The sequence below is a fragment of the Alosa alosa genome, chromosome 3 (assembly GCF_017589495.1).
Source record: "Alosa alosa isolate M-15738 ecotype Scorff River chromosome 3, AALO_Geno_1.1, whole genome shotgun sequence".
Classification (NCBI taxonomy): Eukaryota; Metazoa; Chordata; class Actinopteri; order Clupeiformes; family Clupeidae; genus Alosa; species Alosa alosa.
The window spans coordinates 9,903,140-9,967,683 of record NC_063191.1 but is presented as its reverse complement, the minus strand read 5'-3'; the positions used below and the strand labels follow the sequence as shown (position 1 = coordinate 9,967,683).

General features: G+C 40.7%; 3 protein-coding genes and 1 long non-coding RNA gene across 13 annotated transcripts; 2 read left to right on the top strand and 2 right to left on the bottom strand.

The window, feature by feature from the left end:
• The first annotated feature begins 2,928 nt into the window (after window positions 1–2,928).
• Window positions 2,929–7,345, top strand: LOC125292385 (E3 ubiquitin/ISG15 ligase TRIM25-like). The gene is made up of 6 exons (XM_048239641.1): window positions 2,929–3,740; window positions 4,368–4,463; window positions 4,876–5,109; window positions 5,246–5,396; window positions 6,165–6,422; window positions 6,741–7,345. Exons 1-6 carry the CDS (start codon window positions 3,156–3,158, stop codon window positions 6,836–6,838), a joined length of 1,422 nt encoding a protein of 473 aa, XP_048095598.1. The 5' UTR covers window positions 2,929–3,155; the 3' UTR covers window positions 6,839–7,345.
• Window positions 7,346–13,804: 6,459 nt separating this feature from the next.
• On the bottom strand, window positions 13,805–22,362 carry LOC125292405. Of its 4 annotated transcripts, none has more exons than XR_007193182.1 (11): window positions 22,205–22,362; window positions 21,094–21,108; window positions 20,662–20,772; window positions 19,530–19,548; window positions 19,400–19,425; window positions 19,280–19,314; window positions 18,933–19,015; window positions 18,699–18,739; window positions 18,105–18,136; window positions 17,981–18,014; window positions 13,805–13,888 (listed from the first exon to the last, which is right to left on the bottom strand). It is a non-coding gene; the product is annotated as an uncharacterized LOC125292405 (long non-coding RNA). The 4 variants fall into 4 exon arrangements; XR_007193180.1 differs by having other exon boundaries at window positions 18,933–18,969; XR_007193183.1 differs by having other exon boundaries at window positions 18,933–18,966.
• A 9,048-nt stretch (window positions 22,363–31,410) lies between these two features.
• LOC125292380 (inter-alpha-trypsin inhibitor heavy chain H3-like) lies at window positions 31,411–63,920 on the top strand. 6 transcript variants are annotated; one of them, XM_048239631.1, is made up of 24 exons: window positions 31,411–32,106; window positions 35,696–35,859; window positions 36,022–36,126; window positions 36,394–36,556; window positions 36,802–36,912; window positions 37,699–37,827; window positions 38,121–38,237; window positions 38,433–38,601; window positions 38,716–38,826; window positions 38,989–39,170; window positions 40,897–41,070; window positions 41,236–41,369; window positions 44,261–44,433; window positions 44,724–44,768; window positions 45,835–45,867; window positions 46,257–46,301; window positions 48,274–48,300; window positions 48,695–48,727; window positions 49,038–49,139; window positions 49,269–49,287; window positions 50,232–50,257; window positions 50,344–50,381; window positions 63,111–63,147; window positions 63,636–63,920. In XM_048239631.1, exons 1-24 carry the CDS (start codon window positions 32,044–32,046, stop codon window positions 63,728–63,730), a joined length of 2,295 nt encoding a protein of 764 aa, XP_048095588.1. In that variant the 5' UTR covers window positions 31,411–32,043; the 3' UTR covers window positions 63,731–63,920. The 6 variants fall into 6 exon arrangements, with proteins under 6 accessions (XP_048095588.1, XP_048095590.1, XP_048095589.1 ...); XM_048239633.1 differs by having other exon boundaries at window positions 35,693–35,859; window positions 44,261–44,421; XM_048239632.1 differs by having other exon boundaries at window positions 35,693–35,859; window positions 63,639–63,920.
• Window positions 57,496–60,536, bottom strand: LOC125292401 (lateral signaling target protein 2 homolog). 2 transcript variants are annotated; one of them, XM_048239674.1, is made up of 7 exons: window positions 60,200–60,524; window positions 59,052–59,202; window positions 58,757–58,902; window positions 58,553–58,630; window positions 58,420–58,449; window positions 57,749–57,876; window positions 57,496–57,621 (listed from the first exon to the last, which is right to left on the bottom strand). In XM_048239674.1, exons 2-7 carry the CDS (start codon window positions 59,191–59,193, stop codon window positions 57,612–57,614), a joined length of 534 nt encoding a protein of 177 aa, XP_048095631.1. In that variant the 5' UTR covers window positions 59,194–59,202; window positions 60,200–60,524; the 3' UTR covers window positions 57,496–57,611. The 2 variants fall into 2 exon arrangements, 1 of the variants encoding a protein (XP_048095631.1); XR_007193177.1 differs by having other exon boundaries at window positions 58,553–58,915; window positions 60,200–60,536.
• Window positions 63,921–64,544: the final 624 nt, after the last annotated feature.

Below are 64,544 nucleotides of genomic sequence, written 5' to 3'. Positions count from 1 at the left end.
GAATGACACTGGCACTTACGCACAAATTAATGTAGCCTAAACTTACACCGCACTTTCCTAATAACTTAAGTTCTCTCGCGTCACTGACAGTAGCTAGAATGCATTAAAAAACACCGGGGAAAAACGGTGTTCAGTCCACCAAGTCATAAGCTATCGGCCTCGCGCCAGCACCAGTTGTGATATTTATCTTCGGAGTGTAATCGTAGGTAATGTCATGTATGAAAACTAGTATTGTTAGGCAATACTATAAGTGCAAGTCCAGGGCAGCTGAGGTGTGGCGATGACATCATCGATCATAAGCAGGATGTGCGGTTTAAGCTGTCTAAATGAATTCAAACGGGCTCACGGTTTCAGATTCTCCACTCTGGGACCAGGTTTCAGAAAAAGTCGCGGTTTCGGGCAGTGCGTTTACAGGATTCGTTTGGACGCTCGGCCAAGACGAAGCAAAACCTCTGCGTTTAATCTAAAAAGCGTCTCCGTGTGGACGGGCCCTTAGATCATTTCTGAAATGATCGTACGTGTGATTCAGAGAACACGAACATACGCACAAAAAAACGTGCGTACGTCACCCTTCCAGATGTGCCCATTATAAATCACAAATGAACGTCAACTTGTGCGCAGCCGGATGGTTTTAGGTCTCCGCCTTGTAAACACCCCATCAATATATCATATTGATCATCAATATCATTAGCATATGTTTTAATGAAATCAATGGCCTAAAAGTATAAGTATATTTACTTTTTTGATCCCGTGAGGGAAATTTGGTCTCTGCATTTAACCCAATCGGTGAATTAGTGAAACACACTCAGCACACAGTGAACACACAGTGAGGTGAAGCACACACTAATCCCAGCACAGTGAGCTATCTGCTACAACGGCGGCGCTCGGGGAGCAGTGAGGGGTTAGGTGCCTTGCTCAAGGGCACTTCAGCCACGGCCAACTGGTCGGGGCTCGAACTGGCAACCCTCTGGTTACAATTCCAGAGTGCTAACCAGTGGGCCACGGCTGCCCACAAAAAAAAAAAAAAAAAAAAAGCTGTAGCCTATGTAAAATTATATATTGAAAACATTGTATAGGCCTAGCTGATGCCACTCATGTAACTGCCCTACACAGTACACAAAGCACACTCACTCTGTCAAAACGCATTGCACAGGAATTGAACCTCGGTCTCCCACATGCCGGCCCTTGCCTGTTACCACTGCACTATCTGCTTCCACACAATGATGAGGTTTGCAGGTGAACTTATAGTTTATAGGCCGGAACGTCATATTCACGAAATTTCTGTTAGCTAACAAACTGACGGTTGTATGTGTTCACTGAACAAAGATTATGAAAATAAAACACAACTTTTCCATCTCAATTTTAATTTGAACAGATATTAGTACTGAAACCGCTCAGAATTCTTCACTTTCTGCTGACCTAAAAAAGCGAATGTCGGCCATGTTTTTGTTGTTATGTAACAGGGTGTGAATAGCCCAGTTTTGTGGCCAAGGCTATTACACCAGGGTCTGAATAGACACTCCGCTTTAAAAATCTTCTGATATTGATCATGCATATGGCAAAGAAAGACATGAGATCATTGGTCTTGGAATTTTGATTGCACTTACGGTGTGTTTCCACACAGCGAAAACACCTCGCGATTTTCGCCAGCGAGAAATTTCACCGGGGGTGTGACGGCGAAACCGCTAAACCTTTTGACTGCAGTGTCTAGCCAGTGGTGGCAAGCGAGCCTAATTAGGCTAATCAGCTAATTCAAACGTTTAAGTACTTAATGAAGATATCCAGGGGTCTTTATGACTGCGACTAAGACTATGTTGCCTATAAACAACAATTCATGTTCATAGAAACAACAAGGTCAATAAGACATAATATATTTCATACCTGTGTTGTTGCATGTAGCCCAGCTGTCTAGCTAGGTTTACAATGCAATCCAATGTCCTAAAAAATACTAGCATTTCGCCTGTCAGCTAGCTAAAAAGATCGAAAGTTTTAAACTAACATATATAGTGGTCTATTTAGTGGTGTATGTGCTCTGACTAAGTTAAGTGTGGCATATAAACCACAATTCGTGTTGATACAAGTGCCTAGCCTGGCTAGCGCCACCACTTCTCAATGAAATGTGGTCTGGGAACCAAACGTTAATTTTCTCGATTTGAAAAAATGCCCAGAATGCCCAGTTTATTGGGTGCCACGGATGTCTATCAAATCGCCTGTGCATAGCTCACCATCGCCTTGCTTTTCCCCTTGTTCTGTGATTGGTCCCCTATCTCAGGCGAAAATTTGCTCCATGGTCTCCAGGCTGCCTGCCAACTAGGGCGAATTTCGTCTCCATTCAACCTCAATGAGAGCGACGCGAAATTTCGTTGTGTGGAAACACACCGTTAGACCTCAGATTACTTGCAGTACACAGGCATTACCACAAGGAAATGGTCGTACGTCAAGTTTGAACCTGACGTGGAGATAAGCACTTTTCCACGCCAAAGACGGTTTTTATAAATCTGAGCGTTGGCATGGATTTGAGCGTACGCACGGTCTAAGATCTAGTTTTATGGCACGGTATATGTTTGTAGACTGAAGAACCCTGCATTTCATGTTTGGACTCCAATTGTGCTCCTGGATTTGCCTGTTTGTTTATGGACAATAAATGATTATATTTTTGTCCGGAACTGCTGTCTCCTGCCTTACCTCAACACCACCTAATCCAGTGGTGCACCTCCCTAAACGTGGGGTGGTCGCCTCTGTCCCTCACAAGCACCATAATAGCAACAAAACATTATCTGATTAAAAGGAAAAAACTTAGAAAATTAAGTATTCAAAAAAAGTATGTGACTATTTTACTGCTTGCTGTTGTTATATTCCAAAAAGTGTGTAATTATTATTTATATTAAATCATATAGGAGTCTATATTCTTGTTTTTGTTATAATCAAACAGATTATTTGACTGTGTTGCATATCTGAAATGTCTCTTCTCTGTAGAATTCTGCCATCTTGTAGAACTTTTTTCTGTAGAATTCTGCCATCTTGCTCTGTGCCTTTAAGGTTTGTGTCCACACAGAACCAGGAAGAAACAAACACTAACCAACTCCCACTTCTGATGAAACGAAACCTATTTAGCTTTGCTTGCAGCCATCGCAAGTGTTTGTTTATAAGGAGAAATGGCGACTGCTTCAATGTTTCAGGATGAGTTCAACTGTTCTATATGTCTGGATCTACTAAAGGACCCGGTGACTATTCCTTGTGGACACAGTTTCTGTTTGAACTGCATTACAGGCTGCTGGGATCAAGAAGACCAGAAGGGTGTTTACAGCTGCCCCCAGTGCAGAGAGACTTTCACTCCAAGGCCTGTTCTTTATAAAAACACAATGATGGTTGATATGTTAGAGAAACTAAAGAAGACAGAACTCCGATCTAATGTCACAGTTTCTTCTGACGCCAAACCAGGCGATGTGGAGTGTGATTTCTGCACTGGGATAAAACATAAAGCCATCAAGTCGTGTCTTTCATGTCTGCTTTCCTATTGTGAAGTTCACATCCAGCCCCACTATGAAGTGCCTCGTCTAAGCAAGCACAAGCTGGTGAATGCCACCTCGCAGCTACAAGACAGGATCTGCACTCAGCACGACAGGATTATTGAGTTGTTTTGTCGCACAGACCAGCAGTTAATCTGTATGCTCTGTTCCATGGACGACCACAACGGGCATAAAACTGTCTCAGCTGCTGCCGAACGGACTGAGAAACAGGTTGGGTCAGTCTCTCTTACATACGACCACACACATACTTTGGGACCTAATGGTGGACAAAGTTAGTCAACAAGCAAATGTGTTGTGCATTCAGACTATGCCAATCATTAAAGGGACACCAAGCAACGTTTTCGTGTTAATTACTCATCTTCGTAAGTCGGTATATGGTTAAATGACTCATTACAGGGCGAATGAAGACTCTCTCGCCCGCCCCTACTGCCTGTAGGAAGAATATCCCGCTTGCAAGTTCAGTGTATCGTACCCGACGACCGAAGCAGTTTCAGTTTCCATCCTGCATCCACAGCACAGAGGGAGGCTAACGAAATGCTAGCGATTGTTGCAAACGTGTGTATAATGGCAGAGACGGCGAAGAAGCAGCGAAAACCCTTGACGGAAGATGCAAAGAAAAGGAAAAGAGCTTCAGACCGAGCGAGGGGGAGTTTCGTAGAGAAAAAGCATCAGGCTTGCCTGGTGTCCCTTTAAATGTGGTACCTTATTTGGTTTATTGAATTGAACAGATTGAGAATAGCGATGAATCTAAAGGCTTTGATCAATATTTTGCGTATGGCTGTCTTTGTACTTTGCGTAAATGTTCTCTAAAGGTATGGGATGTGCATGCGTCCACAGAAGCAGCTGGTGAAGTTGAAGGGAGATATCCCCAGTCAGATCCAGCAGAGGGAGAAAGAGGTGGAGGAGGTTAAACAGGCTCTGAAGTCACTGCAGGTGACTGATAAACATGGCTGCTGTAAACGACGTATTTGTAACACGTTGTGCTGTGTTGTTTGTGTGCATGTATGTGAATGTGCCTCATATGTCTGAAAGAGCATTATACTGTGTGTGGGGGTCATGTATGAGCATTTCGTATGCATCATGTGTGTGTGTGTGTGTGTCAGTGTGTCTCATACATGCATATGCACACTTTTCATATGTAGAAATGTAACTATTTCATGTGTATCTTAATGCATATTTCGTAAGTATGTGTGAATGTGTTTCACATGTGAATGTGGATGTGTTTTTTTGCTCCCTATAGAATTTAGAAAATAATATTTATAATATAATAGAATATAGAATTACAGTGCAACTACAATGGTTGAAAACAAGATAAGACAAGATGAGCCTCCCCATCTCCCATCAGGCCTCTGCACAGGAAGCTGTTGAGTACACTGATCACATCTTCACTGAGCTGATCAGCTTCATGCAGCAGAAGCGCTCTGAGGTGACCGAGTCGATCAGAGCTCAGGAGAGGGCAGAGGTGAGTCGAGCTGAAGGACTCCTGGAGCAGCTGGAGTTGGAGATCACTAAACTGAAGAGCAGAAATGCTGAGATGGAGAAACTTCAGCCAATAGAGGACCCCATTGATTTCATTCAGGTACCTCAACCAGTCTTTTGTTCATTTATGGAGACTCCTGGCTAAGTTGATTGGTTTTCTGGTGGCTTGCTCTCTTTAATACAGTATATTGTCCCCTGCAGACTTTTGTGAGTTCTGTCCCTTTGTGTTCATGTAGAGTTTCCAATCACACTTCACTTCCTCAACTGTGGCTGAGACCCTTCCCAAGGTGACTTTTGAATCCCAGTTCTCCTTCCATGAAGTAATGAAATCAGTGTCTCCATCTCTGAGAGAGAAAACAAAAGAGTTTCACCAGGCAGTATTCAAAGGCAGGTGCGTTTTTTTTTTTTTTTTTTTTTTTTTTTAAACGATATTACATGCCGATGAGACCAGAGGCAAACCTGGACTGAGAAGTAGAGACCAGAGAGAGCTGATCAGAATTTAATTTAATTCTTTTCATGGAGGCATGAAGAAAAGCCACAGTCCAAAAACAGTCTAGATGTTCAGGGCAAGGCTTATACAGCACAGCACAGAGCTAAGGCAGCGTGTTTTACATGAAGAAAAGCAAAAGGAACAGATCAATAGACGGCACAAATAGTGTCCACACAGACACAGTGGAAGTCAGGCACAGCTGATGTCAAAACAAACAAACACCATTTAGCAGGTACAACAAAGCCCTTTCAAGAGAGTTTCATTATCAGCATCATAGTTGGCCCCACAAGGCTTCCGTTTTAACATTCCATATGTTATCTTAATGCAGAAGAAGTTGATTGGGAACCAAATAGAATGTTCAAGCATTGTTTTTGTTATTATTGTTGAGCAGGCAAAAGCTCACATCAAGGACACGCAACACCAGTAAACAGCACAAGTACAAGAAGCACCAGGCCCAAACTGAATTATAAAAAAACACATGCATGTTACGTAACATGAAAACAAAACAGATATCAAAGCACTTGAGTATGGCTTGAGAATCTGAATAGATATTGTGCTGAGAAGAACAACATGGCTTTTAACTGTGTGTAACTGAATAGCTAAGTAGCAGGTGAAAGTTGTTACTCAGATATTATTGACATATATCATCTCTGCTTGTTTTATAGTCACAGGTCTCATGGTCATGGACACAGTCATACTGAAGACTCCTGAGACCATTTCCAAGAGTTGTCGTCCATATCCGCCACAGTCATTCAATTTTAATAGGTTTGGTTCAAATCCGGCCACAGACTTTGCACCAAGTGCTGGAAGCATTTTTGGTGAACCTTCCAGACCATTTGGCCATTCATTTGGACATGCTGCAAGTAGTTGCGGTTATGACCACAATTATACCATCCCTGTCGATGGTGTGGGCGTGCTAAAAGGTAAGGCTCTTAGACATTTACACTCATTTCATCACACTGTAATACAGGTGTAAATTATTAATTTAGACCCTTTCCATATGCTCCAAGAGGATAACCAAAGCAGATACTTTGAAATGAAAATTAATTACACTTTAACTTAATGCTCTACAAAATGTCTCCTTTAAAATATACATTTTTAAACTTTCTTTGTCCCCTATCATTAGCTCAATGTTCCTTTCTGTGCTACTGGAAATGTCTTAGGAATACACATGTTTGTTTATACTGTTGAAAGGGTCTGTATTGAGCAATTCCAAATAACACATGGGTCTTCTTTGACAGCTTTGAATGGGCCAGATAACATGACTGTTGACTTTCCTGAGCTCCAGGGTTGGAAGGGGAGTTCATCGAAGCTGGAACTGGTACTTCTGATCAATTAAGATTCATGATCCCTTACGTGTTTACTTACTATGCCATTTATTTTTGATCAACTGATCAATACTTTGCTGTTACTCTATGTAAATAATATTCCTCTGGTTACGGAACATTGTCTTTTATTTTATGTAATGTTATGCACAGGTGCAGAGTTCACATAATGTCACAGACACGTCACCTTTGCAGTTTCACAGTAAGGGAACTCAATAAAATGTGTAACATATGAAAGTATTTGCAATTACTTTTGTTGGTCATGGAGTTGTATTTCAAGAAGACATATTATTTGTTCCAGTGAAATAATTAAATTGTTCTTTGAATTGATTGGTATTAAGTTGGGATACCAGGGACATGATCCCAGGAATAGGATGCCTCTTGCACAATGTGCTTAATCGCCATGTGCAGCCTAGCAGATGAATATATGGATATTCAAAATACTCCCTGATTGCCTTTTTGTGTGTCTTGCTGATTATATCCACTGACTTGATGAAATAAAATAAATCAAAATGGCAAAATGCATCTTATTTTGTTTCAAACTCATACACCAAAGGTGAAAGAATTTGGACAAATTAGACTGAATATTCAGGCAACAGTGTTGATGATGTTTAAATCAAGTCCACTGGAATTTAGCTAAGTAACTGGTAAGTTCTGGTAAGTTCCTTTCACCTTAAAACAACAGTTTCAAACTCAATTTGATGACACACAGACTTATAACAGGCAAAATATTGTTTCAGAATATTGTCAATACCGATGTGCATCCGGAGCACCTGCTATGTAGCTTTGGTTTTTCGGCCTAGAATATGACCCTTTTCATCAGCTCTCTGTGAGTTGGGCACCTCCTTAGCTCTAAATGCGTACCCTGTACATTGGGCACCTCCTTAGCTCTAAATGCGTACCCTGTACATTGGGCACCTCCTTAGCTCTAAATGCGTACCCTGTACATTGGGCACCTCCTTAGCTCTAAATGCGTACCCTGTACATTGGGCACCTCCTTAGCTCTAAATGTGTACCCTGTACATTGGGCACCTCTTTAGCTCCAAATGGGTACTCTGTACATTGAAAAATGACAAGAGTTGAATTCCTACATTGTGTTGTTTTAACACCACATTAGATTATATTAAATTCAACTCTATTTTCATTGTACAGAGTACAAGAATGAAGACAATGAAATGCAGTTTGCGTCTAACAAGAACTGCAAAAAATCAGAAAAGTGCAATGTGATATACAAAATATAGACAAATGACAGTATAGACAAAATGGGAATTTTTCAATGTCAACTTTTCTTTATAAGAATAAAATGGAGAATGAATAAAAACAAAACTATACACGTTTTGAGACATCTGAGCTCCTGAAAATGAAAACCAGCTAGTCAGACCGCCAGAAAGACAGAGAGGAACTCTGGGACAAACCCTGTCCTGAAGCCACACTTCCCTGATGGAGGACTGAAGGACTAAAGACCCACTTCAGTGCTCTTTGGAGGAATGACTGATATTTTTTGTAGATCTTTGCGGTTTGTAAAGGATGGAAGAACCCTGCATTTAGTTTCTCAGTTGTCTGCATTTCATTTCATTGTAAGCTGTGGATGTGAGTTTGTATGGATACAGCTCCATTGGGGCAGCCGTGGCCTACTGGTTAGCGCTTCGGACTTGTAATCGGAGGGTTGCCGGTTCGAACCCCGACCAGTAGGCACGGCTGAAGTGCCCTTAAGCAAGGCACCTAACCCCTCACTGCTCCCCGAGCGTCACTGTTGTTGCAGGCACCTCACTGTGTGTTCACTATGTGCTGAGTGTGTTTCACTAATTCACGGATTGGGATAAATGCAGAGACCCAATTTCCCTCACGGGACTTAAACTTCAGTTTGTTTGTATATGATACATATATAAACCTACAATGCTCCTTCAATCTCCTGCTAGCAGGCTGGAGACACTTAGCGGTTGTCGAGCAAACTCCCACAGCGCAGGCTGACACATTGCTAAAAATGGCCCTCCAAACAAAAGACAAATCATCACAAATCTTAGCATACTTGAACTTAAAACAAGCAAATTTGTCAATTACATTAATAACACTTGGTTATATACAGTTCCCTCCGGAATTATTGGCACCTTTGGTAAAGTTGAATAAAAACAGTTATAAAAAATAACCCGTTGGTGATTTATTGATATCTCTCAATGAAAACAATAAGGAAAAATCCAGCAAATTTATTCTGAGAAAAAGGAATTTCTTTCTCATAAAGAAATAAATATTTTTAACAAAAACACATTACTCACAAATATTGGTACCCCTAGAAAAGTCTTATATACAAAATCTAACAGAAGCATTTTCCTATCTAATTTCATCTTATTTAAGTTAATTAGAGTGTCTTTGAACTTTCAGAAGTAGTTTATGACTTTCTTTTTCACTAATGTATGAAAATAAAGTGACACAGAGGCTAAATCCTCTAGTCATTTTTCAACATTGGAAAGACAAGAGAATACACTAAATCTAAATAAAAACAAAGTGTGTTGACATTTGTAAGTCAGGGGATGTCTATAAAAACTAGGTACTTTGTTGAAAATGCCTATATTTACAGTTAAAACAATGATTAACGGGTTGTAATCAACTGGAAATGTGACAAACATGCTTGGACAAAGACCCAAGGTTATCTTGCCCCCACGCACATTATGGAGGATGGCAAGATAGGGAAAAAAATCCATAAGAACCACTGTTTGAAAGTTACAGAAAAAGGTATCATCTTGAGGTCACCAAGTGCCCCAAAAAATCTTCAAATGTGACCTCACTGTTAATAAATTGGTAATGCCAGGTAAAGGCCTGTCCAGTCATTAAGTAACCAATGTAAACGGCAGGAGTTACTGAATGGTACAGTGACTTTGTCTGTGTGGTCTATTGTCAGATGAAATGAAAATTGCGCTCTTTAGCTAGAAACACTTTAGGTGTGTTTGGAGTACATAGTACTATACTGAAAAGAACCCCATACCTAATGAGAATTATGGTGGAGGGGATGTGCTATTGTGGGGCTGTTTTTATTAAGACATTAAAAGTTGGTCATGATTGGATCATTTACCAGGTCAATGAACCAAAGTAAACGTCCAGATCAAAACAAATATGGTTTACTGAACACAAAATCAAGCTTCGGCCATTGCCATCTCAGTCCCCTGATCTAAACTCCATAGAAAAATAGTGGGGTGAGTCAAAGAGGAGAATGCACAAGTGTGGACCTAGGAATCTGGGGAGATTTGGTAAAGACGAACGGCCTTAAATCACTTGCTTTGTATTCTGCAACTTTATGGGGTGTCAGGAGAATATTACAAGCTGTTTTATTGGCAAAGGGAGGCTTAAGAAGGTATTACTGTATAAGCAGGGGTGCCAATAATTGTGAGTGACTTGATTTTGTTAAAAATATTTATTTCTTTATGAGATATCTCCATAGAACTTTTTATTTATTATTTTTGATTTCTCCTCCATCTACCCATGTCCTTGATTGCCTCCGCTGGCGCGTCGGGGTCCGGTTCGCCCTGTCGGGACTTATTTTCCCCATAATGACCGGCGTTCTATACATTATCTCTTACTTATTGTCTGTCTTTTATTGACAGTATGATAGAGTAGACAGGAAATGAGTGTGGGTTTTGCATTGTCAACAGGAAATGGATTTCAACAGTTCTCGCCCTCAGCAGTCGGCCTGATGAATAAGTGAACTGATCACCTGCTTAGGGCCCTGGTGGCCACCAGAGGGCCCCCAAGAGCTGTGATATGTCCAACAAGAGTCTGAAAGGTGTTTAGAAAGAAGCGCAATAGTGAAAACTCAGCATGAATTTCTGAAAGTATTTGCAGTTTCAACTTTGAGTTGAACATTGGTGGTTAAGCCCCCACTCTATCATTCTTTAACAATTCCATTCATCATGATATTTCTACCGTGGACTGTATTGTACATGTTTATTTAGGATTTTGGTGACCTGACACTTCTGTAATACAGTACACCTTTCCTATCTGGAGTTAGGGTAAGAACACTGACCTAGGTAGCTGTTCATATACTACGCAGGTTTAGGTATTTTTGGTGGGTGTAGAGCTCCCTCTAGAGTTGCATTGTATTTATATGTTACTCTGCTATTGTAAATAGCAAACTTCTCGTGACGTATTCCTCCTGTACACAATGCAAATGCTTTTGATGTGGAGGTAAAGTATTAACAACAACAAAAACTATCTCCAAAGAGCTGTATCTACTGACAAGGTTACGTTTCACGATTCTCGCGAGATTTGGTTGGTCTCCATTCTTGGAAGTTGCATGGCTGGTTTTCTCGGTAGGGACTCGCTACATCTATGCTGTATACGATTCGCCTATAGTTTGTTTACCATCAAATAGGCTTCATAAATCTCTCATAGTGTGCCTTTAAATCAGAGCCCAAACATAGGTACCATGATTACCAAGATACAGTGGGGAGAATAATTATTTGAACCCATGCTAAATTTGACTAAAAGAGGAATATTAAATGATCTGTTAGAAATTAATCTTTATGCCTTAATTAAAATTAGTAAAATGAGTAAAAATCCAACCTTTAAGGACACCAGAGAAAGAACAATGTTCTTAGTGAATGAAGAATGTATGGTAAATAAATAAATGTTCTTCCTTAAATTACAGGGGCAATACATATTTAACCCCTATGCTAAATTCCCATAGAGGCAGGCAGATGTTTTATTTGTAAAGGGCACTTATTTCATGGATCCAGTATACTATGCATCCTGATAAAGTTCCCTTGGCCTTTGGAATTAAAATAGCCCCACATCATCACATACCCTTCACCATACCTAGAGATTGGCATGGTGTGTTTTTCCAGTTAGCCTATTAGCTGGTTTGATGCTCATTGAGTTCAATGCAAATCAAAATTGATGTAAGTGGGACACCCTTTACCCTAAGTGGGATACTCTTTACTTCATTGCATCACATTTTATCCATTAGAGGGGCACCTACATTGGCACTTCTATGCTTTCTCATGTAGTACAATATACAGGGCTGCATTCTGTACTGGAAATGACACCCTTTGGAACACTGTTATGCAGGGGAAGCAGAGAGGGAACTCCATAATGGCACCCTTATATAAATTAAATGGAAGGGCACACATATAGGGTGTTGCATTATGTTTACAACATTAGAAAGGCATCATGAAGACTCATTAAGACATGGTCTTCAGACTTATTGTTTGAAGTGGCACTTTAGAGCATAGACTGTATGCTTTAGAGGGCACTGAAACTATTTTTCTCAAGTTAAAGCCAATAGGACACTTCTGAAGGCACTTTAACATGTTTTTGACTATAGATGACCATATTCACAAAGCTTTTTATGTTACTGCTAAGGGTACTCCTAGTCACACTAAAGGTTTTTAAAAGGAAGACTGACTACTTTACTTTTTACTTTATTTGGCAGACACATTGATCCAAGGCGACATACAAGCCGGTTTTGACATCAACAAATTAAGATGGACATTAATGTCACCATAACACGCGTCATAATCATCAATAAGATTAATTTAAGGAAAAGTTAAATAACCCATAGAAGACATATGATAACTTGCCAAAAACTTGGTAAGTACAGCAAGTGCAGAATTGTTTTAGCCTGGCTAACGCCAAACCCCATCTCATCTCTCATTGAGATGGGGTCTGGAAACTAGACATTCATTTTCTTGTATTTGAAACGTGGTTTGCGAATGCCCAGAGCCGTTTATTGTACAGACGCATTTGATTATCTATCAAATGCGTCTATACGTAGCTCATAACGGCTTCGGTGTGTCGTCATCGTCTTGCTGCCCTCCCTCTGTTCTGTGATTGGTTCCTTTGTTGAGGTGAAAACAAAGTCCATAGAATCCAGGCTGCCTAGCAGCGTGAATAAAACCGTGCGCGTAAGGCAGCATGGGAAACCCAGGCTAGAATTGTTCAGCATTCAGCATTAAAATCGTTCCACATTAAAAATCACAAAAAAGTAAGAAAGATAAGAACAAAAAGATAACCTATAAAATACAAATATGAATTTGTCCAAAAATATTTGAAGGCAAGTACAGACTTATCAAAATGTAAAAAGAAAAGCTATAGGACAGTTTAACATGTTGGCTTTATAAGATTAATGTTGGCGTCAGCTATAAAATGGTGGTATACAATCAATGTTATAGTTCACTCCCAAAACCCGTTCACTCATAGGCCGCCATGGTTATATACAGTACTTCTCAATATTTTCTTCTTTCTTTTCAGTCATGTCTTAGTAAAAAGGTTTCATGGGTTCCCAATATTTTTTATGATTAGTGATTTTCAGTAGTGTCTGTTGAGATAACCATTTGTTTTACTCTAGTCCAGTGTTACAATAAGTCTGGCAGCAATAGCTATTGATACTTGGTCCCCACAGTAATGTCTAGAAGATACAAAGTCATACATGCAAACATTTAGCTTTTAAAAAAGGGGCATGCCAGTTATATCCACCTCCTGCCTGCAGCCTTCCTCCAAAACTCCAAAGCTGCTCCAAAGATTTATGTTCTGTGAACACAATTTACCTATTGTGTGATGTGTTAATCACAACATTTTTTCTAACAATTTGACAAACTAAGCCATTCAACTAGCCCGCTTGCTTATGAGACTCAGTGGCTGCGCAGTGTGCGCTTGGGTTTTGGGTTGCCAGGTTTTATGACAAAAGGGTTGAAATTGAAGGTGTCATTGTGTAGGCTATGTGTAGGGTGTATATCATACCCAATTTGGCAACCCGGGAAATGTCAGACTAACAGAAAAATGTATGGATGCGTGATGTAAAAAAAAAAAAGTTTGATGGTCATGCAAATTCTGGGAGTTTCCCAGGAAAAATAACAAAACGGGGGCGCCGGGAGATTACATTGAAATACGGGAGAAACCCAGGAAAAACGGGAGTGTTGGCAGGTACTGTAAAGTACTGCTCAAAAAATCAAGAGGCCTAGTCACAAAGCATAGGTCGCCATAATAGGTTGTTCATTCACAGAGGTTGTATGTTCACTGCACAAGGCTTCACAAAGGTCACAAACAGGGTGCGATGTTCGTTGTCTGGCAAAGGCCTACAAGACAGAATAAAACAACCATCACAAAGGGTTTATGAAACAAACAGTGCCTATAACTAAAACAGAGTACTCTACACATCATTGTAATTTATACACTTTATCTGATATAGATAACAACTGCAGTGAGTTGGGAGAGAGAAAGCAAGAACACATAGGCTACTACTGGCCAATCCTCTCCAATTGTTTAGAATTGGACTCTGGGCGTTTGGGAACAGCTGAGGGAGGAGGCTACTTGAAACTGTGAGTTTCGGTCGGTGTGAGCGAGCGGACTTTCAGTTGACAGTAATTAACACCCTTTTGAACAATCTAAGCTGTGCGAACGTCAGAGGGCGGTCTACGCTGATTCATCATTAGTGAGACACGAGGACAGCTGCATGCAATTCCTATCAGCATAACAATAGTGGCTGCTGCTGAAGCGTCAGCATAAGCGGCAGCCCTCGTTTAAGACGGACACGGTCAAGACAAGCAAGTTTACCTGTGCAAGTTCACCGAGCACAAGCACCGACAAAGGCAAATTGTGCCATTCCACCATATCTGTTATCACCGGCCATTGCAGAAAACGGCATCATGCCAAAAGGGGCAGAAATCGCCTTAACCTCCAGGAACTTAAACGGTCCTCACTGACAGAAACCTCCTTCTCCATGGGCTTGTGGAACTGTCAATCCGCAGTCAACAAAACGGACTTCATAGCTGGCTATGCCAACCACCTTTCATTGGAACTCCTTGCTCTCACTGAGACTTGGATCAAACCAGAGAACACTGCCACCCCGGCTGCACTCTCCACTAACCTTACACTATCCCACACCCCTCGCCTATCTGGACGAGGAGGCGGGACGGGCCTGCTGATCTCCAACAAATGGAAATTCACCCCGCTACTGCCTTCAAACAAATATGTCTCATTCGAATTCCATGCCATCACAGTGATCGCCCCAGCAAAACTCTACGTGCTGGTCATCTACCGCCCTCCAGGCCAACTAGGCGACTTTATTGACGAACTTGACACTCTGCTATCCTCCATCCCTGAGCATGACTGTCCACTTCTTGTTCTCGGTGATATGAACATCCACTTAGATGCCCCAGGCTCAGCGGACTTTTTGGCCCTAGTCCACTCCTTTGACCTCGAACTGGTTCAAAGCCCACCGACTCACAAAGCTGGCAAAGAGCTTGACTTGATCTTCACTCGGAACTGCAGCACAGACACCCTCATGGTGACGCCTCCCATCTTTCTGACCACTTCTTCATCCAGTTCAACGTCAGCCTGACAGAACAGCCTCCGGCTCCTCAGCCCGATGGTCACGCTCGAACCTGTCTCCAACGCACTTCTCCTCTGTGGTTTGCCTCCGGTCTACCTCCACTCAACACCTTCTCCTCTCTGGAGGTTAATGAGGCCACTGACTCGCTCTGCTCCACACTGACCTCGTGTCTAGACGAGCTGTGCCCTCTTACCACAAGGCCAGCTCGATCCAAACATTCTCATCCATGGCTAAATGATACCCTCCGACGCCAGGCGCCAAACTCAGAGCCGCTGGAGAGGAAATGGCACAAATCCAAACTAGCTGACGACCTCAAAACTACCAGACACTCCTGACCTCCTTCTCAGCCAGCATCACTGCTGCTAAGACTGCTTTCTACAATGACAAAATCAACAGCTACAGACACTCGAAAACTTTTCTCAACCTTCAAATCGCTCAACCCTCAGCTGCCTCCTCCTCCATCCAGCCTTACTGCAGATACCCTCGCCTCATTTTTTACAAACAAAGTGGCGGCAATCAGCAGTCAATTCTCTACATGCCCACTCAACGATCTGACTCAAATACCGCGACTCCTACAACCTCTAGGGACTGCTGGAACATCTTTTTTTCAGCATTCACGCCTCTCTCGAGAGTGAAGTGTCCAGACTCCTGACATGCAGCCGTCCTACCACATGCTCGCTGGACCCTATACCTACGAGCCTACTTCAGTCCATCAGCCCGACCATCGCCCCAGCAATCACACATGTGATCAATGCCTCGCTAACCTCCGGCACATTTCCAACAGCGTTCAAAATGGCCCGGTAACACCGTTATTTAAGAAAGCTTCTCTCAACCCTGCTCCAAGTCGAGAACTACCGCCCTGTCTCACTACTGCCTTTCCTATCCAAAGGCATTGAACGAGCAGTCTCCAAACAGGTCTCTGACTTCCTTTCACAGAACAACCTTCTGGATCCAAATCAGTCTGGGTTCAAAAGCGGCCACTCTGCCTAAACGGCTCTGCTGTCTGTAACAGAAGCCTTAAAAGAAGCCAGGGCGACCGCCGGACATCAGTACTCATTCTGCTTGACTTATCGGCTGCCTTTGACACGGTTAATCACCGTATCCTTCTCTCTATACTCGCTGACATGGGAATCTCGGTTCTGCTCTCTCCTGGTTTGAATCCTACCTCACAGGGCGCTTCGTTTAACGTATCATGGCTTGGTCAGCTATCTACACCTCACCATCTCACCACAGGGGTCCCCAGGGCTCAGTGCTGGGCCCCTCCTCTTTGCTATCTACACCACCTCCTTGGGACAGATTATCCGTTAAGCGCGGCTTCTCATACCACTGCTATGCAGACGACACACAGCTCTATCTGTCCTTTCCACCTGATGACCCCTTGGTTTCAGCACGGATCTCGGATTGCCTTTCAGACATAGCTACATGGATGAAGGCACACCACCTCCAGCTGAACCTCTCAAAGACTGAACTGCTGGTCATCCCAGCTAAACCTACCATACACCACGACATCAACATCAAATTTGACTCCCTGTCTGTTTCACCGACCAGGACTGCAAGAAATCTAGGAGTTGTTCTCGACAACCAACTAAACTTCTCAGATCATGTTGCCTCAGTCGCCCGGTCATGCCGTTTCCAGCACTCTACAACATACGGAAAATCAGGACTTACTTGACTCAAGATGCTACCCAACTTCTGGTTCAGGCAATAGTCATCTCCCCGACTTCGACTACTGCAATGCCCTCCTGACAGGTCTCCCAGCCTGCGCAGTGAAACCACTTCAGATGATCCAGAACGCGGCGGCGCCTGGTCTACAACCAACCCAAAGGGCACATGTTACCCCGCTGCTCATCCAGCTACACTGGCTACCTATGGTGGCCCGCATCAAATTCAAGTCTCTAACGCTTGCCTACAAAGTAGTCTCTGGTTCTGCTCCCACCTACTTGAATGCCCTCATACAGACTTACACTACCTCCAGACCGCCACGCCCTCTGACCCGAACGACGCCTAGCTCTACCACCCACCGCACGCTCAAGCCAATCAAACTTTTCTCATCTGTTGTTCCTCGTTGGTGGAACACACTGCCAGTTCCTACAAGGGCAGGGACATCCTTCTCCACTTTCAAAAAACTCCTGAAGACCCAGCTCTTTAGAGAACATCTACTCTCATAGCAACACTTACAACAAGTCTTACTGATCCTAGCACTCACCAGCCGTTTAAACTGACAAGTAACTGTTAAAACAGCACTCACCGACGACTTATTCTTACTGTACTCTAATGTTTTTTAAACTGTCCTAAAATTGTGAGAATTGTTCTAAAACTTACTGTTTACCATGTTGTTAGTCGCTTTGGTTAAAAAAGCGTCAGCCAAATGTAATGTAATGTAATCTGGCTGGTCTCCATTATCATTGCATTGGCAGCGTCACCGGTTCATTTTGATTTATAAAGCAGTTATTGAATTGCTATCTTATTTAGAAGTTTTCTCCCCTTGCAGCTAACAACAGGTATAACCTCAGGTCTAACAGTATCATTCTATTCAATGTGCCTATTGTTAGATCTGACTTTGGAAAAACAGCATTTAGTTATAATGGCCCTTCAACCTGGAATGCACTTCAGAAACAGTTGAAACTTGATACTGTATGTTCATCACACTTTCTGATTTTTTTAAAAATGTGACACTTTAAGTTATCAATGTGAATGTGTTTACATTGTCTTTTTTAACTCATATATGTTGCCTGTTTTGTGGCTTGTATGGTGTTTATTTGTTGTACATTGTGTGTTTTAGTTTTGTATGTGATGTCTTTTTAGTTAAGTGCTGCCTTTCTTGGCCAGTGCTCACCAGGAAAAGAGGCTATTGTCTCAATGTGACTCCGCTGGTTAAATAAAGGATAAATAATAAAAAAAAATAACAATAAAAATGTATAAGAAGTTAATGTACAAAACCAATGTAAGAAAGAGCTTACTTCTCCAGACCAAAATGAATCTCCATGCAAGTCTAGCAAAAGAGGACAATATAATTGTAGGGTTAGTATATTATCACAAAATAAATACACATCCCTTACAGACAACATTTGCCTATTGGCAGTCAATGGCCAGTGTGTCACTGATAACCAATACTGGGTCAACACTCCACACCATGTTATGCACCATTCATCCATATTTCAAACAGATTTCCTGGTGGAGATTACTGGTGTCCACATGAGTAAGCCCATCAAATATGCCATACTACACATGTATCCAGCAGACAGATATGATCATGTGAGCACAGTAGACAGGTAGACCATTGTTTGTGGCGTCAAGAATACGTTTCAGTAATTGAAGCTTTAGTAGAGTAAGGTTCAGTAACTGCTACTGACACAAAATTTAAACAGAAATAATATTGCAAATAAGAATCAATATTGACATACAATTAGTATCCAAATGTATTTGGAAAGACATTGCTAATAACATACACATTCTTATTTAGTAGTCATTTCCAGTGAGTAACGGATATATAAAAATGAACAAACTGTGGTGTGTATGGAGTTTTGATATATCAATTCACTAAACATACTTACAGTCCTCAGTCCTTAGGAAGGAAGCACTTTGAGCTCTTCACCTTGAATACGGGGCAAAACATATTTAAACATTAATGATTCAATAATAAATCTCTTCAACATGCAATCTTGAAGAAGCTACTTTTCATCTTTATATCTTTCCTTGACCTCATGATGTTCATCATCAAAATCAAGGGTAAGTGGAAAAGACTACAGGACAGAAGACAACGAAAAGGTCAGAGAGGCCATTCTCACCTGATTTATCCATGAGTGCAACACTCTCCACAGCCTGCTAGAATAAAGATACACAGAGATACAGAATAGGTGTTGTCCAATCACTGATCAGGTATTTCATTCCAGAGAGAGAGAGAGCAGGAGCGGGAGAGTGGGAGAGAGAGAGAGTGAGAGAGAGAGCGGGAGAGTGAGATATCTGTGATGAGATCTTGTCAATGGTAATCCCCAAGTTCAGCAAGATACAGTAAAGGATCAACCCTGGTGTGCTGACTGACTTATCAAAGATCTAGGATCATTTTTTTTAGAACACATGACACATAATGTAGTGCTTCATTTACTCACGGATGCAATCTATTCTTAATACTCACATCTTTACAACTCACAGGATCGATAAAGGGAGAGTCTGTAAATAAAGCAAGTGGAAACAGTGAGTCATATTTCAGTAAAAAGAGTGTAATACATTTGAGAGTGTTTGTGAATTTACTAACTTTTACTCTGGTCGGCATGTGGTGGTCTGTGTCAAATGGAGAGGAAAAAATAATGGCATTTTTGCTGCAAACAAAAACAGGTTCTGAGCCTCTCAGTGAGTTTGACATGTGTGGTGCTGCCTTGTCTTACCTTGTGTGTTTACGCCTCTCTGTGAAAGAAACAAAATGTTTCCACTGTAATTCACTTCACTAACCACATTCACAGATACACATCTTGAAATGACAGAACTATCCTGAGCGATCTTCAGCGACAAATCAAGCACACATGAGGAAACAGACTGTAAATAATCAGTTGGCCTATCACAGCTCTTGGTCAAAAAACACATAAGGTGACGCCAAACAAACAGATGTAACTGGTAGAAAATAGAACTGAATCTGCCCCTCAATATTTAACCTCTATGTTGGGTTCCGTCTGTGTTGCGTTCCACCCAAGTTGCGTTGCATTAGTGACATGTTGATCAAGCTGATGACCGCCACCTTAATCAATGCTTGCTTTTCCACCAGCTGTGGCACGTTTCAGAAACATATCTACGCTCTGCTTCGCTTTGCTTTAAATATGCACAGGATGCTTGTCACTGCCTGAAAATAGTTCAATGGCCAGAAGCAGAAAAATTACAATATGCCCCCGAAGACAAGCAGAGGACGGAACAAAAACGTGACACACGCAACATGATGATGACCAATTCATTGAAAATGAAATGAGCAGCTTCATCTAGTCCTAACTGCATGTGAGCGTCCGACAGTTGCAAAAACATTGAAGGCTCTCTGACCACACTGAATTTGTTAAATATACTATTCTATTGCGACATAAATTTCTTGTCCAAAATAGAATTTCAACTTGAGCGAAACAGGGCGTTCGACTAAATTTTGCTCAAAATATCAAGCCGTGTGATGCCGCAGAGCACTGCATTGCTTGCAGAAAGTTTACACCAAATGCATGGCATGTCCGTAACATCACTGCTGTGGTGTTGCGTGCAAGTGTTCACAGAATGTCTTCCAGCACCCAGAGTGAAAAATAGGCGCCATTTCCATTTTCTAGATGACTCAAAGTTGCAGCTGCACGTCTCACAAAGGCGTGAATGTGAATGGTCTAACCTGTTGACATGGACACCGAAATGAAAACAGAGTGGTAACGCATCTGGCATGCAAGTGACTAGCCCGCTGGTGTGAATGAGGCCATAGACCATCCCAATTGAAAACAAAGCAGTCGAACTGATTTTTGACAAGGTGTTAGTCAAAAAGTGCATCTAGTGAGAACTTACTGAACCAGACAATTGCTGCTGCAAGGATCCCCAGGACTAGGCAGACTCCAGACCCCAGCAAACCATAAAACAACGGCCCATGATCTAGCACCGAATACATCATAGCAATGTCTAAAAAAAAAAAATACTAATTATTTACATTTCTGATAAGCAGACATTGGTAACAAAGTAAATAGTGCTCACGTTTTACAAAACTGTGTGCACAATTTACTAAATCCTGCACACTTTTTACTAAATTGAGCGTTCATTTTACAAAAATTAAAACGTGGGCATAATGTTGTAAAATGAGCACACAATTTAGTAAAAGAAGCACATGTTTTCTGGATGTACACAAAACAGTATCTTGCAATGACCCCTTCAGGGTTCTGTAATCGAAAATATAGACCCAGGAAATATCTGCGCAGATGGAAAACAACAGATTAAATGTCCTACCATGTCAGAGAAGACCTTCACAAGAGGAAGACGGTGTGAGAGGAGGAGATTAATGAGTGGGAAGAAAAAGTAAAAGGTTACAGGTTACATTACACCATGACTCTGGATATGTGGTTCAATTTGCTTCAGTGTCAACATAGTTACACAAAAAAATGACAAGTGTTATTATAGTGGATGGAATTCACTATCTTGAAATCTCCTGGCTTCTTCTTCTTATTATTATTATTATAACCTTTTCTTTTTACCTTTTCAAGAATGAATGTGACTCTAACCGCTTAACGTAGACATGTTGAAATAACCGTTGTGTAGGTCTGGAGTTGGACAAGAGAGTTACTTTTTCAGATTTTCTTAAAAGTTTATACTTTTTGAGGGGATTAAAAATGTCAAAAAGCTCATTTTTCCCCCATAGACTTGTATGGCTGTGATGTCATAATGGCCTAAAGCCAGCTGCACTCTTTAAGCTCCCAGAGAAGTTCCCGGGCTAATCAGAACACTGGCACAGGTGTCACCTGTGAATTCAACTGTCTCAGCTTCTAATGCATACAAGCTGGCGCTCCCTAAAACTACAGATCCTGTTTAAGTGTTTCCCGTCTGTCAAAATAAAAGTCACAGCCATATCTCATTCTTAGCGCATTATATCTCCAGAACGGCTTGACGCATATTCTTCAAATTTGGTACAAGTGTTTGGATGGACTCAAAGATTAATTCTCTGAGCGCGATATCTCAAAAATGCCTTGATATACATGCCTGAAATTTGGTATGAGTGTTTGTATGGACTCAAAGATTAAATGAATTGATGTTGGAGGTCAAATGTCAATGTGAAAAACACCTTGAGTGTTATATTCTTGAATTTCCCCTGGGGATCAATAAAGTTTCTATCTATCTATCTATATCTATCTATCTCAAGAACGCTTTGACACACAAGGTTTTTTGGTACAATGGTTTGTATGAACTCAAAGATTAAGTGATTCAATGCTTTTTTTTCCAGGAATCTCCCTACCAACATAAGCTTTCCATCCACTATTGTAATTCCTCTGGCATTACATTTTCTAGTTATATCTTGCTGTATATGTTTATATTATACAGATGCAAAGCAATAAATTATACTTACCCTCTTCTGGAGACATATCGTACAAAACATGATCTGTAAAAGAATGGAGAAAATGTGAGAGGATGAGATTAATATGTGGGAAGAGAAAATGAGAGGTTACATCACACTATAGCTGGATAGATCACACTCTTATGAAGAGATTGTGCAATGTGTGTGTGTGTTAATGTCAACATCTACAGTGAGACCACAAACAAACAACAGACTGATGACACAGCGATGGGGCATAATACGTCACATAACCTTTAGTGTCATTTGCGTATTTAAAACGCAGCTAGCAAGGATCCTGTTTTAAAAAGCAGCTAGCTAGTGACAGAGCAATAGCCTGATGATATTTAAAACAGTGTTAAGCTTTAAAAAGCAGCTAGCTAGTGACAGAGCAATAGCCTGATGATATTTAAAAGGAACCCTGAGTAGTACGACATATTGACCTTATAAGATTAACGTTGGCGTCAACTTTAAAAAGGTTATATAAAAACACTCCAAATTGCAATTGCAAAGCAATAAATTACACTTACGTCCTTCGTAGTCATCACTCATTTCAGGAACTGTAAAAGAATGGAGAGAATGTGGGAGGATGAGAGTAATATGTGGGAAGAGAAAGTGAGGTTACATTACACTATAGCTGGATAAATCAGAATATATCTTAGTATTTCTCTTCCATTCAGACTACAACAAAACAAGATTATTTAAATTTATGGGGGATATTACTCTGTCTTTTACTATTAATGCGGTTTAGAACTGTACTGCTTAAATCGGAAGTCTTGGAATTTAACATGCTGCTGTGTAGATGATCATGATTGCTGTGTAAATGAAGCTTGGGTTCACCATCTGGAAACAAGAACTACCATATCCCAACTATACATAAATAATAAATAATATATAAATATATAAAGAACGCTGCTTAGATCATACCAATTATACACTATTAAGCAATCATCATTGTATCTGCCAACAAATGAAAGACCTTTTAAATACCTTCTTAACTCATTGAGTGCCCTTCCCATGCGTTGAGTGCCAAAAATGTAATATTACGTTTTTAGCTTTTTTTTTAAATTACGAAACTAGACACTCTAGGACAGAGTTTCCCAAAGTCTGGGTCGCGACCCACAGGTGGGTCGCAGGAGATTTTAATTGGGTCGCCAGCACAATTTATGTTGCGTTATAGGCCTAACTGATACCATTTGTCATTTGATACCAGGAAAGCTAACAGTTTAGTTTGTTAACTACCACAGTCACGGTTTTGTCATAAAAGCTCATGAAACTGGCGCATGAAACTGGGCGATGAACGCATCGCAGAGGGGGTGCCAGAGCATGGATATCTACCTCTCAAAATGAAACCGTTCTGTGGGGCGCCTGCCATGTACCTCGCAGTTGCAAACGGCAAGGGACATGAATCCGCCTATTTGCACGAACATTAACAGATACCAGCTCCTCAACTTTACCGATTAAAATCTAGTAACCGTGCTGTCAACTAGAGCAGACATCCATAGACTGGACATAAGGCCATTCAATTTGCATGTAGATTTTCGATTGTTGATGCAATAGTTAAAGTTAATAGCAACCTCCTCACATTCTTATTTCTGATTTAAAGGAGAATTCCGGTGTGATATTGACTTAAAGTGTATTGAAACATGATACCGAGTCTGAGCGTTATGTCTCATAGCCCATCTCGGCTTGTCCCCTGCACTCCAAAATCTGGCTAGTTAGCCCGATGCTACCAACAGCTTTTTCAATAGTGGTGCTTGATTGTCGGGCTAGCCGTGCAAATAAATCACTGTTTTACACCCATTCACGAGGCTCAATGTATCTCCACACTTCATTGGTAGACTTCGAGGGCCCTGACATTTAAAAAACGAGACATTGAGAACTTTGAAAAAGCACTGGTAGTTTAAAAAAAAAATAATTCAGTGGAAATGCATGGATTCCAGTTTCTTCCAGTAGCAGCAACTGGAATCCATGCATTTCCACAGAATTATTTTTGAATCTGATCCCTTATCATACCTGTTCATTCTTACTCGTCCTTTCGACTTATCGTGACTAAATTCAAGATGGCTGCAAACGCTAAACTTATTGAAGATCCTGTCTGTATAAATCGTCTTGTAAGTAGACTACCAGTGCTTTTTTCAAAGTTCTCAATGTCTCGTTTTTAAATGTCAGGGCCCTCGGAAGTCTACCAATGAAGTGTGGAGATACATTGAGCCTCGTAAATGGTGTAAAAACAGTGATTTATTTGCATGGCTAGCCTGATGCCGAAGCACCACCATTGAAAAAAGCTGTTGGTAGCATCGGCTAACTAGCCCAGATTTTGGAGTGCAGGGGACAAGCCGAAATGGGCTATGAGACATACGTTCACACTCGGCATCATGTTTCAACACACTTTAGGTCAATATCACACCGGAATTCTCCTTTAAAGCTGCAGCTTGCATACATTGCATACATTATTTGGGGACTTGCTGACTGCAGATTTAGAAACCGATATACTGTGGTTTGTTTATGAGGCACTTTGAAGCTTGCCTAGCAATGTCCATCAATAGGGGGAAGTGAATGGACAGTGTGAGCCACATGGCAGTCCCATGTTTGAGGTGGGCTACACGCTTCACAATAATAGCAAAGAGTTGTTATCACACATTCACTAAGACTTATTACCCAGCACCAATCTATCTAATAAAAACTTTTGGAAGTGCCATTAATGATATGTTATAAAATATATACCAGACCGAAGACTGAATATTTTAAAATTAAATAAAGGAAAACCGAATATTGATCCTTCATTTAAATTTCCAGTATTATCGTTATGTGGTATAAAGGAAGTGGAACCAAGTCAAGCAGCATGCGTGTCTTGCCGCAGAAAGCTGCGTTGTCTGATGGACAAAGCACATAACGATGACAACTCTTTGCTGTAATTTTGAAGCGTGTAGCCCACCTCACAATGATTCTGCCAATTTTTATAGCTGTAACAGTATGTGTTCACATTAATATAATGTTCCCCATACACAAAAAAATATTTGACAAATATTTTCACAATATATTTTGAAATATATGTACATATTCAAAATTGACAGAAAAAAAAAACTATTTTGACACTTAAAATATACAGTTGTGCTCAAAAAAATAGCAGTGCCTTTAGAAAAATGAGTAAATGTCAAAATTCTTCAAACAAATTGTACTTTCATGAACACAGATGCATTGGGGACACAGTACATTCTATTCCAAAGCAAAACAATTGGGCAAAGTCATCAAAACTTAAATAATAATAACGATATTTCATAGAAAGTCAGAAATGCCATGTTCAAAGAAATAGCAGCGTTGCCATCTTTCCTTGGAAACTCAAAAATGTACTGTACAAACTAAGAAATTCTTGATAAGTGAACTTGGCTGAGTATCCTAAACTAATATTTTGTTGCAAAACCACGGTTTCTGATAACTGCTTCACATCTGTGGTGCATGGAGTTAACCAACTTCTGGCATCGTTCAACAGGTATTGCAGCCCAGGTTAATTGTACTGTATTCCACAATTCCTCTTTGTTTCTTGGTTTTGCCTCATGCACTGCACTTTTTATGTCAGCCCACAAGTTTTCTATGGGATTAAGGTCCGGAGATTGTGCTGGCCACTCCATCAGTTGAATCCTGTTCATATGGAACCATGCTTTTGCTCGCTTGCTGGTGTGTTTCGGGTCATTATCTTGTTGAAAGGTCCACCTCAAAGGCATTTCCTCTTCAGCATGACCTCTTCCAGTATGTCAGACGCCCTGCAAACACCGAATTCAAGCCACAGTACTCAGTGAAGGCAATTAAGCATGGTGGTGCAAGCATCATGATATGGGGATGTTTCTCCTACTACGGTGTTGGTCCTATTTACCGCATACCAGGGATCATGGATCAGTTCGAGTACATCAGGATACTGGAAGAGGTCATGCTGCCATATGCTGAAGAGGAATTTTCTGATCCATGATCCCTGGTATGCGGTAAATAGGACCAACACCGTAGTCCGCCTTAACAATCTTTGATCACAACACGTGATTGGCACGATGTCTTCACAACACACCATATGATTGGCTCAATGTATTCACATCACACCACATGATTGGCTCAATGTATTCACATGTCGACGTTTGGCCGAGGAAGGGGTGGGATATGTGTAGACAACGGCCATATTGGCGTGACAAACTAGCCCCATGCATTTCTATGGAGTATTTTTTGAGCGCTGTGTCTCCTCATTAGAAAGTCTCTGCTTACAACTAACTCCAGAGCAATCTGTTGAGCATCAAACCTACTACGGTTTTTCTGCAGTAAAGCGTTTCTGTTGCCTACTATAAGAGTTCGTCAAGTCCGAAGTAGCACCTCACAATCTGGAGGTAGACCTGGCATACGAGGCCTAGCACACCTCTTGATAATAATGCTAGCCGCCTGCCTCATTTTGCTGAGCCTACCTTATGACCGACTGACAAACTCCCTTAAAACTTTGACCGCATTTGTTACAAACTTGAAACAAAATGTCTTCAAAAGTATGTTGAGTGTTGTTATTTATTTCCATCCACACACTACATTTCCGTTAGCACTTGTATGCTGCTTAAACTGACAGACTGATTGAGTGGGATTTGGCTAACTAGCGGTAGCTTGCTATATATAATAGTTATTTGTCTGTTGCCCACATTAGTTGCCATTGATTGATCTCACCTCGTTGCCCCATAAATCAGGTACACTGGCTGTATTAACAAGGAATAGTGGACATAGAACATGTCTGTGTGGTGTAGGCTACCAACATACTTCAAGGAATACAGGAAAATAGCGTGCTCCAAGCATAGACTCCAGGTTTGGTTGCACCCACTGACAACGACGGCGCTGCTCCTGTTCTGTGATTGGTTAGTGAACTGAGATTCATGGTTGGCTAGCCAAACCTGAGGATCACCATTGGCTATTCAACAGGAAGCGCCAGAACAGTCTCAAAATGATTTGTATACTTGTAGAAAATACTTGTGCGGAAAGCAGCAGAGATTTGTAATGGCAGAATAGTTTCAGAATTGAAAGACAGCAACTGTGGAATATTTCATACCTGTGGAATATATTTGTAAGTGAACGACATATGAGTAATACTTAAAATTGTTCGTGTTATTTTTTTGTTAAATCACAAATAGTTTTTACAGTTACAAATCCTGTTACACACACACACAATACATATGAGACACTTTTCATCCCTAAGGTGGTGCAAAAGTCTGTACACCTGTAGAAAAGATTTGTAACTGTAGAGCAGCTTTTTGTGCGTAGAATATTGATGTGTAATTGTAGAATATATTTATAATTGTAAAATATTTTTAACTGTAGGATGATTTGTAGCTGTAAAACCGATCCGTACCCGTAGAATAGATTTGTAAGTGTAGCGCATATTTGTGATATTGACAATTACTTGTACAGATCATTTTTACAGTTACAAATAATTTCTACAGTTTCAAAACGTGATACACACGTACAAAACTTTTGAGTCAAATATTCTTCCATAAGGGGGAAGGGTTATCTCACATGCACGCTACAGTAGGCCTACACGCACGGAGAGTGACAAAGCACAGGCTACTGCGGGTGTGTCAACGACAACTGTAGGGCTGTCTGCCAATAGCCTATCCCAAAAAAGGCCAGAGTAAAACATTTTGATATTCCCTTTGCCCTTCAGCATGTACATGTTTGCCCCTTTTTGTGATTTGTAGATAAGCTATGCCACCCACAAAAACGAAGCTTTTTCATTGCAGTCTAGGCAAAATAATTAGCCATACAATTTGGCAACCAGGCTTTCAAATGCGGACTTTACTGTGTAAAATAGCATTAGCTGTTAGGATATTACCCAGGATATTGTCACAGGTAACCTAGCTTCTGTAATCTTTCAACCAAAGTTAGGAGTCATGTTGAATAAGGGTGTGCCGCACGGACAGTCAGGCTATAAGTCACCATCACTGACTGTTAGGGCTACTAATACTGACTGTTAGGGCAGTCGCAATAAAAATGGATCCGAGACATTTTCCTGTTCCTATATTCTGTTTATGTAGGCTAATGTATTTGTGAATGTAGAAATAGAAATGAACATTGCGAGACACTTATCTATCTCATCCCAGAATCATCCCACACAAACCAAATCAATTTTTAAAAAATCGCAATACAGTAGTATCGAAATCGAGATTCTTCACTTGCTATTGGCATTGAAACAGGAGTTGTGGATGTGTCCCCATAGACATAATATACATAGACGCTGCATTGGCTGCTGGAAACAAGAAATGCGGCAGCCATCTTGGACCGGTCATACTCCTCGTTGCGTTGCAGCAGAAGACACAAGATGACAGCACTGTGCAGCATGTTCCTTCTCAAATCGGCGGACCATACTGGGGATTTACTTTTCACAAGTAAGATTTAACATAACCGTGCTATTGGTTATATTTTGTGAATAGAATATTACCAGAGAGCTGAGAAGGAGCAATCTTTGATATTACTGTATGAAAATCGTAGCCATCTAGCTAGGCTATGTTTACTCGGTGTTCACCGGCTATGAACTGAGACTTGATAAGTCATATTCCATAACACTGACACAAGAAGGCTATTGTAGAAATAAATCATACTAGATTTGGCAGTGAATTTTACACAAGTGGCACAAACTAGCCTATTGGGCAATCGCTAGCTGCTACTTGTAGCCTAAGTGTGTTGGTGGTAGCCTCACTATTTCCTGAATAAAGTAACTTTTCAATAGCTCAACTTCTTTATTTATCAAGTAGCTTAGCCAGACAAGCTACACTTTTCTTTGTCATGTGAAATTAGCACAATTTAAAGTAGCTTCCTATGTAGTGAACTAGCCTACTGCTGTGTTTGTGTGAGGCTACTAATACATTTGACTGGGTGGTAGTTTTGTGTAGTGTTTTATTCATGGCAGAGTAACTGATAGTTTAGCTCACTAAAATTTCGAAGTAGCTTGCCCAACACTGTATTATTATACCCTAACAAGAATAAGATGCCTCTCAAATTCCTTTTCATTCATTTATTTATTATTTTGTATCTCTCCAGAACAACTGCCTTGTTCAAGAAGACTGTGAATGAACTGAACGGTCTCACACCCCTGAACTGAGGAAGGTGCAGCTCTTCATTGCAGTACTGCAGGGTATCTGCTACACTGTGACTGAATGTTTGATTTATGAGCTCCACCTTCATCACCTGCATTCGCCACTCTGTGTCCCATTTTCCCATCGCCTGGTTGACTCAGTCCTCTTTTATGGAGTTTACCCAGTTTACTATGCCATCTTATTTGCCCACCTGCTGTCTGAAGCACTTTTGTTCTCAGCCAAAGTGTACCCAAGCAATTTTAGCAAGGTGGGAACATACAAAATGACATGCACCAGTTGTCGAAATCATAGAACCAACTGCATGACGGTAACTCTGTCTCACTGAGCCTGTGAAGACACTCCCTGATTCTTTACTGATTGCAATGAACGGGTTGATCTTAGCAGTTTCTAAAATGTTTCTTAATTCCTTTTATTTAATCTCTTCATTGGGGCTGGAACCTTTCTGTGAACTGTAAATAACAGATGCTGTTGATGAACCCATTGACACTGTACAAGTGACAAGTCACCTTTTTGTCTTGAATTGATGAACTGTTACACTTACTATGCCAAACCAATGTCTGTTTTTTAAGGATCAGAAACAAACCTACAAACTTGCACTTTACAATATTTATGGAACTTGTCTAACAAATGCTGTTGATATTGAACCCAGTTACTCCATTTCCTTTATGCCACACCAATGTCTGTTCATCACTTTATTTTTGATGGCACTGAACTGAAAATGTTAATGGATTTTTTTTCTGTAAATTTAAAACTTGTATCAAACCAGTTTTTGTCTATGCTGTCAAACGTAGATTAGTTATGTTCCCAGTTTTTACATTGGATGTCATCACTTTATAATATATCATATATATCAGAATATTCTATTACTGTTAAGCCCACTATGAATATTAAAATACACACAACCATGTTTCCTGTATCATACAGCTTTTCTACTGGGAGGTTTACAACTTATTCTGAGTCAATTTATTTAATTTAAGTTTGACACTAAACCACATAGGCCTACTTGGAATACCCCTCAGATGTCTGAATGGCACTGATCTCACTTAAATGTTTATGGAACCTTTATGTGGACTGTGAATAATGCTGTTGATGGAACTTTTCTGTCAACTGTGAACTATATTTAACTCATTAAACTTGTATCAAACTAGTTTTGTCTATGCTGTCAAACATGGATTATGTTCCCAGTTTTGATATCGGACGTCAGGTCACTTTATATCATATATCAGAATATTCTATTACTGTTAAACCCACTATGAATATTAAAATACGCTAAATCATGTGTCCTGTATCATAGCTACATGTATGACCTTTGCAGCAAAAACAACCGCGTGAGAATCTGTTCGGTATTCAGTGAGATATGATTAATTAAGTGCGTTGACAGCTGATCTCACCTGCCAAACAGATTACACTGAGTGGAGTGGATGACCGGTCCAAGATGGCGGCTCCAAATCTCGTCAGCGCTAGTAAGGAGTAGCGGTCGATGCGGCGTCTATGTATATTATGTCTATGTGTGTCCCCACCAAAGCTGAGACCAAACCTACGCCCTTGGTTGAAAGGCTTCATAATCTGAAGGGAAATATCTACTGATTTATTTCATAAAAGACATAAGACATAATTCACCAAAGGATTCGACAATGGAGTCACCACAAGAAAATATAGAGAGACTATATTAAAGGGACACCAGGCAACGTTTTCGTGTTAATTACTCATCTTCGTAAGTCGGTATATCGTTAAATGACTCATTACAGGGCGAATGAAGACTCTCTCGCCCGCCCCTACTGCCTGTAGGAAGAATATCCCGCTTGCAAGTTCAGTGTATCGTACCCGGCGACCGAAGCAGTTTCAGTTTCCATCCTGCATCCACAGCACAGAGGGAGGCTAACAAAAAACGCTTAGCGATTGTTTGCAAACGCGTGTGTTTAATGGCAGAGCCGGCGAAGAAGCAGCGAAAACCCTTGACGGAAGATGCAAAGAAAATAAAAGAGCTTCAGACCGAGCGAGGGGGGAGTTTCGTAGAGAAAAAGCATCAGGCTTGCCTGGTGTCCCTTTAACTATAACTTATATAGTTATAAATCTGTGAAGATGCATGTCATCTCGGAAATGCGGTCAACACTGCCCCCTGGCGGTAGAAAATTGCAACATTTAAGGTGGAATCGAAACTTAACATGACATTTGTATTCGGGTTCCAACTCCTGAAGTAAGAACACTATCGTTAAGAAAAGACCACACTATTAATTAAACGCACGGGCAGATAGTAACTTGCTGCCGACACCGATGGTTCACGTAGGCTAGCTTTGTTCACACGCCACGACACACTTGTGCGTCGAAGCCAACTGGGACGTCAGTTTCGAGCGTCACATACAACTTCAGCCTCATCCCGTGAAGCAGAACCGACTGATAAAGCTAGACAATCTTTGGTTGAAGCGTTAGTTAGTTAGTTACTTAATCAAAGAACTTTGCTAGTTCGTCGGTTAATCTATATATCACCCGCGTTGATACGAACCAGTCCCTATTCCCCTCGAAAATCCAGGCACCCCATGGAACTTCCATGCAACTTTCGCACGACGTGGGAAAAGCATAAGCGCCTATCAGGAAGAACCACCTCGCTCATAGTTGCGTTATCATGTGGAAACCTACATGATGAAATGTGTTGATGTCTTGTCATCACTACAGTAAAGGCATCAAGGCTATATATAAGATTTAGAAAAGAAGGGCACATTGTCTGTGCCATCTCAAAGGATCACCATGGGTAGACAAGCAACCGTTCTACTCATTTTTCTGCAAATCGCGACTAGTCAACCGCAGACGGTAATGTGGTCCAATATTTTTACCGATTGATCGATAGTAAATTGGGGAGACTAATAAGTTATGTTATAGGCCTACTAAAAAATCTCGTTTTGGTTGATAAGTGATTAGCTTGTTCGATAGGGCTATGGGTTCAAGTTGGTTGAAACTACTCCCTTATGATTAAGTTTGATTTAGTAGCCTACTTTAAAAACTAGACGATGCTCCCTTGCTTTAGCCTACAGTATACTTATTACAACAACAGATGGCTGCATAAAAACCTCAAGAAACAAATTTAGGTTATCAACATTTCTACATCAAAGAGGAAGAGATTTTGCGATTCTGAAATGTGAGATTATTGTGTTTACCATGAAAATATCATTTTGTCTGAAATTGCTAAAAAAATTCTGTTATTATTATTATTCTGTTCTGTTGTTCTGTTATAGAATTACCATTTTGATGTCTGAAAGTGCCAGAATTGAATTTAGTGTCCTCTAAAACCTCTTACACCAGGAGGAAATTAGAAACTGAATCACACAGTGCAAAATCTACACTGTAAGAAATGTCCCGTTAAAAACAGGAAACTGGCAGCAGAGCTTCCAGGAATTTCTGGTTATTTAAAGGTGCCCTGTTTTAACACTAAGTTAATGTAAAATAATGACATTAACTTCCAGTGAACTAACAGAAAACAACTGGCAGGATTTCCAGGATCTTCCCGTTATTTAACAGTGGACTACAATATTCATTCCCTGTTAAAGGAATATCCCAGCATTTGGGGAAATACACTCATTTTCCACCTCCCATCGAGTTAAACAATTGAGTTTTACCTTTCCCCAGTTCATCCAGCCATTCTGAGTCTGACAGTAACACTTTTAGCTCCAGCTCATTGAATCAGATTAGACCGTTAGCTTATAGCAGAGATGCTGTAAGACAATGTTGTCAGGAACGAATATTTGCCATTTCTTTGGCCTTGTGCTAACTTTTTTGACTGATTTAGTCAAAGTCAAAGTCAAAGTCAAAGTCAAAGTCAGCTTTATTGTCAATTTCTTCACATGTTCCAGACATACAAAGAGATCGAAATTACGTTTCTCACTATCCCACGGTGAAGACAAGACATATTTTACCAATTTTAAGTCCACAGACAAACATAACATTCAAGTAAACAAAAAAGTAGTAAATAAGTAAATAAGAGGGCACATATAATAATGAAAAATAAGAGCAGCAAAATTTTGTTGAAATTGTGCATAGACAGTCAATAAAAAACTAGTGCAAAGTCAGGCCAATAAGAGGCTTGGGTAGTTCTGTTTGACCTGAGTAATAAAAGAAAGTGGCATAGTGGTGCAAGTTATGTAAGAGCAGCAGAAGTGTTGTGTTTTCAGGACAACAACACCAAGTTGTAAAGTGTACAAGTGTGCAAGTGTTCAAGTGTGCAAGTGGAGTAGTGCAGGCGGCCATTGTGGGTCCAATGTCCAGGATGTTATGTAGCTGAGGGTGGAGGGGGAGAGGAGGGAGAGAGTTCAGCATCCTTACAGCTTGGTGTATGAAGCTGTTGGTGAGTCTGGTAGTGCTTGGAGGCGCAGGCTTCTGTACCTCTTCCCAGAGGGCAGTAGATCAAACAGATTGTGAGCGGGGTGACTTGCATCACTCACAATTTTGGTCGCCTTCTTGAGGGTGAGGTGGGTGGTGTAAATGTCCTTCAGGGAGGGGGAGTGAAGCACCAATGGGCTTTTCCTGTTGTATTCAGTGCAGCTTCCGCCCCACACAGCGATACAGCTGGAGAGGATGCTCTCAATGGTGCCTCGGTAGAATGTGGTCATGATGGCTGGTGGAGCACTTGCTCGCCTGAGTTTCCTTGGGAAGTACAGGCGCTGAGCTCTCTTCGCCAGTGATGCAGTGTTGGTGGTCCAGGAGAGGTCTTCACTGATGTGCACCCCCAGGAATTTAGATCTGGACTCTGGCTGGGCCACTCTAAAATGTTGACATTGTTCTCTGTTAACCCTTTCTTGCCTTATTTAGCTGTATGTTTTGGATCATTGTATGGTTTAATGGTCCAACGATGCCTATTGGGGCTCTCTTGGCACACTGACTGATCTTTTCCTTTTCAGAATCTCAGTGTAGCCTCTTGCTTTAGTGTTACCGTTTAATTTGAGAAGGTCACCGGGTCCCCCTGGTTGAAAAACATCTTTGTCCAGGTGTGCCCATATAAAGGTTAAGCTGAGTTGTGTACGTTTGGAGAAGAGTGATCCATGAACAGCATCCAAGATGACCAAGTGATCCATTTTGAGATGGAGTCAAAATTTCAACCCCAAAACACCATCCACAATGTGGAGAATAGCTATAGAAATGTATTAGTTTTGGGTGTTTTTTTAGACAATGGAACCTGGTGAACCTAAACGGTTACACTAAAACAAGGGGCTACATTGAGATTTTTGGTGGAAAAGATCAGGCTGTCTGCCGAGATACCTGCCCCAATGGGCATCATTGGACCACTAAACCACACAATGATAAAACATGCAGCCAAACAAGGCACAAAATGGTTAACTAAGAACAAGATCAACATTTTAGAGTGGCAGAGCCAGAGTCCAGACCTCAATCCGTCAAAGAAAAATGAGCACAAGGCCAGAGTGATGGCAAATAATCGTTCCTGACTGAAAACCCGGATTTCTGATAAAAAAGGTGTGGTCTAGAATCATTGTGGAGACATAGAGAGGCTTCGTAGATATTATAAGAACAATTTTGAGAGTTGTTAATGCAAATAAAGATGTTTCCATTGATTATTTAAAAAGGGTATGAATAATTTTGGACTTGCCATTTTTCATAAAAATGCTAAAAAAAAAGATAAAAACGATTCTTTTTTTGATTCCATGTTTCTACCACATTATCTTACAACCTTTTGGCATGTGGCAGTGTCATTTTCAGTCAGAACAAACATATTGGTCAAGTGAAAATTACATCAATATGTACAGTTCTTAACTGTATATTATAAAACATATTTTTTATTTTATATCACATAAAGCCTTACTTAAATTTGATTTTTAAATAAATAAAATACAACTAAGTGACAGTGGCACTAAAGGCTATACTGTTGTTGTCATGTTGTAATGTAATTGTTTATTGGTGTCACAAACCATCAAGTCGATGACCATCCACAACACAACATCTGCATCAGTAGATGATCAACCACAACATCTTAATCCTGTGCATAGAGCTTAACCCTTTTGTAGATCACATGCTCTAATGTCAGCACTCTGGTACTGATGATGTGTAGTCTGCACTGAATTAGTGTTGTTGGTAAAGGTCATTGTGAATGTAAACTTCCTTATTACAATTACTAGTCCAGTTACTACTGCTTTAAAATGGGGGGTTAGTACTAAAGGCCCAACATTGACAGGGGGCTGCAGTTGAAGTTACACACTTGCCACAGGGTAGAAAACCTGTCCACAATTTCAGAGAATATAAATGGCATATGCTTATTTTTTACGATTATGAGGGGGTCCTTGGAATATTTTCTCCACAACAGGGGGTCAATGGAACCAAAATATTTGGTTCAATGCACTCCAGCCACTGATTATTTAATTTAAAACGGATTATTGCTGTTTCTGATACTCAGCAGAGGGGTGATTGGGATATCCAACGTTTCCATGTCAACACAACTGTTACCTGTCGCTATGCCATCACAGTCATCACCAGCCATGTGTTCAATCGCCATGACGACTCAACCGAGATCGACTTCCATGTCAAGATCCCGAAAAATGCCTTCATCAGCAAATTCAGAATGTGGGTGTGGTATAATACATTGCCAAGTAAATGGGTGGATGTATTATGATAAAGCAGTTGTTTGCATGGTCAGTATTGTAATATACTGTACACTAATTATAGGCCTGTACATTTTTTGTCTATTTTGTCATTTTGTCATGTTTTCCCTTTGCCCTTCATTAGGACTATTGATGGGAAGATTTATGACGGAGTGGTCAAGCCAAAGGAAGAGGCCAGGCAGCAGTACATTACTGCTGTATCACGAGGCCAAAGTGGGGGACTGGTCAGGTATGCCCTTAAAACCAACACACCAACAATTATCTACGTATATCTGACATCTTAACACTTTTGTGGTGATGCTAAAATCACCATTTAAAACAAAAGGGGAGAAGATTGTGTGTGTGTGTGGAAAGAATAAACAGAGATCTATGTGAAAAATCACCAGATTTTTCCATTAAAGCTATTCTTATATAGACTTTATTTCTTTAATTATCTTTGGTATTACAAGACATGTGGCTGTGATTATAAGGTTGTCACTGTCCCTCTCACCCCCAGCGCTGTAGGCAGGACTTTAGAAGACTTCAAAACATCAGTGTCTGTCGCTGCTTACAGCAAGGTGACCTTTGAGCTCACCTATGAGGAACTGCTGCAGCGTCGTCTTGGCAAATATGAGCTTCTGATCAATGCCCAACCTGGCCAACCTGTAAAAGACTTTAAGGTGCGTGCGTGTGTGTGTGTGTGTGTGTGTGTGTGTGTGTGTGTGTGTGTGTGTGTGTGTGTGTGTGTGTGTGTGTGTGTGTGTGTGTGTGTTGTGTGTGTGTGTGTGTGTGTGCGTGCGTGCGTGCGTGCGTGCGTCGCGTGCGTGCGTGTGCGTGTGTGTGTGTGTGTGTGTGTGTGTGTGTGTGTGTGTGTGTGTTTGTGTAATACACTGTTTGAATTTTCCTCTTTATGCCGTTTCACCAGATTGATGTCAGTTTGTACGAGAAGCCTGGAATAAGCTTTCTAAAGGTAGAGGGTTCTTTGGCTTCTAATGACCTGGCCAGTGCTATCACAAAATCACATGCAGATGAAAAGGTAATGCCATTTCCCATTCAAGCCTTCTCATGGCTTCACCACACATGCAACTGAACCGGAGAATTGCTCCTTCTTATTGTTGATTTGCTAAATTGAGACTGTGACTGTGTTGAGATTTTCTAAGTATAGACCTACAGTTAGGGACAAAATTATTTATACCCCTGTCCAATATTAGTTAATGTTGCTTTTCTCTTGACCAATATGTTTGTTCTGACTGAAAATGACACTGCCACATGCCAACAGCATCACATTTTATTTTATGTTGTCAAAAGTTATGGGGGTAATATGGCAAAACCCTCAGCTATGCATGTCAAAGCTTTTGAAAATCATGCAGTCGTTCCCATGTGTTAGGCTACTCCTCATGCCCAGTGTTGCACGTCACGCTTCATTTTGCTATTTGGTCCCGCCTCCTGGCTCTTCAATATGCTGACTTGTATGTAAACACTCGTGGTACGAAGTACCAGGCCGGCAATGTTTCGCCTCGTTTTTAGACACACGATGGGGCATAAAGACGTCTCCTCTTCCCGTAAATGTTGCGCGATCTCAATCAAAAAAACAGCTAGTTGTCTTACCACCTTTTGGCATGTGGCAGATCCATTTTCAGTTTGAACAAACATATTGACCAAGAAAAAACCAACATTAAATTATTTGCCAGTTTATGAATAATGTTGTCCCTAACTGTATGAAGTCTTACGACCTTATTATTTATAAATATACATTTTCTGTAACAAAGTCACATGTGGATGAGAAGCTATACTGTATCAACAATTGTTTTTTTTTATGTAGGCATGGGTGAACTTCTACCCCACACACAACCAGCAGATCACATGTGATGGCTGTGCAGAGAATGGGCTTAGTGGTGACCTTAAAATTATCTTTGATGTTGAGAGGCCACATTCTAAGGGAGATATAAGAGTATGACAATCAACACATTTTATAATGCATGAAATCTGCTCTACTGTATATGCTATCATAGAATATACAGCACAGGGTGTGGGCAAACTGCGGCCACGGTGTTGTTGTGCGGCCCGCCGGCCAATTTTCAAAACCCAATGTGGCCCTTGAGCCAAAAAGTTTGCCCACCCCTGATATAGCAGCATGGGCAGCAGTTCCAGCATAATCTTCATATTATAATGGTTTGAAGAATGGTAGTACACTGGATTCTCATTGTTTGTTTGTTGATTGTTTGTTGTTTATCTCTCCTTAAGGAGTATGGTGGGTTTTTTGTCCATTATTTTGCCCCTACTGGTCTTCCACGCATTCCCAAAAATGTGGTCTTCATTATTGACCAAAGTGGATCTATGGCTGGCAAGAAAATAGAGCAGGTATATGAACCCAATGGCTGTGGCCGTTAATGTATGTGTGTGAAGGAGTTCCATCTGAAATTGTGAAAGTGCAATGCTACAGGCTTTTGAAGAGCAGACACACTCCTACAATAATATTATTTCCTCATGTTACTGCACATGCACATTGCCGTAAATTCTTTACTGTTGTACTTACGAATTTGGATATTATTATAGACTCGAACAGCTTTACTGAAGATTTTGGGAGATCTGGATGGAGATGACCATTTTGGCCTGATATGTTTTGATGATCAAATATCACCATGGAAACGAGAACTCCTCAGGGCAACCCAACAGAACCTGGACAACGCAAAAGAATTTGTCAGAACAATAACAGACCGAGGAAGTATGATGGGCTCCAACATGCAACAAAACATGGCAGAATAAATTAGTAAAACATTAGTATTTTCAGAGCGCAATTTCACATATCTAAAAGAGAGATATGTTCCATCCTCTTCAGGTACAGATATAAATGCTGCCGTGTTGGAAGGTGTGAATATGATCAAAAATTCTCACAAAGAAGGTTCAGCGTCCATCCTCATATTGCTAACAGATGGCGATCCCACTTCAGGTCTTGACACACAAACACCTCCTGAGGCCAATAAGTCAATGTATCATTAAATTGTGTTTAAAGCCATTATTTAAAGCTTAAAAAAACTACATAGTGTTGCTTTAAGGTCAACAACTGAAAATTGGAGCACCTTATGTTGATGGTGTATCTTTGTTATGACAGGTGAGACAAGACCAGAAAGAATCCAGTCCAATGTGAGGGAGGCCATTGGGAAGAGGTTTCCTCTGTACTGCCTGGGTTTTGGGTTTGATGTGAACTTTGAGTTCCTGCAGAAGATGGCCCAAGAGAACAGTGGAGTGGCACGTAGGATCTACCAAGACTCGGACGCGGCTCTTCAGCTGAAGGTACAAACAAGTCACACTGTAAATGTTAGACCAACGGACAAATAAAGGTAGATGATGTGCGGTGTATTCATATTCAAGGAGAATTCCGGCCATTTTTAACAGCTGAAGGCAGGCTTGGAATCTCACCATTTTAGGGGCAAGGCCACATGGCCTTCAGATGGGCATATATGGTGCGGGGCAAGGCCACATGGCCTTCAGATGGGCATATATGGTGCGGGGCACAAAGGCCACATGGCCTTCAGATGGGCATATATGGTGGGGCGGGCAAGGCCACATGGCCTTCAGATGGGCATATATGGTGCGGGCACAAAGGCCACATGGCCTTCAGATGGGCATATATGGTGCGGGGCAAGGCCACATGGCCTTCAGATGGGCATATATGGTGCGGGGCAAGGCCACATGGCCTTCAGATGGGCATATATGGTGCGGGCACAAAGGCCACATGGCCTTCAGATGGGCATATATGGTGCGGGCAAGGCCACATGGCCTTCAGATGGGCATATATGGTGCGGGGCACAAAGGCCACATGGCCTTCAGATGGGCATATATGGTGCGGGCACAAAGGCCACATGGCCTTCAGATGGGCATATATGGTGCGGGGCAAGGCCACATGGCCTTCAGATGGGCATATATGGTGCGGGCACAAAGTTAACTATACAGTGGTAGGCTATAAAATTCCGTCTTCCGTCTTCCACGAATGCGTGGAAGACCAGTAGGGGCAAAATAATGGACAAAAAAACCCACCATACTTAAGGAGAGATAAACAACAAACAATCAACAAACAAATAGTGAGAATGCAGTGTACTACCATTCTTCAAACCATTATAATACGAAGATTATGATGTAACTGCTGACCATGCTGCTATATATTCATAAATTCTACTTAAGATTCTGCGCCCAAGGTTCAAAACCTGCAGCTTTAAGAAACTCAAATAGCCTAGATGCATGCTTAACATTTTGTGATCATTAAGGCAAAGATGGTTGATTAAGAAGATACTTCCTGAAAGGCCATTTCCTGTGCCCAGAAATGTATGCAGATAGGGTAGCAGTAGTACACGCCCCGCACGGGGGGGGGGGGAGCACTATCCCCCATTTATGCAGTGATCGGGCTCCCTTTTTAACATTGAGGTCTATGGCAGAATCCAAGAATTTCCCAGAATTTGACAAAGCCTTATTTTTCTGAGCAATGGATGCACATTCTGGACACGGTATCATGATCTCCAAACCCTCCGTGCCAGTATGACCCTCCAGTCGGGAGAAAATCAACATTAATGAAGGTGTACACTCCGGCTTCTGTCTGGCGTGGAACCGAGGCGTTCAAACGTCAGTCATACGTCAGTGACTCGCCCCTGTGCAGGCGGAAACTGAACCAGAGCCGTCTCTGACTGAACTCTACTTTGCCCTCATAGACATGAACTAGAACGACCCATCTTGCTACGCATTAATTATCTTTGATTAAGGCGCTTCACAACTCTTAGTCAACTGTCCTCTGATTTTAATATATACCGATATCTAGGCGATATTTGTAACATTTATTTTGTATTTTGCCTCAAAGAGGCATCACGGTCAACGCAAGGGGCAATGCTGCCGTGAAATTCCTACCCTGGCTGAAGGTGTAGTGTATTATAGCATTAATATGAATTTGCACCATTCTATGCAATCACAGGCTGTATATGTTGATGCCTTAAGGACACATCCTCATACCACTAACCTGTTTCCTGAACAGGGTTTCTATGAAGAAGTCGCCGTTCCTCTGTTGACTAGTGTGCAGATGAATTACAGTGGTGCCGCAAACCTGACCCAAACCAGCTTTAGCTACTACTACAATGGCTCTGAGATCGTGGTGGCTGGACAGATCACTGACATCAACGACTTTAGTACAGAAGTCATAGGGAAATCGGTAAGCTTTCCAGCCTGCTTGATTTAGTCTCATGAAACTGATAGTTTTTCATCCATACTTTCCTTCTGAATTTTATCAAGTGACATGAGCTTTAAGCACCTAAAGAAGCATTCTCCGTTTACTGTCAGTGTTTCTAAATATAATCCCTAAATGTCTCAACGGCAGGCCGACAGCAAGGTGACGTACAGTGACGTCAAGCCCATTGACGATGACAAACTGTCTGCAGAGATGAGTGGCTTTGAGAACTTCCTCCAGAGATTATGGGCCTGCCTCAAAGTCAAACAGCTTCTGGAGAAAGAGTGAGTGGATGGTGAACATGTGTCATTGTATCTGTGTGTACGCCGGGCCAACAATCTGTATCAATTACGATACCAGACAAATCAAGTCAGCTTATTTAAGTATATATACTCTTTTGATCCCGTGAGGAAAATTTGGTCTCTGCATTTATCCCAATCCGCAAATTAGTGAAACACACACTGCACACAGTGTACACACAGTGAGGTGAAGCACACACTAATCCCGGCACAGTGAGCTGCCTGCATCAACAGCGGCGTTTGGGGAGCAGTGAGGGGTTAGGTGCCTTACTCAAGGGCACTTCAGCCGTGCCTACTGGTCGGGGTTCGAACCGGCAACCCTCCGTTTACAGGTCCGAAGTGCTAACCAGTAGGCCACGGCTGCCCCTTTATAAAGCACTTTAAAAACAACATCAGTTGTTAAGCCACATATAAAGTGCCAATAAATATATTGCTGCCTATTTCTTTTTCAAGCCTATAGGCTACATGTTGCATAGGATTTAAACAACCTTGACGGGTTGACCTTGACCTTTTAATTTTTTTCCTAGAATTGTTTTAAAAAGCCTAAAATGTTTACCATGTTGTAAGTCGCTTTGGTTAAAAAGCGTCAGCCAAATGTAATGTAAAAAGCAACATGTTGCGTTGCGTAGCCTTAAGCCACGTAAATTGCCAATAAATATGTTGCCGCAGAGATTAAATATCTAGTTTAAAGTTGAATGTAATATTTTTCATTAAAGTAATTTATTGAGGGATGTACACCGTGTGCACAATTATTAGGCAAGTGAGTATTTTTACCTTATCATAATTTTTATGCATATTTCCAACTCCAACCTATATAAACCTGACTGCTAATTGGATTTATGCATCATCAGTTGATGTGTATTTGTGTAATGAGGGAGGGTGTGGCCTAAAGTGATCAACACCCTACAATCAAGGTGTGCATAATTATTAGGCAGCTTCTTTACCTCAGACAAAATGGGCCAAAAAAGAGATTTAACAGACTCTGAAAAGCAAAAAAATTAAAATGCCTTTCACAGGGATGCAGCACTCTTGAAGAAGCAAAGATATTGAGGCGTGATCACCGAATAATCAAACGTTTTGTTGCAAATAGTCAAAAAGGTTGCAAGAAACATGTGGAGAAAAAAAGGCGCAGAATAACTGCTAGAGACGTGAGAATAATTAAACATGAAGTTACCAGGAACCCATTGACATTCAGTGCGGCCTTATTCCAGTAATGCAACCTACCTGGAGTGTCCAGAAGTACGTGTTGTTCAGTGCTCAGAGACATGGCCCAGGGTAAGGAAGGCTGAAACACGACCACCACTTAAGACTCATAAGTTTAACGTCAAGACTGGGCCAAGAAATATCTGAAGACAGATTTTTCAACGGTTTTATAGACAGATGAGATAAGAGTGATTCTTGACGGACAAGACGGATGGACCCGTGGCTGGATCACTAATGGGTACAGAGCTCCACTTAGTCAGACGCCAGAAACGTGGAGGTGGGGTACTGGTATGGGCTGCTATTGTTAAGGATGAGCTAGTTGGACCTTTTCGGGTTAAAGATGGACTTTAAATCAACTCCCAAAGCTACTGCCAGTTTTTAGAAGATACTTTCTTCAAGCAGTGGTACAGAAAAATCTACATCCTTCAAGAAGGCCATGATTTTTATGCAGGACAATGCTCCATCACATGCATCCAAGTACTCCACTGCATGGCTAGCCAGCAAAGGCTTTAAAGATGACAGAATAATGACATGGCCCCCTTCTTCACCTGACCTAAACCCATTGAGAACTTGTGGACCCTTCTTAAATGTGAGATTTACAGTGAGGGAAGACAATACACCCCTTTGAACAGCATTTGGGAGAAATTAACAAGAAATTAACAGACTCCATGGATGGAAGGCTCATGACAGTTATTGAAAAGAAGGGTGGCTATATTGGTCACTGAATATTTCATGAAGTGTTTATTTGTACATTTTGAGTTGTTTATTTTTTATTCTTACTCTAGGAAATGAAAATAAACAAGTAGAGTGGGAAAATTTTAGTTTTTTATTTAGTTGCATAATAATTCTGCACACCAGTAGTTGCCTAATAATTCTGCACACATAGATTTTCTCCTGAAAAAGCCAAAACTCACTTTCCCTTTCTTAAATATTCAGGTTTGAGGTTTATTAACATTTTTGATTGACTGATATCATTGTATTTGTTCAAAAATACAATTAATCCTCAGATATACAACTTGCCTAATAATTTTGCACACAGTGTATTAGGGTTGCTCTGTGTATGTCATCATAATGCGTGTGGTGATGGGGGGCAGGCGGGTGATATCCGGGTTAAATGAATCATCGATTATTGTTCATTAAAGTTAGCGAAAGTCGATTAAGAAAAATGTGCAATATTTTGTAAATTTGCAACCCTAGTAGCAAGCGTGAAATCCCCAAACTGTGCTAAATGTATAGGTCTATTGGCACACTGCTGAGGCCTAATGTAGTACATGCACACATAGATGTAAACATGGAATTACATAGAAATGCATTGAATAGATTGGCTCACCACATTGTCACCCAATACCCAATCCAGTTATTTGAGCAATACCTGTGTCCATCTGGTGTTTGTAAGTAGCCTGGCAAAAAGCAAGACTCATTCATGAAGTGAATCACTGGTCACTCATGATTGGGTTTCGTTTGGCAAATTAGCATGGTGACTGGTGTAGATATACCGTTAACTTTGAAATCACTGGCCCAGATTAACCAATCACATTGATCAGAGATTCCTAACCTTATTGTCTGAGTGAAACACTAGTGAACTATCCTGTTCCAGACCAGTATCTCCCTGAATGAAGATCTAGGATGGGCGGGGCCAGGCTGAATTCACAATTTAGGTTGTATGTTTTTAGGTTGGTGCTGACCAGTGACGAGAAGGAGGCAGTGAAGAAGGAGGCCCTTGATCTCTCTCTCAAGTACAGTTTTGTGACCCCACTCACCTCGATGGTGGTCACCAAACCTGAGGGCGAGGACTCTCATGTGGCCAACAAACCCAAAGAGGGAGACACGTCTGGTGATGATGCTGGTGCTTGACTATTCATTGAAAGATTGTAGAGATCAGAGCTTTAGATTAATTGTATAATTACTGATGGATGCTTTGGTGTTTGTAGGCTATGCATAATTTATGGCATTTTTTAATTCTTGTTTTGTTTTGCTCTGGGACAAACACACACACACACACACACACACACACACACTGAACCCTATATCCAAATCCATTTGTAAGAATGTGGATTACATGCACTTTCTTCTCACTTTCCTTGACCATTATTTAACCCCTGCCCCTCCTCTCACACCGTCTTCCTTTTTCTACAGGACATTCTCACGATTCAGGACACGTTAAGAGAATTTATTATGATGGTAAATATGTTTTCCATCTGTTCAAATATATTCTGGGTTTATGATAATTAAAGTTTCACTGTCTTATATGACATGCAGGACAAGTATTTTTTATAGCAGTTTGGTGTGCCGTGATGTTGTGATACCTATTCATGATACATATAAGTTTTATGTACCTAGAATTACAGAGGAATTATGGTTTTGTCCAAAACAAGTGAGTTAAAAGGTACACAATACAAGATTTTCACCTTAATATAACCTTTATGAATCCATTTTGATGGTAAATTAACTTGCAATAGGGGAATCGTTCACCTAGCATTGCCATACAGCACAGCTGTAGAGAGTTGCTAACGAGAAAACCAGCCATGCAACTTGAAGTATAGAGGCCCGAAGACATCTGGCGAGAATTATGAAACATTATCTACTAGTGCACAGTCCTGTTGGAACAGGAAAGGGCCATCCCCAAACTGTTCCCACAAAGTTGGGAGCATGGAATGGACCAAAATCTCTTGGTCAATGCTGAAACATTCAGAGTTCCTTTCACTGGAACTAAGGGACCAAGCCTAGCTCGAGGATGGCCCCTTCCTGTTCCAACATGACTGTACACCAGTGCACAAAGCAAGGTCCATAAAGACATGGATGACAGAGTTTGGTGTGGATGAACTTGACTGGCCTGCACAGAGTCCTGACCTCAACCCAATAGAACACCTTTGGGATGAATTAGACCGGAGGCTGAGAGCCAGTCTCCTCGTCTAACATCAGCGTGTGACCTCACAAATGTGCTTCTGGAAGAATGGTCAAAAATTCCCATAAACGCGCTCCTAAACCTTGTGGAAAGCTTTCGCAGAAGAGTTGAAGCTGCTATAGCTGCAAAGGGTGGACCGACGTCATATTAAACCCTATGGATTAAGAATGGCATGTCACTTAGGTTTATATGTGAGTCAAGGCAGGTGAACAAATACTTTTGGCAATATAGTGTGCGCATTGCGCAGACTACTAAGTCACAGTGTGAACATGTACTTTAAACTTTCTCTTTCCATGTGTTAATCCCACTGCCTCCTCTCAGATGTTCCCCTTTTTTTTTTAGATTGGGGCTTTTTAGAGCAGGTCGAAGATGATGGTAAAAAAACATTTTGTGCTTTCCATGTGTGGAGGTTTTTTCCAGGTCTATGTATGATTTTAATTGCCGGACTTTACAACACACAGGGAACCAGTGAAAGTCCTGGTAGCATTATTTGTTAAATTGTCATGATCTATGCATTGGTACTATCAGCTTTTTGTATATCTAAAGTTTGTCTATATTTTCCATATATGCAGTCGAAGCTTTTCAGAAACCAGGTCACGTCAACTACAGTGTCAAATGCACACAATAATTAATTAATGATTAATATATAATGGAAAAAAGGATGAGGTGTTATTATGCCAAATGAAAGTATTACCAATGAAAGGTTTTCATTTGGCATAATAATGGTATATCTAAAGTTTGTCTATATTTTCCTTTTTCTCCAGATGAGGAGGACATGGATGTGGAGGAAGAGGACGAAGAAGGTTATGGTAAAAAAGTGGGCCAGGCAGGAAAACTACTAGGTTTTCGTGGGTCACCCAAAATATGGTGTTGCTAAAATGACACTATTGTGGCTATAAGAAACATGCGTTCATGAATATCCAGCTACATTTAATAAGTTCAGTTAAATATACTCATAAACACTGGATGTGGTGGACATTATTCTGAGATGCATCAATAGGCTTTCAAAACCATTCCAAACAGACATAAGGTGCTTATAGAGCAGGTCCAAATTATTTGTCAAATGAACCAGTAAAACAGTGTCATGGGACGGAATAACATTCATACCCAACTTCTGTCATAGATCATATTTTTAAAGGACACCAGTGAAACTGTATCCTGACAAATTAGCAGAATTTTAATGCCCAAATCAACTATCATTAACATCCAACTTGTGTCATATTTAATATTTGTAAAACAAACCAAAGGAAAACGTACTGACAAACAATAAGCAGCATTGTAATGCCTCAATCAAGTGATAAAGGTGAAAAGAGCCTCTGTAAAAGGTCTCTTGCGTCGGGAGAGGGGCAGGCCAATGTCCAGGCTACGAAGGGATGTTATCATAGCTCTCTCTTGTTTCGTACAAAAGTGACCGAGGGCTAGGCTACTTTACTCCTTTGACTAGTAGTGCCATTTAACAGTAAATTCCTTCATTACCGAAATGCATTCATTGCACAGTTAATACTTCGGTTTATTACTTGATGTTGACAGCAATGCCTAAACAATAGGCTACTTGTCAGTCCACTCCGACTGGAACTGCTGGTTTTTATCATCAATTTTGTGTTTCAGAGACCGAGACATTTTTAACATTAGGCTTAACATTGGGATTACTGGTGCAGGAACTCCTGTGCAGGTTATTGGTGTGTTCATAAATGTCCACTCCGAGCACTCCGAGTAGCTTATATTGAAACTTTTTAACCGTGTGTTATTCTATTTTCAGTGTCAGGTTGAATTTACAAACGCACCCTGACAGGCGTGAGCCACACAACATTTTTTACTTTTCGTAAGAGATAACTTATAACCATGATGGCGACTTGCTCTTCTAAGTTGAGTTTACTAAAAATCCTTTGGCAGCTGGTTGGCTTACATTTTTAAGTTGTTTTGACAAAAAAAATAAAAAATACAGGGCGGGTAAAGGGCATAAGCTCTCCGTACCGACATCTCCAGCTGAAGCCTCGTTGGCACTGCTGACATATTTTGGGTCGGTTCATTGGATAAAGGCATTCCCCATTCCCAGGAGGCTTTGCCCCATTCTACTTTAATTTAAGAACAAACAAACAAATTAAATCATTGTTTTTTTATTTGTGACCTTGAAAGCTCTGTAACGCCTGAATAAGAAGAATTAAATTAAGATTGGCTATACAAAATCAGTAGATTGATGGGAGAGACGAGTGTGCAGGGTAACCATAACTGAGATATACAGTAGAGAGTGAGCGAGTGGTATAAATATTGGTTGGACTTATATTTAACCAATAATTAAATGTCAGTAATTTCGATAAACCCAAAGGCTGGTCATAGCCTATGTCTCACAGCCACTCTGACTAATCTAGAGAGTCGTCGGCCGGCTGATGGGAAAACTGTAGCCATAACGTATGTTCTTGTCCATTGAGGTATATGATCTCATATAATTGTGTGAGATCAATATTTAATATAAGTATTAAATTCCATATATGGGAATATATTGCTTAATATATCACATGATATTTTCCAATATAAGGCAATATATTTTTGTTCCGTAAGGGATGGAAGACGTGTTTGAAGGTTATGGTAAAAAAAACAATTTGTGCTTTCCATGTGTGGAGGTTTTTTCCAGGTCTATGTATGAATTTAATTGTCGGACTTTACAACACACAGGGAACCAGGAAAAGTCCTGGTAGCATTATTTGTAAACTTGTTATGATCTATGCATTGGTAATATTATCAGCTTTTTGTATATCTAAAGTTTGTCTATATTTTCCATAGATCCAGTCATATCCTTTCTGAAATCAAGTACGTCAACTACAGTGTCAAATGCACACAATAATTAATGAATGATTAATATATAATGGAAATAAGGATGAGGTATTATATTATGCCAAATGAAAACCATAACTATTCATTGAAGGATTGTAGAGATTAGTGCTTTAGATTAATTGTTGTAATTACTGATGGATGCTTTGATGTTTGCAGGCTATGTATGGCATTTTTGAATTCTCTTTTTGTTTTGCTCTGAGACAAACACACACTCACAAACACACACACACACACACACACACACAGACACTGAACCCTATATTCAAATCCATTTGTTAGAATGTGGATTACATGCACTTTAACTTCTCACTTTCCTTGACCATTATTTAACCCCTGCCCCTCCTCTCACACCGTCTTCCTTTTTCTACAGGACATTCTCACGATTCAGGACACGTTACGACAAGTAAAGGCCCATTCTGATTTTTTTGTGGTCCTTAGGGATGCTCAATCAATCAAATCTTTTGTGGACTGTGTGTGAAGTTTTCTATGTGTTATAAGTCTTCTTTAAGTCATGGCTCAGTAGATGTTTCTATGTCAAGTTTGCCATTTATAACATTTTAATGGCTTTGCTTCCATTGCACATAACATTGCCTTCATATTTGCTTTACATAGCAATTCATTTTCATGCAGATATTACAAAATTCTGCATAAATGGCATATACAATATATTAATGCCATTTAAATACATGCCTTATACAACCTTTTCTTTGTAGGTGATACAATTGGCAGTGCTTATGGGCAGTTGTTGAGTGTTCTGTTGGGATTTGGAGCGTGTCTGTTCGTGGGACTCCTCATAGCCTCAATTCTTGGTTTCAGTAAGTTTGTCTAAGGGCAGCTTTACTTTCATTATGTTTGTCATTATGTTTTGCATAAATAATTGGTGAATGTGGTTAGTGAAGTGAATTTGAGTTTGTCAAATATTTATTTGTCACTCTTTCACACAGAGGGACGTAAACACTCAAGGTAAGACAAAGCAGCACCACACATATCAAACTCACCAGGGCAGCACCACACATATCAAACTCACCAGGGCACCACACATATCAAACTCACCAGGGCAGCACCACACATATCAAACTCACCAAGAGGCACCACACATATCAAACTCACCAGGGCAGCACCACACATATCAAACTCACCAGGGCAGCATCACATATATCAAACTCCCCAAGAGACAGCACAACACACATATCAAACTCACCAGGGCAGCACCACACATATCAAACTCACCAGGGCAGCATCACATATATCAAACTCACCAGGGGCACACATATCAAACTCAGGGCAGCATCATATCAAACTCCCATCAAACTCACCAAGAAGGCAGCACAACACATATCAAACTCCCCAAGAGGCAGCACCACACATATCAAACTCACCAGGGCAGCATCACATATATCAAACTCCCCAAGAGGCAGCACCACACATATCAAACTCCCCAAGAGGCAGCACCACACATATCAAACTCACCAGGGCAGCATCACATATATCAAACTCCCCAAGAGGCAGCACCACACATATCAAACTCACCAGGGCAGCATCACATATATCAAACTCACCAGGGCAGCATCACATATATCAAACTCACCAGGGCAGCATCACACATATCAAACTCACCAGGGCAGCATCACATATATCAAACTCACCAGGGCAGCATCACACATATCAAACTCACCAGGGCAGCACCACACATATCAAACTCACCAGGGCAGCATCACATATATCAAACTCACCAGGGCAGCATCACATATATCAAACTCACCAGGGCAGCATCACATATATCAAACTCACCAGGGCAGCATCACACATATATCAAACTCACCAGGGCAGCATCACACATATCACAAAGAGGCCCTGAAACTACTGCAAAATATCACATTATTTTTTTCTTTCCATATCTCGCTCAGACCATCACATGCCAACCATGATAACGGTTAGTACATTTTCAAACTCTACTCTCAAATCCTTTTCACTCTTCATTTATAGCCGATTCACTTTCATCACTTGCTCCATTTACAGGTGACTCTCCCAGTATCAATCCTGGAAGTTGTAAAAATGTAAGTATTAATGAATAGATTGCCTCCATTCAAAAAATTAAGTGCCAAATGATACGTCTCTTATTACATGGCTCTTAACAATGCTGCAGAAAGCTCCATTCACTTGAATGGGCCTTCCCAACTTTCCGAGGTCTGATATTTCTTGATAACAGACCGTTGTTAAGTAAAGTATAACACACCGCTGTCAAGGAAAATGGGTTTTATACTTCTTATTCACGTCTATCATGTCACTCCACAAGTAGTCCGGTCACACATGTCTTCTAAAGAATGTTTGATTCTTAGAGTATCAGACTCATATTCTGACTAGAATTGAGTATGACTACGTTAGGCTACCGATGCACCAGCTACTTGCCAAAATGAAAAAATAACACCACACGATATGACTCTTTACATTAATTTGTTACTGTTTCATAGCTGTCAACCCTCCCGTTTTTTCCGGGTTTCTCACAAATTTTAACTTTTTTCCCGCTGTCTTCCCGTTTCAATATTTTCCCATAAATATCCCGTATTTTAACAATCTCATAACACTAGCTCTACCATCGGACTTGTCAGTCTCTGTACTGTTGTCCTGTTGCTACCCCCTTGCCCTTGAGACTATTTAAGATGACAGCGTGGTTGTCGAGAGAGCACGATTCAGTGGCACCTGCATAGTGTACTGCCGCACGCACTGTGTGTATCGACCTACCAGGCTACTCAGCTGCGAGTAGAGAAAGAATTCCCCCTGTTTGTATATTCACTCCAAGTTGGCCTCCCACATCTCAACTTTGGCCAAAGTTTTCAGAAATAACCGTTTTCAGTAGAGATGCACCGACAGATTGGCTGGTGACCGGAATTGGCCGATTTTCACATGATCGGCCATGACCGGCACTCACACTCGTGCACCACAATTGTAACAACAGTCAGCTGAGTTTGCCAAGTTTGAAAAAGCTAGCAACCAGGCCAACACTCAGGGCTGGATGTTGGGCTCAGAGGCGCACCTTGTCAACTAGTCTGGTCAGTTTGGGGCAAAAATGGGGTCAAGGCTGCAAATTATGATTAACATTTGAGCCAATGTTTTTCTGTTCATTTAGGGCCAAATAAAGAAAAAAATGCAAGGAGCCCAAAAAATTAGGTGGGGGAAGGCCCTGAAAAGGCCACGCCCACTTTTTAGACCTGGAATTCTGTATCTCGGCTCCTGAAGGTCGCAGAGAGTTGGTTTTCGGCTTAAAAGATGCGGAAATGCCACATTTATATTAGTGTTATGAAGAATATAGGCCCTAAAACTTTTAATTTCTGAGATATTTGTGAAAAACCTTTTTATCACTGAATCAATCAGCGCCCAAGCCACCTTTTTCTGTAAATCTGCTCATAAAAGCCATGCAGTTTGTTTGGGCAAAAGCTCTAAATCTACTCATGGGGCATACTAGTGCTTAAATTGATTAAGGCTCTTTGTTAGAAGATGAGGACCCCAACAACCTTCCAAGAAACAATGTAAACAAAGTGAAATTCCAAAAATGATAGGTTTTTGTAAGGTGACAGCAGTTATCACGTCTCTAGTCTAGTCTATTCTGTCTCTAGTGCTTTTAACACCATCCAACCCCTCAGACTGGGTGACAAGTTCCTGCAGATGGGTGGGGATGCTCAACTAGTATCCTGGATTGACAGACTACCTGACAGAGCGGCCACAGTTCGTCAGACTGAAGAACTGTCTCTCTGACACTGTGATCAGCAGCACCGGAGCTCCACAGGGAACAGTGCTCTCTCCAGTCCTGTTCACCCTGTACACGTCAGACTTCTGCTACAACACAGAGTCATGCCACATGCAGAAGTTTTTGGATAATACTGCAATTGTGGGGTGTATCAGGGATGGGCAAGAGGAGGAATACAGGAGCCTGGTAGAGGAATGGTGCAAACTTAACCACCTACAACTCAACACTGCTAAGACCAAGGAGATGGTGGTGGATTTCTGGAGGTCTAAGCCTGCTCTGCTGCCAGTCACCATTTAGGGGGTCAATGTGGAGGTGGTAAACAAATATCTACACCTGGACAATGAACTGGACTGGTCATTCAACACTGAAGCACTCTACAGAAAAGGGCAGAGCAGGCTGTACTTCCTGAGGAGGCTGCGGTCCTTCAATGTCTGCAGCAAGCTCCTCCTCTGGATGTCTTACCAGTCTGACTCTGTTGTTGCCATTGCCTCTGCTATGCTGTTGTATGGGGAGGAAGCACTAAGAAGAGGGATGCTGGGCGACTGGACAGGCTGGTAAGGAAAGCTGGCTCTGTTGTGGGAGCTGAACTGGAGTGCATCACTTCAATATCAGACAAAAGGACCCTGAACAAACTAATCTTAGACAATGACTGTCATCCACTCCACAGCACTATCATAAAGCAGAAGAGCTTGACCAGTTGGAGACTACGCTCACTGGCATGCACAACTAAATAATAATAATAATACATTTTATTTATAATGCACTTTTCATCAGAAGATCTCAAAGTGCTACAGCTTAAAAACACACACATAAAAAGGTGAGCAGTTTAAGAAAAAAAGAAAAGGTTTTAAAAAAACATCTAAAAGGGACCAAAAGCTTTGCTAAAAAGAAATGTCTTGTGGAAATGGATTGTGGTGCCCTCAAGGTGTCAGGGACGTGACACCTTGCTGCTGCCCCACGTCTGTGGAATGCCTTCCCTGACACCTTGAGGGAAACTGACAGACTGAGGAACTCATTTGTCCCCAGGGACATACTACTCTTCAATGCTTCAAGAAAGGGAAGTGAAGAGATCAACTTCTCTGCTTAGTCTATCTGCCTCTCCACCCTCTTCTACACTTTTATGGCCTCCTATAACAATGTTGTGTACGGACTGTCCACTCACCCACGATGTTACTGCTTACACTGTCTACACTGTTTACAGGCTATACTAGCCCACATGCACAACCCCTCCCTCCACTGTGGACTGTGGTCTAACTTCATACTTGACCAATGGCTGATATCCTATCACTTCAAACCTATCCTTGCACTGCTGCTATAATTCTTATATTACTATGCTTACATTTATCTCTGATATTGTCCATATTTAATGCTGGTCTCTTGACTATCCCTCCACTGTTGGACCTATTTGCACTATCACCATGACACACACCTCATAGAGCACCTTACCACTGAAACACAGGGTCAGTCCCTGCCCTGTTACGCAAGAGATTCATGCTTATACATCCTTCGTATATTCATGTGGATCCTTGATTTAGTATCTTTTACTGTCCTTATTAGTGGAGTTGTTATTTTATCATCCTGTTTATGTTGTAGTGTATGTTGTGATGTCTTAAGTTGGGACCTTGAATTTCCCCTTAGGGGATCAATAACGTATATCTATCAATCTATCTGTTAAGTTCCTGTGGTGGATTTAAAAATGAAAATGTTGCACACATTTACATGACATTTCCATGTCAAGCACATGCCAGTTCAGTCAAATGGAGATCATCAAATCAGGGAACAGCAGAACTTTGGGGGCCTCAGCAGAACACTGATTTTTTAGTACACAAGTTAAACACAAATATAGTGTGATAAACAATACAATACAGTTGTTTCAAACAAAAATTCAACAGTAGAGGTCAACTACATTTCTTCTATCCCAGATTCATCTGATCCATCCAAGTTAGTTTGGTAACAGAATAAATTCCATAGATTTAGGTGGTTCTCAAAGCTAAATTTTTGCGACAGTTCTTATTAATTTTTTGCATCAATATTTAAAATAAATTAAGGTCATTTAGGGAGTTTGGTGGTTCATAACATTGATATAAGATGAGATTCATACCTAATAAAAACTTAATATGATTCTCTACAACCTTCAGGAGCTGATGCATGAAACGTGGCCTGTGCACCATGCAAAAAATAGTTTTTTTCGTGAATATCTCAAAAAGTAAAGGTTTTACGACTTATGGTTGTTCATAACACTAATATAAATGTGGTGTTTCTGCATCTTTTAAGCCCAAAACCAACTCTATGTGACCTTCAGGAGCCGAGATACAGAATTCTGGGTCTAAAAAGTGGGCGTCGCCATTTCAGGGCCTTCCCCCACTTAATTTTTTGGGCTCCTTGCATTTTTTTGTTTATTAGGCCCTAAATGAACAGAAAAACATTGGCTCAAATGTTAATCATTTTTTGCAGCCATTTGCCCTAAACTGACCAGACTAAACAGGCAAGGCAAGCAACTGCTTGGAGACCCGAGCCGCTAGGGGGCCCCCGACCTGGTCTCAGCGTGTTTGCGGTGGGTCAAGCAAGAATTTCGTCCATAGAGATTGAATGATGTATTTTGCGTGCTCCTGCCCTGTTGTACAAACAGTACATCTGTACATATGTAGGCCCTATGCTATGGCCTCATGAACAGCGGATCTGTGTTCAAAAAAGTTCAAAGAATCCGCACATATTTAGGCTACTGTGGTAAATGTCAATCGAGGGTGCAGTGATGACGGATCAACATCGGATTTTAGCCTACTCAATGAAGTTATAGTAGGCTAATGTTAATTGGCAGAAAGATTGAACATGGTTTGCTACATCTATACGACAGTAAACTTCAGCTAGCTAGCGGCAGTTACAACTAGTTAAGCAAGGAGATGGTTAACGTTATGTTTGTAGGCTATTAGGGCTGTCAGCCATAACATGTTAATCGCGATTCAGTAAGGACCAAGCATACGCGTTAATTTGTTAGAACCCGATTGACGCAAAGTGCATAAAAAAACACGCCCTTTCTTCTTTGTTACATTGCTCCGGAACTGTTCATTGCAGCGAGATAAACTTTTATTGCGTGACAGAGCAGAAGTGGGGCTTTCCAACGAGACTACGCACTTGTCTGTACGATCAAGTATGAAAAAAGAAAATCATGAAATTAAATCAAATTGCATCATATAATTCTCTGCGTTCACCTGTGCACCCATTACTCTCGTTTGAATTACTCGCGAACCCGTGATCGCATAGATATGGCAAGCATATCAGATGAAAGAGGAGACACAGGGCTATCCATTGGTACCATGAATATCGATCCTTCTGGCTTATAAAAACAGACGAAGTAACTGCAAAATAATAACGTCATGTACACAAACCAACGCTGCACACCCATTACTCTCGTTTGAATTACTCGCGGACCCGTGATCGGATAGATAGCCTATGCCACGCACGTCAGATGAAAGAGGAGACACAGAGCTATCATTTGATATCAAGTACATCCTTCTGGGTTATAAAACAGACGAAGTGACAGCAAAATAATAACTTCATATAGCTGGACTTAACCCACGTTTACACATTTTTGTCTGTTTTTGTGGCAAAGCATGTTTATAATCCAACGCTATCGTGTGTTTCTCTATGGCAAAGCATGTTCATAATGAATTCAAGGCTCACATTCAATCCCAATTTGTTCAACAAAGAAACCCCTTTTTTTCTACTTTGTTCATGGCAATGCAGTAAAAAGATGTTGTAGAGAATCATTATGAGTGCATACACCATGCACTCAAAATTATATTTTGTGAGATACATGTCAAAATATAAGAATTTTTATAATACGCTTTTTGTATTTTTATTATTTAAATTAATAACCTAATGGTGATATAACATAATGGTGATAACACTTGTCGGTAGGGCCCCCACAGACTCTAGAATCGCCTCTGGTTGGGCTACAAAAGCGCTAATAGGCTACTGAGTTTTTTTCTATGCAGCTTTGCTTTGCCAAAAAATCCTATAGGATTCTGATAGGACTAATCCTAAAGGATTTCTATCATATTTTGGAACAAAAAAATCCTACAGGAATCCTATTGGATTTTTTAAAAGCACAGAACTTGATATATCCTATTGGATTTTTATTCCTATAGGATTTCTATTCCTATAGGACTTATTCCAATAGGATTTATTCCTATTGGAATTTCACTTCTATTTCCCTAATGGATTTATGCACATCCATAGACATTATGCAAAAGAAACGAAGCACAGTACAAATGAAATGGATGGTCATAAGTAAATAACATTTATTATATCAATACATTTGTAAAAAAATCAGATGTGAGTGTGTGTGAGTGAGTGTGTGTGTGTGTGTGTACGCGTTCACTTGGAGCGCCTTCTGGCCAACTTTGCTTCGTCAGCGCATTTCTGTGAAATGGCTTGCTTGACCAGGGCAGGGTCCACCCCAAATTTGTTGGTGATATAGTCTGAAAAACATATAGGAGAGAAGAGCAACACATGAACAGATTAATACACTGTAAATCTTTAGAAGATACAGTGATACACTGGCCGGAGCAGACACAAGGCAAACATGGATACTATAGCTTGTTTCCCCTTGTGATTTGTCGTTTAGACCAGTTATTTCTTTGAAATTGAGCTCTTCAATTAAGCAATCTTACATGAGATGCCGTTCTTGAATGTCATTATTGGCATGGACGGATTATGAACTTTCGGGCCCCTGGGCCCAGATGTATTAAGAGCCCCCCACTAATTCTCGCATATGTGTGTGTGTTTTTTTTTTTTATTTGTTTGTTTGATTTCCTGTATTCTGGTGCATTTTGGGGATGGCCAATACTTTAATTCAATCAGATTCATAGTCTACATCCCGATGTGTTGATATTGATGATCAATGATTCCATGCAATGGCTTGGGCTTCAGGGCCCCTGACCCCTTTGGGCCCCTGGGCCTGGGCCCGTAGGCCCGCAGTAATCCATCCCTGATTATTGGTGCATAAAGTACAGCCACAGGAACGAAGCACTTGGCGCAGAGTTCCGTAGTGCTGTACTTCAAGTACCAATAATGACATTCAAGAACGCCATTGAGTGTAAGATTGCGATTCAATAACACAAACGATATGAAATCTGACATGTTGTTGCTAATATAATGCTGCTGGCAGCTGGTTCATGCAGGTCACAGTTTCTGGTGTGAACACCACACACACGCACTGTGAACACACATTAACTGCTATGCACTGATTGCAGTCTAAAATAGGCCTTATAAGGAGTGAAATGGTTAGTGTGAGCACTGCATTGTACTGGAAACTATGGGAACACAAACAAGATACTCACTTAGTATGTCCGGCGCCTTTGCAGAATTGAGCTGGGGCTTGGGCTGTCTTCCCAGAAAGGCATTAGACAGCTTCCCAGATATGAATGTGTGGCCAAGACCTGCCTCCCAAACACTGCCATCAACAAGTCCTTGGTGGCCTTTCTAGGGTCACTCCACTTAATGTGGGCATACTGGGTGGCCGTGATCTTCACTGTAGGGCCTATGTGAATCTAAAAATTACCAAAATACAGAAAGAGAATAATGTCAGTAAGCACTATGTGTAAATGATCAAGCTGCAAAAGGCATGATGCTTTTTCTTTTCTTTGAATGGCTTCTGGGAACACAAGTGACTTTCACCTGGATTGGTGAGGGTGAGGGTGGTGATGTTGATGATGTTGTTCTTGAGGGTGGTGATGGCGATGATGATGATGGTAATAAGGGTGATGATCTTGATAATGTGGATGACGCTGGCTGAGTAATTTGATCTGTATAAAAAACAAACAAAAAAAACAGTAACAATTCAGGAGCTATGTAATACTTTTGGGCTAAAAGAGAACAGAGAGAGAATTTTCAGAAATCCCAGAGGTTGCAAATCTCCATCAGTGCACAGAAGCATATAAAAGGCTGGAATTTACTTGTTGTAGACAAGGCTGCCATGGGTATTGTATACTGTGTATACAGTGGTTGTTTTGAGTTTCGGTTGCGCATGTTGTCGCAAGCAAGCATGACATGTCCGCAAGATGCGATACTGACAAGAAAGTGGGGAGTGATTGCATGAAAAAAACAGTGACGGCAAGATGCAATATTGACAACAACCCTGGGAATTTTCCAAATCTGCCCCAAGTGGAGACCTCCACTATTGTGCGATTTGACTGCCTAATGCTGCAACAAGTCTATACACAGAACACCGCGGGTCGCAGGAGGGCGCAAACGCTTACGCTTGGTCTAACAGCAAGTAAATTCCAACCTTTACTTACAGAGGTATTCTTATATATAAACTGTACTAATAAATGAGGTTATTAACGTACCACATCTCTGGAGTATCCCGGCTCACTCTCCTATGGAGCAAGGGAGAGAGATAAGTCCAAACCAAACCAAATGTGACATTATCAACACTCTGAGCTGAGCACAGACAACAGCAAATGTTAACTCTTCACTTACTTCAAATTCATTTAAAAACTGCAGAGACAGAGCCTTTGTTAAATTCTTTTTCCCCTTTAGTTTTGGATTTGTGTCCTCCTACAGCATAATAAAAGATTGAACATTTTCAAAAAAAAAAAAAGACTTAACATTGCCCTCAGAAGTTAGATCAGAAGATCCATCAATTAAGGTCATATTTATGAGGCTATTGGCCTCATAACTTTCCTCATCTTCCTCACTGCTGGCAGGTGAAAACTGAGCTGGGGGGCGTTTCTCTCTGAGACCACGGCCACGTTCTTCTGTGCCAGTAGCTGCATTTCTGCACCCCCTCTCCAGTGCTTCCAAGGCCTTCATTAATTTAGTTCTACTCCCTAAATGAAAAAACTAAAACTTTTCATTCACCAACAAAATAAATTTGCTTTCATAGTCCACCATTTCAATGGAGAACTAATTCATGTACAGTTAATTTCACTTTCATAAACAAGAAAAAAACACTGGCATATCGATGAAATTCACACACCTTTCTGGATAATCTTAGCGGGGCTGGTCTCATCCCGATACTGTACATCACATATGTAGCCCACTTCGCATAAGCCGTTAACAACTTTATTTTGTGGTAGCACATCCCATGTAGGGGGGTCCTCGATCCACTGAATTAACATGTAAATTTTCTGCAAATGGAAGGGGTTGAAGAGGGATAAAGAGCCGTTGTATGATACTTACAAATGAAACAGTTTCACTTGGTACGCGTGCATTCCACAACTGCAACGTTGTTGCTGTCGGTAGTTATCTAACGTTACACTTATATCGTAACACCCCCAATTATCACCACTTTTGTTCAGAAATTCTAAAACAACGATGTTTTTAACACTTCAAAATAATATTTACTAAATGAACCTTACATTTTTCAGTAGCCATAGTTGAGATTTGAACAAAATCTGGTTTGGTTCCTAACAAATTTACTGAAATATCATTTTGTTTACCACGCTCGGAGTTATAGTGCTGGCCTGATGAGTCGCCTATTTACACCGTTTCAACGGCACATTAACGGTTAGACCGAGAATTCTCGTCGTGAAATTAAAATTCCACTGGAGCTCCAAAGCAACGTTGTTTACAGCTCCTCGAGTCACGTAAAATGTCATTTTTGGTACATAGCTAATTTATACACCTATGTTGTGCGTGGTTGCGTTTCTATAGGAGTCCGCTGTCTTGGTTTGTATAGAAATGGATATTAAGGACACATACACGCAAGACGGTCAAATAGAAGATAGATAATGGCCAGATTGTTACTGTTGGAAATAACTACAAGAAACAAACACATCAATGCAGGTAGATATGACAGCATTAGGCTTAAATTACTTACAATGTTTAGATTGTTAACTAACAGTGATGCTGATGGTATTTTTTTTTTTTTTTTTTTCGATAGCTGTAGGCTACAACTGTTTACATAGGGACAGTAACTGGTATCGATAACTAGCTAGCGATGGCTAACTGTGCTAGCTAGTAATAACGTCGTCGTCATCGACATCATAATAAAAAATAAAAAACTGAACAGAGAATCACTGTTAATAGCCTTTATAGGACTTTATGTATTTCTGTCCCAATTTCACTATAAGGATACATTATCTAAAATAGATGACATAAATAGAAATAGATAACGTTACTCACTGTCAACTGTTATCCTTTCTCCCTTCTTGACGGATAAGCGGAATCCAACTGCTACTTTTTGACGTAGTCCAGCTCGATACCTGCGCTGTGTTCCACTCAGCCCTCACGCGGGTGAGCCCTTTTTTTATGTAGCTCAGTGGATTCCATGAATGGTGTGCCAAGTGGCTATAGCTGAGCATAGACCTACTACTACAATTGTTTTTAAAAGCAAGTAGTAGTTTGTATTATTACAAATATTAACATTGCAAACGTAAAGAAAGTTATACTTTGTAGCCTATAGAGGCTCTTAAATAAACAACCATTTTATAGATGACATTTAGGTCTACTCTTATCTTAATTTCTGTATGGATAAATGGCAGAGTTATATCTTAGCCTATAGGCTCGCTGAGCAATGACAGTAACCAAGCTAAATATTGTACCATAAAAACAATCAACAATCTTTCTTCTCCTGGTAGTTTTTTCATGGAGACAGGACTGAAAATGCCTACACGAAAAAAAGGCAGATATAAAAGGTAATTATGAAAAGCTGGTGGCATTGTTGTTTACGTTTCCTCTTTCCAAAATAAAAGTTACAGTTATCAAATGGTATCATGTGCCATTCATATATTTAGATTTTTAGACCCTGATTTGCTTGATGAGGTGTTCAGATCACCACAAAAATCTGTTCGGCCTGGGTTGGCCGTCTGAAAATTAAAATCCTTTCTGAACTTTCCAAGATATTATTAATTTAGGAAAATTGGCATATGACATAAAACGTAGAACAGAACTAGCAGTGTAGAATAGAGAAAAAAGAAAGAAAGAAAAATAAATAAATAAAGAGGACCCCTTTTGCATACGTTTTTTTTAATTGCATTGAATTAGCTTTAGGACAACCTGAAGTTTACAGGACTTAACAGGGTAAAAATCCTATAAGAAATTTTTCTTATTTAAAAATCCTATTGGAATTTTACAATCCTATTGGACAAAGTTTGTAATAGGACTGTAACAATGAACATACAAATCCTATTGGAATATCAAGAAATCCTAAAGGATTCTTACAATCCTGTAGAATCCTTTTGGAAAAAATGAAAATCCTAAAGGATTTTTTGATAATGGCCATACTGCGTGGAATTTACTAAGCTGTCACTTCATTAGGCTACGTAAACATCGCTCATCACCACCCGTCACTGCCACCAATTGCGTGCCCACAGCTGAACCACAAGCACTGCTGAACGGAGATAACCGATTGCGACATTAAAAATAATCAAAGTTTAGCGATCATAGGCTATATGATAATAAGATGTCAACACGCAGCGACATATACATTAGTAGCCCTAGTAGTTCTACTTCACTTAAAAAAATACTTGAACTATTTACTGCACATAGACTAGGGCTATGCCTTAAAATACCCTAATCTAGCTGATTGAGAAGTGGATGTCGTGAAAGTGAACAAACGATAGCGCATTAGAAAGGCAAACAAACGTTAAAGTTGCTTTTGACATAGTAGCCTACAATGAAGAAAACTGATTCTCTGAATACTGAATCAACTGTCTTTGAAAGTTTCTATAGCCTAATTGATGAATTTAACCGGAATTTGGATTTAACTTTTTCACTGCAAAACAGAAGTGCACTGTTTTCATGCTGGAGCACCTAATCACTATTAGCACTTCTCCTCCGCTGTGTTTGCGTGATAGCCTACTCCCACTTAAGTATAAAGTATATATACTTTTTTGATCCCGTGAGGGAAATTTGGTCTCTGCATTTAACCCTAATCGGTGAATTAGTGAAACACACTCAGCACACAGTGAGGTGAAGCACACACTAATCCCGGCGCAGTGAGCTGCCTGCTTCAACGGTGTGGCTTCGGGGAGCAGTGAGGGGTTAGGTGCCTTGCTCAAGGGCACTTCAGCCGCGGCCCACTGGTCGGGGCTCGAACCGGCAACCCTCCGGTTACAAGTCCAGAGTGCTAACCGGAGGGCAGCCACTGCTGCCCTATTTTTCGCTACTTTTCCCTCGCCCTCCCATAAATTCATCAATGCATATGAAAATATGTTCTATGGTAGCATGTTCAAATGTACTGTATCATGAAAATTGCTCTTATATCTGTAGTTGGATATTGGATGTGAGAAGAAAAAAATGGGTGTTCCATAACAGTGCATTTATATTAGTAGTCTGTCAAATGAATGTCCCACACTGGGAAGCATTATAATTTGATACTGCAGCTGAAGTTAGACTTGAAGAAGAATCTGTCTGCTCACCGGTTCCATTTTTTTAACAGCCATTTCATTATTGATAAGTTGATTACATTTCTATATTAACATGTTCTATTAAAGAAAAGATAGAAAATAACTATTTGTGTGTGTGTGCTGTAAAATGGTTAGAAGAAATGAAATCGGAATCGGCTAAAATCAGTATCGGCATTTCATGAAAAACCTGTCCATCATCGTAAAGCCCAATTTGATTGGTCTGCCCGATCTAGGGTGAGCACACTTGCTCCACAATGGAGTAATGCCAGACCGAACTTCCCGACCTCAAATGTTGTGGGCGGGACTAAGTTCGGACTGGCACCCAGGCTAGTGCATTGGGGTCCTGTTTGCCCTATTGGAAGGTATTTTCTGATAAAGACGGTAGTGGCGGCAGTTGCTGTGGTGCAACTGGCTGGGGCACCTGCACCGCACGTTGGAAACCCGGGTTCGATTCCGGCATTTGAGACTGGCATTCTTTACATTATCCCTTACATTTTTCATGATCTAAAGAAGTCAAAGTTACAGTACACAAAGGTTGCTTGTACAATCCTTTAACTACCTCAACTTGGTGATACCAAAGTTACCAAATACATGATCACAGAGCTCTCTCTCTTTCAGCCTTTGAAATGAAATATCTGATCAGTGATCGGATAAAACGTGTGTGTGTGTGTGTGTGTGTCTTCTAGCTGGGCGCAGAGGGTGTCACATATATGGATAACTCAGGTGAGAATAGCCTCTTTGACTTTTTGTGTGGTTTAAATATAGACCCAAATTACTTTATTTTATGGATCAAAATGCCTGCTGTCTAACACACTGGGTGCGAGTTTGACAGTGTATTTTGCCGACTGTGCATGTCCAGACTGCACAAAGTCAGATGCACAAAGTTAACTGTCAGGCTGAAGTAAAGTAATAAAAAATTGATGGATAGATCATAAGAGCAGAGGTCTCACCTATTTCATAGTCCCTGCCTTGAAGTAGCTTCCTGTTACCTATATCACTGCCAAACTCGGGCCCATTGTCTACAATTTATAAGATTTGTCATCTGTACGCAAGTTACGGGAACAGAGGTATCAAATAATAAGGACATTAAGAACTAGGTTAAGCTCTAACAGAAGAATCAATTCAAAAGGTTTGAGATCTAACAGAAACACAAGTGTCAAAGCAAAAGCACAAGGTTAAATTCCATCTCTTGTCATTTTCCTTCACACCAGCAGCCACTGTTGAAAGGACACACGGACAGCCGGATGCACAAGATATCAAAGAGATCGACAACCATGGTTGTTGCCAACGTAAAAAAGAAAATTAACACCTTTCTGTGATGTATTTAGTCTGGAGAATTAGGCTCTTTGTGAACTACATTCACTTTTTATAAATATATTCTTAGGCCCTGCTTGTTTCATAAAGTGTATGCAACTACTGTAATGTCTTTTAGGCCTGTGACAGACTCATTTTATTACAACATCTGTGTGATGCCTGTGTGACCTGTATTGTGAAGAATAAAGTCTTCATCTTATGTTTTCAGTTGTTGGCTATTCCGTCGCACGCTACAGATTATGTAGCCTGGAAATATCCATATGGCAGCTCTTGATTGGGAAACATTTGCAACACTTGCATTGCGATGGGCACTAACTTTGAAATCATTGGTCCAGCCTTCCCAATCACATTGATCAGAGATTCCTAATGTTACTTCCTACTTCGCCTAAACTTTACAAACTGACAATAAACAGCATCAACAGTCAGGAAACAATGTACAGTGGGGTATACTATGAATCTCGATTAGTGGGTTAGCGAGGTATGTTGCGCTCAAAGCCAGGGTATGCTGTGACACTGTGGATCACGAAGCATCGCTGGATGGTATCTTATGTTATAAACCTGGTCAAATTATGTGCTAATTATAGCTCAAATTGTGTAATCTACCGCCCACTGACCAATCAATTGTCTTGAAAAACAAAAAAGTTATCTCGTGTAGGATTCTGTCCTATATCTTACAGGTGGAGCTCGGCCTCTACAAACGTTTTTGATTTCAAATGCGCTTTAATAGTGTTGTGCGTGCAAATATGCCACTATGGGTGTGCATACCATACAACATCTGATGACAATCGATTTATTGTATGTTATAG

What these genes read in the sequence shown, in the direction of transcription:
- LOC125292380 (XM_048239630.1), top strand. Translation starts at nt 32,044, where the DNA reads ATGGGTAGACAAGCAACCGTTCTACTCATTTTTCTGCAAATCGCGACT. An exon ending in CAAAGTGGGGGACTGGTCAG is followed by an intron (nt 36,127 to 36,393) that starts GTATGCCCTTAA and finishes TCTCACCCCCAG; the next exon opens with CGCTGTAGGCAGGACTTTAG. An exon ending in ACGCGGCTCTTCAGCTGAAG is followed by an intron (nt 39,171 to 40,896) that starts GTACAAACAAGT and finishes TTTCCTGAACAG; the next exon opens with GGTTTCTATGAAGAAGTCGC.
- LOC125292385 (XM_048239641.1), top strand. Translation starts at nt 3,156, where the DNA reads ATGGCGACTGCTTCAATGTTTCAGGATGAGTTCAACTGTTCTATATGT. An exon ending in AGGCTCTGAAGTCACTGCAG is followed by an intron (nt 4,464 to 4,875) that starts GTGACTGATAAA and finishes ATCTCCCATCAG; the next exon opens with GCCTCTGCACAGGAAGCTGT. An exon ending in TCACCAGGCAGTATTCAAAG is followed by an intron (nt 5,397 to 6,164) that starts GCAGGTGCGTTT and finishes CTTGTTTTATAG; the next exon opens with TCACAGGTCTCATGGTCATG.
- LOC125292401 (XM_048239674.1), bottom strand. Translation starts at nt 59,193, where the DNA reads ATGTTAATTCAGTGGATCGAGGACCCCCCTACATGGGATGTGCTACCA. An exon ending in CGCTAAGATTATCCAGAAAG is followed by an intron (nt 58,903 to 59,051) that starts GTGTGTGAATTT and finishes TTTTTCATTTAG; the next exon opens with GGAGTAGAACTAAATTAATG. An exon ending in CGGGATACTCCAGAGATGTG is followed by an intron (nt 57,877 to 58,419) that starts GTACGTTAATAA and finishes TTTTTTATACAG; the next exon opens with ATCAAATTACTCAGCCAGCG.